The sequence below is a fragment of the Mytilus edulis genome, chromosome 6 (genome assembly GCF_963676685.1).
Source record: "Mytilus edulis chromosome 6, xbMytEdul2.2, whole genome shotgun sequence".
Lineage (NCBI taxonomy): Eukaryota > Metazoa > Mollusca > Bivalvia > Mytilida > Mytilidae > Mytilus > Mytilus edulis.
The window spans coordinates 33969196-34039618 of NC_092349.1; the positions used below are offsets into that span (position 1 = coordinate 33969196).

Sequence of the window (70423 nt, forward strand, 5' to 3'; positions counted from 1 at the left end):
ACAAGACAATAAATGCTTTAAGTTGCCTCAAAGACATGTGAGAAAGTTAAACCGAACTGTTTTTGTCAAAGTTTAATTCTAACACGTTGATTTTTACATCCCAAAAAGGTCAAGATAAGGGATTTTTGTGAAATTTGACAAAATCAGCTGGATTTCAACCAAATAAAGGACCAAGAAACAAAGAGCGCAGGCGTCGACAAGCTTAATATTCAAATAAGACATGTGAAATGTATTCACAAACATTATTTGAAAAGATCTTTGTTGTCGACGTATGCGCTCTATGTTTCCTGTCCAATAATCTATGGAAATTTACCCATTTTCATTGATTTTTTCGTGAAAAATCAATATGAGTACAACTTGTGACGTCATAATGAAACGCAGAAACGTGAAATTTTCAATAAAATGGCTTATATCCTATCTAGTCAATGTTTTAGCTAAAATTTATTGTGATATTGTTAAACAAATCCGAATTTGAAATTTACGCTAAAAAAGGGGGCCATTTTAGGACCTTATCGAACATACTCCTTTAGTCCTGGTATCTATGATGAGTTTATTATACATCAGTTGGAATATGTTTTCATTATTTGATACTAGTAACCAAATATTTTGATTTTGCAGGTTTCTCAAAGACAGAACTACTAATCTTATTCTGTGGAGCTTTATCTGGGATAATTGGCTTACTTGGATTTTTAGGAATTTTAAAATGTGTGAGGAAACGTATGCGTATGTCAACATCAAACCATGAAAAACCCTCTGAAGAGGAGGTGCATTCATCAGAAGAACAGGAAATGCAAGAAACTTTTGCACTACATGAAGGCTTTTACGAAACTATCGACGATAGTCATTTGGACAGCATATCGGTTCCACAAACATGCAATCCTAATCCGGGAAACGACGATGAGTCGCAAGATTATATAAGTTCAACAAATTACATCGATGATCGATCTAGCTACCTAGATCCAGTAAGCAGTCCTATAACAAGGAAATCAAGTTGGCTAAATGAGGAACAAAGCCAAGAGACATGTTCTTCAACAAGGATATCTTCTTGTATACAAAATCAAACGTCATGCAATCCATATCTGAAAAAAGACAGTGAATCGTCAACTTCTGAAATTTCAACAAATTGTAACGATGATCAATCAAACTACCTACAACCTTTGTGCAGTCTTATATCAAATCATTCAAGTTGTCACACAGAGAAACACAGCCATAAGGTATTTCCTTCTGCGAACAATTCTACTTGCATAGCAGATCAAACTACCTGCGATCCTTATTTGGCTATAGAGGTGGACGATTCAGACGATTCAAGTACTGAGTTTTCAGAAGACACCGACCGATCAAGCTACCTTCACCCGTACAACACTTTAATGAACAAAACTTCATCTTGTCATATTTATAAAATATGCCAAAATGAACCGTTTTCAGAATGATTGCGGAGAAAAATGCAATGGAATTTGGAAATATTATTTTCGGAACTCGTGTCTTACTTGTCTATTTACATGTGTAGTTAGTATTTTTGGTTCAAGGAAAATTGTATAGCAATTCGTTTTCTACACTCAGAACTTGTTTTCAACGAGTTCATACTTTTCAGTACAGCGAATTAAAATGACATGATAGTTACTTATGCCTACTCAACCAATACAGTACTGCTTTCTTCAGAATTGATTTTTTTCTAGCATACATTGACTGCCCCTTTGGTATGTTTCGTCCCTCCTTTATCAATTCTGTCTTTTATTACCTTTTATCTAGATATGAATTAATGATATATATGATATATGTCAATGAGAACCAACTGGATGGCTTATTTAGTCAAACGACATGTAAATGGAAACATACAGTCGTTAACAATGGACATTCCTGTGTCTAAGCAAGGTTTGTAAACGATATAAATGTCCAATATTTTCAAAGAAAGGATCACCTTCGATAATCTTTTATAATAATTTAATTCATTTAAAATATTCTTTTTTAAGATGTTAAATTTCAACTTTCAATTCATGTTTACAAAATGTATTTTTTTGTTTTTATTATTGTAGGTGAAAATTGAAGTTTTGTTTTACATTGAAATTTAAGTGTTATATAATTTTAATGTTGTTCTATTTCAATACATCAAAGCTTAAATTATTGTGTAGCACATGAGTATCACTTCAAGACTGAACATTTGAAAAAAACGGGGTCTAGTATGTTAACGAAAATAATACTCGGATAACTGACAACAAATAGAAAAGCGAAAAATAACTATTTTGCTTTTATTCGTATTCTTGTTTGTAAAAAGATAATAATAAAATTTAGTTTGATTATAATGTTGATTGCATCTACTACATTTAACTCGACACAAAGGATACAATATGTAAATAAAGGCAACAGTAGTATACCGCTGTTCAAAACTCATAAATCCATGGACAAAAAACAAAATCGGGGTAACAAACTAAAACCGAGGGAAACGCATTAAATATAAGAGGAGAACAACGACACAACACTAAAATGTAACACACACAGAAACGGACCAAGCATCAGACAAAATCCCACGAGAATAACAAATATAACATCTAAACCAAATACATGAATTTGGGATAGACAAGTACCGTGACACGTCTTATCGCAATGTGAAATTACACTCAAAAATAAGAGAAAACAAACGACGCAACGTTAAAATGTAACACACACAGAAACGAACAATAAAAATAGGAAGCTATGGTAGAAATGCCAAATATGACAACTCTCTATCCAAGTCACACTGTATTAAAGTTAACAACTATAGATCAAAGAACGGCCTATAAATCAAAGAATTAACTGGTTTATATTTCACCTTCAATCAATAAATTGGCAATTAATGTTGGATAAAAGCTGTATTTCCCAACAACAGTTGATTAGAAGATTTCCATTGGGCTCATTTTATTTCTATGTAGCAATACTCCAGTTGAAAATGCGTATGGGGTATACATCTCCAAGTTGATACGGTATAACAGGGCTTTAGTTTCATCAAGTTCTCCTTTTAAAAAGAGCATGATTTCCTAATTTTATAATTTTGTAATCACTAGTGGAAGACTGCTCCCTCTCGTTAATCTGCGAACAGAATTGCACAGATTTTAACAAATACATATTCTTCCAATTTATATTATGAAAGGTATATTGTTGCTTACTGCAGGAAACAGTAGAAATTTCTCGAATAACAAGTTAAATCTCATTAAAAATATTCTCCCAATTAACCGACGATTTTAATTTGAACACTAACATCTTCACTTATCAGTTATATCTGATTAATATGTTCTGATAAAGATTTAAGTACTTGCTAATAACATATGTTTGTATATTGTGATTGTTAATTTGTAGCGTACATGGATATCTTTTGTGCAAGCGTTGAATCTTGTACATTTTGCAATTGATGGAGCCCCCTCTTGTAGTGTGTAAGCAATTTGAATTTATGGAAAATGATGCTGAAACTGTCATGAGTTGAAAGGGACATTATAACGTCTGATCCGCTATTGTAGTATTTAGTGCTTTGTTGTCGTGAATTTAATTTATTATTGTCTGCAGTGGTTTTAAATCCATTTTTTTGTTCCCATGGGTATTCTTAATTTCACTTAAAACACTATTTTATATAACGATAGGTCAATTTTGTTTTTGTAAGAGACGGTTTTCTTTTATGTGTTGAAATTGTCGACTTTTCTAGAAATTAGTGCGTTATAATAATCAATTTAAGATTCAATTCATAAGTTTTTAAGTGTCAACATCTGTTTAACAACTCTGCTTGAATACAGTTCATCAAATTTTTTTCTAAAAGCCATCCTTTTCTGTATAAATATGTGAATTCTTGATGAAACAGTTGTTTATGTTTATAGCTCTTTATAAGGAGTTTTGAAATCAATATTTACACAGAATTAAGACGGGAGACTTTCATCTTCTTTCTTATTATGTACAAAAGAAAACAAGGATATATTATTGAATTTTTAATATCGCCTATTTCGTGAATAATGTGGGGTCATATGACGTCTTTTATGAATTCTGAGCTCTTTATTCTTCACTTGTTTGATTGCAATGGATTTTGTAATAATAAAATTTGATTTAGAGCTCTGTATTTTTGTTATACGTTTTAGATGTTCCAAATAAAACATTTTTACAATCACAAAGGCAGTATAAGGTGTTTCTTCTGCTTGAACAACAACGCATCTCTCGAAAGGTAAGGAAGATAAAACATTCACAATGACGTTATTTGAAAGGTTCACTTTTAGAAGCGTATCTGAATGTATGGCTGAACACCTTAGATCTATTCAGATAAAGTGTCCAGTTTGGCTTATACAAAACCCACTTTGCCCATTATCTTGCATTCATTGTTAGCCTGGTAACCATTTGATGAGCTGGAGGCCTTGATATTTTGGAACGTTTGATATACGCTGTTAAAATATAAATGCCTATAGTGACGACGTCTGGATTATGACGCTGAACAAAGACATTTAAGATGTATTGAATATAGATATACCCTTTAAATAATCATCGGGATCTTCCTATCCTTCTATAACACTTTAATGGAACCCCATTGTCGGGATACTTCTTGGTACTTAGTCTGTAGTTTGTAAGCTGTGTTTTGTGTATTATTGGGTTTTTTTTTTCGTTTTCTGCCATCACATTGTTTGTTTGTTTGGTATAAATAAGAAAAAATGTATGCGGGCCAATGAGACAACTCTTCATCCAGGTAACACTATATAAAAAGTTAACAAATAAAGTACGGCCAAACAACCAGTTAGAACTTAGGTGAAATATATTTTAAATGAACGTTCTATAGCGCGAAAAGATTTGTTTAATAATTCCAAATCGGTGATCTAACTACACTTTGGAATAGGCAAATTATCTATAGCTACACTTTCAATGTTATCGTTGCATTCTAAATCGATGGATTTTCCAATTTCTTGAATTCAAAAAACTGATTTCTCTATATGTTATTTTGGAAAAATAGGCCACTGCTTGTTGTAAAAACAAATGGCTAAAATTAAAACTTTTATTTTGTTGTCATTATTCGCAAACTTGGTCGATGCCACGGCCGATGGTTGTTTCGTTTCCAAGGGTATCACCAGCCCAGTAGTCAGAACTTCGGTCAATTGACAACTTTCGAGTTTGATGCATTTCCGTCAGAAACTCTGGTTTTAGTTTATATCATTCGTTTGTTTAGGTGCGTCGTCACTTCCGTTCCAATGTTGAGCAAGTGGTTGGAAAACTATAACTCTATATTGTACAAATTATGCGGCAAATATTGAATTCTCATAATTGACAATCAGCACTGCTGTCATTAGGGAATTGTGATTACATACCTACAAAACACCTATTGTTTTAGATTATCCTGCACAATGACGATCACTTAGACGCTTGATGAACGTTAATAGTGCAGGGATACAGGCGATCCCCCTATCTGGTAAATGACGTCACAAAGGCGCGCATAATTGACGAGTTTTTTTGCGATGACGGATGAATCCGAAAGTGGTATATTATATTGGTCATTTTGATTTATTTACTGTTTGCTAAAGTATGAACTAGTATGTACTAATGTTTTCTTATCCAAGGAATAGATTACCTTAGCCGTATTTGGCAAAACTTTTTGGAATTTTTGGTTCTCAATGCTCCACAACTCTTTACTTTCCAAATTTTATTATCTGAGCGTCAATTATGAGTCTTGTGTAGACGAAACGCGCGTCTGGTGTCTGGTACCTTTGATAACTATTACCAGCATTTAACTTTACACCTTATGTACTAAACAAAACCTGCACTAGCATCTAATCCAAAGTTCATTTCTAAAACCGAAGTACACTTACTATCAAGTTTACATTATTTCGTAAAATATAAAAGTGTGCAATAAAATCGAAAATGAACATAAATTTGGAAGCAATCGATAATTTATAAGCAAAAGAAGGAGCGATAGATATAAGAGGGACAGTCAAATGCGTAGATCAAATATAAGCTAAAAGTGAAAAAGACAAACAGACAAATATAAGTACACATAACACAACATAGAACAGATTGTGCCTCTTACTAGCCAGTTTCAATTTCCGGCTAAGAGTGGCCTACATCGGGGGGCAAGTAATTTAAAAGTAAATGGGTGGAAGCAAATATACAGACTTAAGACGTTTGTATTCGGTGAAAGACTATTGATAGAGCCAATTCGTACCACAACTGATACAGTTTGCGTTATTAAAAGTCCCAAGTCAGGGGCTTCTGGCCTTTGTTAGTCTGGTATGATTTTGAATTTTAGTTTCTTGTATATAATTAGGAGTTTAGTATGACGTCCATTATTACTGGACTAGTATGCATATTTGTTTAGGGGTCAGCAGAAGGACGCCTCCGGGGTGTGAGTTTCTCGCTACATTGAAGACCCATTGGTGGCCTTCGGCTGTTGTCTGCTCTATGGTCGGGTTGTTTCCATTCTTAATTTTATTATTTATCCATCAACAGCTTATTTACCAGCAATTACCCCCCCCCCCCCCCCCCACACTTATTTATTAGATGTGCCTGTTTGAAGCCACAAAAGTTAACATTTATTTTCCCAAATACGTTGTGCCTCTCCAAAGCAACAAAATTCGTCACTAGTCGACTTTGTTTATTAGCATGAAGAAATAAGACAAAATTGAATATAATGTGATAGTGCTCAAGTTCATAACTAAAGTGTACATGTAAATTTGCTGAAAGTATGGATAAAACTGCTATATACAATTTGCATCTAAAATATGCCTAAACACCACAAAATTGAACTGTCAATGCCAAAGATGACGAACGTTAGATGTAATCTACATTTAAACTTTTTAACTATTTTGATTTTAGATCGTTAATTAAGCGTAGAGTTTTTCATTTCGAAAGCTTTTCTTTTTTGAGTCCATTTATACTAGATTTTGTGATACATTTTCATGACTTTGCCTTATTATGATTTGTACTAATAGCACTTGTCTCTTCTTTGACAACACAAATTATTTATTGACGTACTCCTCAGTTAACGATATTTCTCAAATGACTTTATTCGTCCAAAATATGGGAAGACGTATTTGCGACTTGGTGTTAATAGTTATCAAAGGTACCAGGATTATAATTTAGTACGCCAGACGCGCGTTTCGTCTACATAAGACTCATCAGTGACGTTCACATCAAAATATTTGTTCAGCCAAACAAGTAAAAAGTTGAAGAGCAATGAGGATCCAAAATTCCAAAGAGTTGTGCCAAATACGGCTAAGGTAATCTATGTCTGGGATAAGAAAATCCTTAGTTTTTTCGAAAAATTCAAAGATTTGTTAACAGGAAATTTGTATCAATTACCACATTATTGATATTCATGTCAACACCGATGTGTTACTAGATGGTAAACAAGAATACAATCCAATTTGTACCTAGAGCGCTGATAAAACAACAAGGAGAAAAGGACGGACGCCCGTAATTTCCATGTATCTTGCAACCTTACATATCTAATAAAACAGTTGGAATGATACAAACTAATGGGCTTTTTACAAAACTATCATACAAGGAAGCATTATAACGTTTTGCCTTCGAAACACCGACATACAATTAAGTATTGAATGTTTTGGTTTTACATGTTTTACATCATAAGTACTTAATCGTATCCTAAATCACTTGAAACTTTTAACATACACAATATTCCACTTTGTCATTAGAATTATTTCCCTACCGGACTTTTATTTGGACCATGAAAGAGAAATGTTGAAAGGCTTGATAATTTTGCTCTTTACTTTTAAAAGTAGTGTGGTCAGAGGTTTAACAAAAAATGATAGCAACACATGTTTGGAGACGATATCAAGGTTAGTAAATTCTTTTTGAACTAATTATTCGTAACTGTACTCTTTTTAAAAAAAAAACAAACATGAAAATTATAGATAACAGGTTTAGAAATTAAAGCAAGAGAATTATATAACTGGTTTTTTTTTTGTTTACGTCTGGTTTGTTTTCGTTTTTGACCATAGTTGTGTATTATATCTTTGACTAATGAACATTTCCATCACCAATATGACTGTTCTATGTTTCACCTGACATTTAAAATGATACATGGTCGAAAATTTAGCATAAACTGCGCCCAATATTTCACAATAGCCTCATTTTAATGTTTTCCACATACCTTAAAGTTTAATTCTTAGTATGTTATCCAAATTATAACTATCCTAACGTATTTATAAGATTGATTACGCTATTGGTGGATGTCACTGCTGGTGGACGTTTCGTACCCGAGGGTATCACCAGCCCGGTAGTTAGCACTTCGGTGTTGACAATAATATCAATTCTATGGTCATTTTTATAAATTTCCAGTTGATAAAACTTTGAATTTTTCGAAAAACTAAGTATTTTTTTATCCCATGCGTAGATTACCTAAGTCGTATTTGGCACAACTTTTTGGAATTATGTGGCCTGAACGCTCTTTTGTACTTGTTTCGCTCATAACTATTCTGAACTTAGCGTCACTGATGGGTCTGATATAGACGAAACGCGCACCTGGCGTATTAAACTAAAATCCTGGTACCTTTGATAATCATTTAACCACTTTGTCGATGCCACTGCTAGTGGACGTTTCGTCCCCGAGTGTATCACCAGCCCAGACAGTAGTCAGCACTTCGGTGTTGACATCATTATCAATTAATTAGTCGTTTTATAAATTTCAAGTTGACAAAACTTTGATTTCTTTCGAAAAAAAAACTAAGGATGTTCTTATCCCATGCAAAGATAAACTTAGCCGTATTTGAAATAAATTTTTTGAATTGTTTGCTTCAACTTTGTACTTGTTTTGCTTATAAAATTTTGATCTGAGGGTCACTGATGAGTAGACAAAACGCGCGTCTGGTGTATTAGATTTTAATCCTGGTACCTTTGATAACTATTTGGGTCCTTTCGCTTTCGTTAACTGTTCTCAGCATAATATAATTGTAGAAAGTAGCAAATAATGTTAAAAGTATCAACACTACTATATCATGTATATTGTACCTTTTTATCACCCACTTAGTTTTCCTTTTTGTTATGAACTTACATGCAACAAACATTTTTTACTGTACAGAATCACAATGCAAAATTAAATTTTAGGAATCTAAGTTGAGCTTTAATCAGCGATAGTAATATCTTAATGATTCAGAAAATATTTTTTATAAACAAGATACACATGTATATATATATGTCTTTTGCACATTTTTATAAATTGATTAGGTTCAGCTGTTTAACTCAAGAGCATAGGGGAATAATGTAGATTTTACATGTTGTTTTTTTCATGTTTTTTCGAAGAGTTGACTTAATTGTCATATTTGATTATTTCATAGTAAAATATATACTAAAAGAATCAATAAACAATAATGCAGGCGTTTGAATATATGAAATTCATCTCCATCCACTGGTCGTATAACAGGTATCATTAAGGTTGATTTATTGACAGGAGCCTGTAATTCAGTGGTTGTCGTTTGTTTATGTGATACATATTTGTTTTTCGTTCATATTTTTTTTGCATAAATAAGGCCGTTTGTTTTCTCGTTTGAATTGTTTTACATTGTCTTATCGGGGCCTATTATAGCTGACTATGCGGTATTGGCTTTGCTCATTGTTGAAGGCCGTACGGTGACCTATAGTTGTTAATGTCTGTGTCATTTTGGTCTTTTGTGGACAGTTGTCTCATTGGTAATCATACAAACATCTTCTTTTTTATATTGCAAGCTTTTTGATTGAATAGAGGACAACATACCTTTGATAACGCCGTATCATTTCTATGTTTTGTTTTAATGAATGTATGGAAATCATTTTTTATGTTTGTCTTAATTGTACATAATTTTCTTTCATTTATGAACAGATCATCTATACATTTTTTTGAATTATTGAAATATATCAAAATAATTGACATTGAATCTATTTGAGGTTTTCCTTGTATAGTTTAGAAAGATTATTTATCGCAAAATGCATGATATTTTCAATAATACTAGAATCATTTCCGTATGATTTTTTTCCAAAAATGCTAATAGCGTCATAAAACATACCGAATTTTAAATGCACGCCTGAATAAAATTCCAATACGGACATAATTAAATTATTGTTTAGAATATTGTCGCCGTTTCAGGATACGTTGAAGTACATTTTTTAATGTATCAAACAAAATTGAAAAAAAAACAACCGAAAAATATAAATGAGTGAATATGTGTCAAGCATTTCGATATTTGTTTATAGTCTTCACTGAATGGCATGAGTAAAGTTTGCTGTGTGTGTCTGGGTCTCCATAACACCGTAATATATTTCAAAACCACTTTGCGAATCAATGAAGAGTGGCGATATAAAACAAAAAAACATTCAAACTCGTAAATCGAAAATAAACTGAAAACGGCATGGGCCGGCTACAAAAGACCAATAGAAAAAAAATATACTTAAAACACAACATAGAAAAATAAAGACTGAGCAACACGAACTCAATATAAAACAAAGTGAGATATCAGATGCGGAGGGTAAGCATATCATTATCCACATGTGGCAACTGTAATGTTGTCATATTAGTACAACTCCGGTTATAAGTCTTATTCTTTAATTCACATTCGGGAAAAAGCGGACGGGTTTGTATTGTCGAAATTTTTGACAATGGACTATATATAACTCTAAAAGACTATTAATCCAAAAACTGTCATATGAAACACTCTATTTAAGAAGTTGAAAGTGGGAAGAACCCGACTAATTGTGAACATGATTCAATTAAATTCAATATAAAAAAGTAATTATGTCATTAACGTCTACATAAATAAAAGAAAGAAAGATATTGGTTTGTTATTGCAAAGAAAAACAACAAATTGAAGGAAAAACAAACAAATACATTTTAAGGTTCACCGAATAAAGCTATTCTGGTTTTCCTTGAAAAGTTTCTATACACATTGTAAGAAGAAAATGAAAAGAAATTGACAGAAAAACATGAAAAGCTTAATTTTCAGTTTATAAAAGTTCCTCAAAATACTGGAAATACTAAAACCATTTTCAAAATTGCGGAGATGGCGGTTTAAATCAACTGAAAACTGACAGTGAAAGCACAATAGACATTTAGAAATGATTCATAGTTTCCATATTAAATGAATTAGGATTGTCAAATGTTAATCGAACGCAATAAAGAATTTGCTATTAGCATATATGCGAAATTCTTTTTAACACAATCTTACGTCAACGTTGTCTTAGAATATCTTTCTGTAAACAGTAATAACATGAACAAATTACACGTCAGAAGAAAAATGTATATTCAGAATGAATGAATATTGATTTGCATGTTCTGTTTTATTTTATAGAGAATATTATTGCTGTTCAAACTATGAAAAATCAACGATGAATGTATTAGTAAGTATTAAGACATTTGAATGGTTAAAGGGAAGACGCAAAATATTCTACATTCAACGAAAACATTTTAATTGTTTAACCAAAAAATAAAAACGTATCAATATCACTGTACGCATTTCGAATTGAAAATAAATTGAAAATAAAAAGATAATAATGAAGACTACTTCATTTGAGGTCAATGTCAATGTCACATTAAATGACATTATTTCTTACAGCTACTGTTATAGCAGAATGTTACCCTTTTACTTTTACTTTTCCAGAATGCAATTTAGGATTCATATCTAGAAAGGGTAATTCATGTGAACCCTGTGCTGTTAATTATTTTGGTAACGACTGTTCGCGTAAATGTATGTGCAAACAGTTACAAAGGTAAGACAGATCATTTGGATATAACATCTAAACAAATAGGCTTAGGTCGGTGACATTTAGTATTTTATGGAGAGTTTTCTCATTAGCAATCATATCACACCGTCTTTTATATATAACAAAGAAGATATGGTATGGTTGCCAATGATACAACTCTCCACTAGAGACCAAATGAGACAGAAATTATCCACTTTTAGTCACCATACAGCCTTCAGCAATGAACAAAGCCCATACTAAATAGTCAGCTATAAAAAGCTCCGAAATGACAGATGTAGAACAATTCAAACTAGAAAACTAACATCTAATTTATGTACAAAAAATGAACGAAAAATGATACATAACACATCAACAAACGACAACCACTGATTTACAGCCTCCTGACTTGGGACAGGCACATACACAAATAATGTGATGGGGTTAAACATGTTAGCGGGATCAAAACCCTCCCCTATTCAGCTTGGACAGTGGCGTAGCAGTACAATATAAAGACGAACTATGAAAATCAGTTGAAAAAGGCTTAACTCATCAAATGAATAAAAAAACAAATACTACAAATACAAGTGGCCGTTTCCGGGTACTAGTACATCTCAACAACAAAAAGACACTTAGTACATAGCTGAGAGTACTCGTAGTTACTGACAGCTAGTTCAAAGCCATTTACAACTAATAAAAAAGAGAATGCATCTAAGACTCAATTATCAATAACGTAAACGTCCATCTTCCAATGGATTTAGTCTAAAGACAATTTATTCTTAGCTCAAAACTACGTTTAAGAATGAAAGACTTTAATGCACTCTTCTTTGGTTGGAATATCTACATTGTTGGCCATTACATTGCCTCATGTTCTGCACTTGCTAAAGACATTTTGGAACTGTCATATGTAGCAAAAATACGTCTTTTTAATTACATGATATATCAGAGTTAAATGTCGTTTTTTGAGAGATTCGGGTTAGGATACTACTTATACATATGTTTTGGCTGACGATTTGTGAGCCGTTGAATAGAAAACAACTCTTTATAAATATTACACAACATACGCGCTTTTCGTGAGTTACCTTTGTCAGGAACGAATATCTAAAAGCTGAGGAGTTTAAATGAAAGCAATTAGTAGTAATTTTGATTGAAAATACCATTTTGTATATAAGATTAAATTGCATTTATTCATATCAACACTTTACACATTTGTAAATTCTCTTCAGTTACATTTCGATTCGGAAAAGATGACGTTATTCCTTTATTTATCATTGTTTGGTATGAACATAATTCGGTTCAGCATTGTAATTGACGAGAAGTATTTTTGGTTATTTTTATGGAATGAATGTAGGTGTAAACTCGACTTTCACTTTTACAAAAAACAGAATATCTTTCGGACTATCGTTAGTGAATTAATTTACACAGAAATAAATCGCTGTAATTATTTAGGTCAATATCGAATGAATGTTAATGAGAAAAAAAATCGCGTTTCTCTAGGAAGTAGCCAATAACTGTAAAAGAGGGACGAAAGATACAAAAGGGACAGTCAAACTCATAAATCGAAATAAACTTACAAAGCCATGGCTAAAAAATGAAAAAGACAAATACACAAACAATAGTACACATGACACAACATAGAAAACTAAAGAATAAACAACATGAACCCCATCAAAAACAAGGGGTGATCTCAGGAGCTCCGGAAGGGTAACCAGATAAATGTCTTACATGTTTCCATACTATTTCATTTTGACAAATATAGTTTAAATACTGAACGAAACGTTTCAAACATTAAACTTTTGTAAGCTATAAACAATGTGGAATAGGAGCGTCTTGCAAATTAGCAATACCGTATTTCACCTTTATTTTCTCATGACTATAAAATTAAAAATTATTTCACCTTAATATTAACCAAATTTTCTATAAAAAAAAAACACGCTAAAACGCGGATATAAACTCACCTATAGAGCAACACGAAAAATATTATAATTGGTGTAAGTGCTTCAGAAAAGCTTGAAATTTTCTGCTCGCATAGGTATGTAGTGTCAATGCCTAACATATTTATATTTCTATATTGATAACAGATGTGACAATGCTGAAGGGTGTGTCGACAGAGAGACCACAAGTACACGTATGTCATTTTAAATGTATCTAAACACCTATGCACTACCTGTTTATATTGTTATTAAAAACAGTAATATGTGTTCATTGTTTGAAAACTTCAGTTTGACTTATGGACATTTCAAAATCACAATACATATTTATGATATATAAATTCTTGATTCCTGAAATAAAAACCTATTAAGATATCTGATTTTAAAAATTCCTGCTGTATAAATGTAGATTATATACGTTATCTGTATAATGAAACCATAATTCAAATTTGCAATCAGACAGGTATTGACAGATAAAATGAAAACTTATATTGATCCATTTGCTGAAGTATTTTCAAGAAAAGTAATGCCAAAATTCTGGCTTTTTTATTTACTGGCATGAGTTATTCCTCTTTTCAACAAACAAGTTGATTTGCAACAATTGTATCAACCTCATAATAAGTTAATGATAATATCATACAAGTTACAACACATATGCAACCTAACGATGCGTATTCCCTGACAATCTTGTACAAAAGATAAAATAAGTTAAGCATGAACAATAATGTTGTTTGACGCTGTTTTTATTTAAAAATCATTATTGCCTATCAGTCCTGAAAATCAATCATTGTTGTAAATGATATCAAAGATCAAAAATGTTATGCTCTGTTAATTTTAAATCCATCTCCAATTTCTAGTATTTGCTCAAGATAATTTATAACTTCTTTTATACTGAAAATGTTATCTGGTTTAACTGTTGACTATGTTGAACCATCTTTCCAATCGAAGTTGGCATAAATGATACAACAGGTACATGCAGGAAAGTATGCCTCACATCATGAGTTTCAAGTGGTAGTTATCACCCCATTTAAAATTTTACGGACCCCAATATTAATAAGGTACTAAGTAACCGTTTTGGAATATCAGTTTCTCAGATGAGAATCGATATGTTCCAATTGCCGTTACCATAATCCCTTTCACTTTTCCTTGACTTATCACCTAGTTTCTTCTTATGAACAACACATCGAGCGCCAGGTGTAAAGGTGGGTTGTTAATCCTTCCGTAACACCGGTGTGATCATACCCTGTTATTGATGTAATTTGTGTCGCACAATCTCTAATTCTTATTATTTTTCCTCGAGTACCTATCAGTCGGATTGCTGGAATGTGTCGAGAAGAGCTATCTTCCATTTATAACTTAATATATAAATATAATGATACCTTATTCTTATTAACAAATTTTTAAGAAAAACGAATAGATATATGGAAAAAAATTGAAAATGAAATTGAAGCATCATTCTCATTTTTAAAAAATACAAATCATAATCTTTCAACCAGTTTGTTTGAAGTTTGGAGCTGGCATGTCAGTTAACTGCAAGTAGTCTGTTGGTATTTATGTATTATTGTCATTTTGTTTATTTTCTTTGGTTACATCTTCTGACATCAGACTCGGACTTCTCTTGAACTGAATTTTAAATGTGCTTTTTGTTATGCGTTTACTTGTCTACATTGGCTAGAGGTATAGGGGGAGGGTTGAGATCTCATAAACATGTTTAACCCCGCCGCATTTTCGCGCCTGTCCAAAGTCAGGATCCTCTGACATTTGTTAGTCTTGTATTATTTTAATTTTAGTTTCTTGTGTACAATTTGGAAATTAGTATGACGTTTATTATCACTGAACTAGTATATATTTGTTAAGGGGCCAGGACGCCTCCGGGTGCGGGAATTTCTCGTTACATCGAAGACCTGTTGGCGACCTTCTGCTGTTGTTTTTTCTATGGTCGGGTTGTTGTCTCTTTTACACATTCCCCATTTCCAATCTCAATTTTATATTCAGAACAAAATCATTTTTAGAATGTATCTTTGTGGTTTTATATATATTGTTTATAACAATAACGATCTCATGTTATCTTTTTTTATTATAGTTTTATTGACAACCCAATCAAATATTGCTACATCTATTTCTGCAGAAGAAAGTGTGACAACGATACACATACAAGAACAATTCGATGGTAAAATTGAAGATATATTTTTTTAGTATTGTTAAAAGATCTAAAAGATTGCAATTATTATATGTGTACAAAAAAAAGTTTAGGCGTCGATTAACTATCATGTATTTGGTCTATATTTCTTGACAGAAGAGAACAGACAAAAATCAATCACTAACAATCACGAAGTAAATTAAGTAAATACTTTGTTTGTTATTTGAAATTTCTACATACAAATGCTCTATAATTTTACAAAATCAATTAGATGTAAAGTAATTCCATGGCAACAAATCAGGTATAATTGAATTACTTTGCTTGCATTTAATTCAGTGATTCTGTAGCGAAATGGTTTTTAATTAATGTTCAGCCATAGGTATTTCTTTCATATCTGAATGCATTGATATACATCGAGCAGATATTTTTGAAGAAACGTTTTTTTGTTTACATTTTGGATATTGTTATGTATGTGTCCGTAGTCTTAATGGGTCGAAAGTCTAATTTATATCGTCTACTTCCTTTTCAATGAAATCTTCAAATCCTTATTTCAAGACTTTTCCTAGCAGTTTTCATTTAATCATATATATTTTCCTATACAAGAGGGTTATAACCTGGATTCAAAGTTGTATTGTGTATTCTGTTTCAGTAGTTAAACAAATGAATAAGAATCTATAGAATTACGGCCGTGATATGATTATCACCGTACAACCTACAATAAAACTCATAGTAAGCTATATAAGGCTACTTCAAGACAAAACGTAATACCTGTAAAATTCTAATAAACCAACGCCAAAATGTTTGTCAAAATTAATATAGTACTCAACAACCAACGACAACAACTGTATTATAGGACCCGGACTTAGAATACATAGAAGATTCAAGTTGATTGGACTTCAACTTCATCAAAAACTACCTCGACCAAAACCATAAATGGGGCATAAAAATTAACTCAAGGTACTCGCAAAGCGGTTTGTGTTCGTACCGGCAGTCAAGGCAGCCAATAATGTAGTGGTGGTGTGACGCATATACTACACGGAAGTTCTTCAAAACCAAATTATCAATTCCTCTACATTCAGGTCCGTACGCACCACAGAGAGTCAAATCGTTAACAAGCATATCACTGCCACTACCAATCTTAAAGCATCTTCCGAACATTTGAAAATCCCTACCATGTACTGGTTACCGAAATTACACAAAAAAACATTTACATTCCATTTTATCTCCGCATCGAGTAAGTGTTATACTACTAATCTATCAGTGCTTCTAACTACCTCCCTTACTACTATCAAAGAACTGGCTATTAACTTTTGTAATAAAGCTTATGAAAATAATGGTATAAATTATTTTTGGCGTGTTAATAATTCTTTAGAGGTTTTAGATAAAATACATGCTTTTGATGGTCCTTATAATTCTGTTGACAGTTATGATTTTTCTACTCTGTACAAAAAAATTTGTATTTAATAAAATGGTCTTTCGAAAAATCTCATTGTAATTTAATTTGCTGTAACTTGTTTAAAGCCTTTTTCTGTTACGAAATGGGAGAGTATGCTAGATACACTTACTGGAAATGTGAGGATATTATTACAGCTTTAAATTTTCTGCTAGATAACATTTATGTAAAGTGTATCGTCAGGTAGTTGGTATTCCTATGGGCACTAACTGTGTCACTTTAATAGCAGATTTATTTCTATATTGCTATGAATCTCAGTTTATGACCAAACTCAGTAAAGACCCATCAATGTTATATTTGGTTGATACATTCAACAATAGCTACCGTTATCTGGGTGTTATTTATTCGTTAAATAATCCAGAGTTCTCTAATATACTTCCGAAATTTACCCCAAAGAACTTACTTTAACTAAATCTAACACAAACAGCAGCAGTTGCACTTTTCTAGATTTAGACATTTCAATTTCTAACGGAAAACTACATACTAAAATTTACGACAAAAGAGACGATTTTTCATTTCTTATTGTTACTTTTCCTTTTTTAGACGGCGATGTGCCTTTGGCGCCATCATACGGTGTTAATATATCCAAACTCGTTCGGTATGCCCTTGTGTGTTCTAATATCATAGATTTTAACGAACGTAATGAATGCATCACTGGGAAATTATTGTGTCCGGGATTTCGATACAATAAATTACTTAAAAACTTTACTAAATTCTTTCAAAGATACAAAGATTTGATTAGTAAATTTGGCTGTATCTGTAGAAAACGTATCAAAAATGGTATTTCACATCCTAAATATTACGGTAATATTGTACTTAAAGCGCAAAAATCACTATGTGATCCGAACTCATCGAACCTTTAAACAAACTTATAAGTAAGGGTCATCTTATCAATATTGTAATTAGATCTCTGCATATAGTTTACATTAGCATTAATATCGATTTTGTCATTAGTAAATTAAAACATAACTAAATTGTATCTTCTTTTGAGGCGGGATGTATAGAGACACACACACGTTAATTGTTATCTCTAAAGAAGTCGCTCCTCACTAAATTTACTACCTGTCGATGCATTTATTTTTTGGCATTGCACAAGTCACGTCTTCTCTGACTGTTCATGACGTTAAAATATTACTAAATCCGAGGGATGTGGTTTAGTTGATTTTAGTCTCTCATGCATGATTTTTTATTATTAATTGTGTTAGGCTGACTTCATACAAGAAGTTCTTAGGAAGAAAGATAAGAAGTTAGCAATATCCTTTAATTCTACTTTCCGCTATATAGATGATGTTCATTCACTAAATAATTCAAAATTTGGTGACTATGTCGAACGCATATATCCCATTGAACTAGAGGTAAAGGATACAACAGATACAGTAAAGTCGGCCTCATATCTTGACATACGTCTAGAAATTGACAATGAGGGTCGATTGAAAACCAAACTCTACGACAAAAGAGATGATTTCAGCTTTCCAATTGTGAACTCTCCATTTCTAAGTATCAACATTCGAGCAGCACCTGCATACGGTGTATATGTCTCCAAATTGATACGATATTCCCGTGCTTGCATTTCCTATCATGACTTTCTTGATAGACGGTTGTTGCTCACCAGAAAACCATTAAATCAAGAGTTCCAAATTGTGAAGTTGAAATCATCTCTTCGTTAATTTTACGGACGCCATCACGAGTTGCTTGATAGTTATGGAATAACCGTTTCACAAATGATATCGGATATGTTCCTTACGTCGTAACTACAATCCCCTCCCCTTTCATAAAAGTTACCTACCGAATATTTACCGGATTTTTATCTCATAAGCAACACGACGGGTGCCACATGTGGAGCAGGATCTTCTTACCCCTCCGGACCACCTGAGATTACCCCTAGTTTTTGGTGGGGTTCGTGTTGTTTATTCTTTAGTTTTCTATGTTGTGTCATGTGTACTATTGTTTGTCTGTTTGTCCTTTTCATTTTAAGCCATGGCGTTGTCAGTTTATTTTCGATTTATGAGTTTGACTGTCCTTCTGGTATCTTTCGTCCCTCTTTCATCTAGCTCTAATTATAAAGTTTTATTGTTGATATTCACCCAATATTTATCTAGTGTTAAATTAGGTATTTATATGACATAACTTTCTTGGTAATCCTAATTATTTGATAATTTTATATACACAGAAGTAGTATATCTAAACCGACAAAGTTATTTTTCATTTACCTGTATATATTATGAAAACCGGTTTTTTCAAAAGTGATTATTTTGGAAGGGTGGTGTCTTGCCATGACTTTATTTGGACTTGTCTGTTTGCTTTTTGGCCTTGAATGTTGTCCGTAATATTTTATTAACTATGTATATGCATTCAGGTATCTCAGATCAAATTTATTATTTCATAGTGTGTTGGTTTACGCTTTTTGATTGAGTTAAGCCTTTCAATTGATATTTTATCGTGTGTTTTTCTATGTTGTGATGTTATACTATTGTTTCAGAAAAAGGGAGAAGGTTTGGTACCATTAAAACGTTTAATCCCGCTGCTAATATTTGCACCTGTCCTAAGTCAGGAATCTGATGTACAGTAGTTGTCGTTTGTTTATGTAATTATAAGTGTTTCTCGTTTCTCGTTTTTTATATAGATTAGACCGTTGGTTTTCCCGTTTGAATGAATTTACACGTCTAGTAATTTTGGGGCCCTTAATAGCTTGTTGTTCGGTGTGAGCCAAGGCGACGTGTTGAAGGCCGTTTATTGACATGTTATGGTTTACTTTTATAAATTGTTATATGGATAGATAGCTGTCTCATTGGCACTCACCACCACATCTTCCTATATCTATTAATAACAGTAAACCTCAATGCCATAAGATTTAATAGTTATTTATAACGATTATGAATGCTTGCTTTCTATATGTTATAAGTATGATTAAACCGGTATTCAGTGATGCAATCATACGAGTTCTGACGAGGAATATAATTACCTTATTGAAATATTACTTCAAAGTTTTCAAAATTTGATAGATTCATCCTTTTTTTAAATATGTAATTGAAGTGTCAAATCCATGTAAAAAATGTAGATATGACCCAAAATGTATATATTGTAAAGAGTTATTTCCATTCTCAGTTAATATACTAGTTTTCTTAATTGCAAATATTAGTTTTGAATAAAAATTATCCTTTACTAACTGTTTCGAGACACATATGCCATTGATTCTTTGGAAATCATTTAAAAATTGATGGATTCATGTTCTTGAAATCTGTAATGTAAATATGACAAGCAGATAATGGTGATGTTAAAGTAAGATGATTTTAATTTTCTACATAATTTAAAGCAAGACCATGTTATGTACCCAATAGCATTATCTTATAAAAGTCTGTGTGGTTTATCCTGGTACCTGTGATTAGTGTATGTACTGAAAAATTTAATTTAATCGAGAAAAAAGGAATTGAAACTTCATAGACTTGAATTTTAATTAATTGTATTCTACATGACTGTATGATCCTTGAAATTCAGTTATTATACCATATATAGCTATATGTAAATTCATTCTACCAAAAAAGGTCCTGGCGACTATCCTTATGTATACCTATCGATCTGGTACAAGAAAACCAGAAAACTGCCTTCAATGTGTAACTTGATATTTAGATATAATTGTCCTAATTACTTTACCAAATGTAGTTTTGTCTAAAAATTGCTGAGCCGTCTAGTAAGAAAAAAGAATGAATATTTGAAATCAAAGATAGAAAATCAAAATAAATGTATCATCCTCAAATGTACAAGTTTAAATTTCTTTATTTATATCACTATATTATGTATTATAAAAAAAAATCTTGTAGAATAATATATTGGCTTTTATATATATACATCATTTATAACGAAAACAATCTAAATTTATTTTGTTTTTATGTTTTAAGTGACTACACAATCAAATATTGCTAAAGCTTGTTCCTCAGAAGAAAGTGTGACAAAAGGGCAAAGAGAAAAAGAAACCGAAGGTAGAATTGAAGGTTATGTATAAAATATGTATGGTTAATGAACCTGAAGCAGCAAAGATCTTATGAGTTCATATTAACAAAATGAATTTCTACACATTTAACGCGATAAAGGCTAAAATCCGACAAGGCTTAACTAATTTTTGATAGATTTCAATATTATTTTTATATGATAATATACAACAACATGTCTGCACCTAAAGTATATTGGTTTAAAAAGAGGGACAAAAGATACCAGAGGGACAGTAAAACTCATAAATTAATAAAAATTGGCAACGCCATAGCTACAAATAAAAAGATAAAACAGTCAAATAGTACACATGACACAACATAGAACACTAAAGACTAAGAAACACGAACCCCATAAAAAACTAAGGTCGTCTCAGGTGCTCCGGAAGGGTAAGCAGATCCTGTTCCATATGCGGCACCCGTCGTGTTGCTTATGTTATTACGAATCCGGTAAATAGTCCAATTTTGTAGCTCAAATTCGTGAAAAGTAAAGGGTATTGTAGTTACGACAAAAGTCATATCCAATAGCATCTGTGAAACGATTATTCCATAACAGCCAACCAACTCGTGATGGCGTCCGTAAATTTTACGAAGGAATGATTTAAACTCCACCATTTGGAACTCTTGGTTCAATATCTTCCTTGTGAGCAACAATCCTCCATCAAGGAAATCATGACAGGAAACACAAGCCCGGGAATATCGTATCAATCGGGAGATATATACTCCGTATGCATGCGCTGCTGGAATTTTTCTACACAGAAATGAAAAGTTCACAATTTGGAAGCTGAAATCATCTCTTGTTTTTTGTACTATTGTTTTTCTGTTTGTCTTTTTCATTTTTAGCCATGGCGTTGTCAGTTTGTTTTAGATTTATGAGTTTGACTGTCCCTTTGGTATCTTTCGTCCCTCTTTTGTCGTAGAGTTTTGTTTTCAACCAACCCTCCATGTAAATTTCTAGATGTATGTCTAGATATGAGGCAGACTTAACTGTAAAAAATATATTTAATAAATTGAATATGCACTTGCATCTTTTTTCGATTTGTTTGTTTGCAGTACATTCAGTCAGTGATTCAGGAGATCTCTGCAATTGTAAGACATTCTTAGAAGATGTTAATATATTTCATAACATCTTAAATGAATTGTATTAATAAATCGATACTCTTCCGGAGAACCTGAGATCACCCAATTTTAATTATTTTATTTTGATGAAAAACTATTCTGTGAAGTGTTTTGTGGACTGTTGTTAGTCATTTAATCTTTTTGTTTCTTTTGGCTTTGGTATTGACTTTTTTCTGCATGTTTTGAGGTTTGACTGTCTCCTTCACGAATTAGTTGATCCATACGATGTGTCTTTGACCAAACTAGCTAAGGACATTTTTACCACATGGTAGATTGTGGTTTGTCATAACGTCGTCTTATCCTTTAATTACCGAACGTGACTTATTCCCGATTGTGACTGTTTTGCTGAGTGAATTATTATAATTTATTGACGTCTTTTCTATTATATTCATGTGTTATGGTAAAGAAAATTAATCACCGCCTTCATTTATTAGATTTGATTTTGATCAACGTAATCTACGATAATCGACGTTTGAAGTTGGATTCAAAACAAACTTGACATATATATATTATAGTTAATTGCTTTTAATAAGTATTGCAATGTGCATTGTGTTTAAATGTAAAATCAGTATTTAGTTCCATTACAATCTTAAATCAATCCTAATTCTATCTTACTTTTTAGATATAGTTTTTCAAATGTGACGTCATTTTTGTGATGTTTCAGAAATTCATGTGACGTAATTTTTCTGCCTTTTCACCATTCGTATGTGACGTCATTTTTATGATTTTTTGCGTTGAGGCCTGGACTAAGTCGGGTGTGTCTATTTTTCTGTGTTGGTCTTTGCATCATGTATTTGGGTTTTGTTTTCTGTAATTAGTTAATACTTCAGTTTCATTATGTATATCTTTTATATTCATTTGATAAAATTTACTGTTAGTATAGCATATATTGTTTTAAATAATAAGGATGATCTTATCCCAAGCATAAAACATAGCCATATTTGACACAACCTTTTTCAACTTTTGATCTTCAGTGCTGTACAACTTTGTACTTTTTTTCACTTTCGATCTTTTATATCTGGGCGTCACTGGTGAGTCTGGTGTGGACGAGGCGCGTTTTTGGCGTATTGAATTTAAAACCTGATGCCTTTTGTTATCTTTTAATCATGTGTTTCTTTGTCTAATACGTTCTCCTATTTATTTGTATTGTAGTTCTGTAATATTATGTTGTCATTTCAATGTTATATTTAACATTGCCATTACAGTGCGAGATTTGGCATGCAACAACACCAGGTTCATCCTACCATTTTTATCTTTAAAAATGTCCTGTACCAAGTCAGGAAATTGCCATTGTTATATTATAGTTCGTTTCTGTGTGTTAAACATTTTACGTTGTGTTTCCGTTGTGTCGTTTGTTTTCTCTTATATTTGAGTGTGAATTCACATTACTATAAGACGTGTCACGGTACTTTTCTTTCCCAAATTCATGTATTTGGTTTTGATGTTATATTTGTTATTGTCATCGGATTTTGTATAATGCTTAGTCCGTTTCTGTGTATGTTACATTTTAATGTTGTGTCGTTGTTCTCCTCTTATATTTAATGCGTTTCCCTCAGTTTTAGTTTGTTACCCCAAATTTGTTTTTTTATCCATAGATTTACGAGTTTTGAACAGCGGTATACTACTGTTGCCTTTATTTATATCGTCTGTATCTGTTTACAATTATATCTTGAATTCATTATAACCCAAATGTTGTAAGCTGTTAACATTGTATTAGAAAAACTTCTCGTTTTGTCTACCATGTCTAAGAAAAGGGTGATAACCCAAACTCAAAATTCTATTATTTTTTTCAGTTTGAACAGTAAAATATATAAATAAGAATCTTTCAAATTAGGATATATGATATGATTGACAATGATAAATATCCACCAGGAGAAAGAATACCTTTTGTTATATAAATACATTTCAAAATGTTAGCTTAATGTTACATTCAGCATTTATAAAAAATTGAAAGTATTTAAAAAAAAATACTACTGGTTGATTTAAAAAAAATCATTTTGCATCCACTTTTAAGAATAAATATTTACGTACAAAATCAATTTATGTTATAATAGCCTCTAAATTAACTCAGTACATAATTTATATCAAAACCATTCTAAAATGAATGGTAGAAATAATAGATGGAGCAACTTAAATACTGACATGAAATTTAGTGGATTTAATAAACCGATTATTAAAATGAAATGCCTTTTATTATGAATTTGCGACCGTATTTCTTGCAATTCAAAATTCTTGCAATAGTTTTCCTTAAAAACTATCAATTGGGAAGACGTTCTATAAAGTTATAAAGCTACTGTATCATTATGCAGGTATAGCTTGGCATGAATGTTATTGAACCATGTAGTACGAAAAATGAATAATAATAGTTAACAAATAAATTGAAATAAAAAATCTGCATATTTTCTCTATCTTAAAAGAAGTATTATTTATACTGAGAAATAATTATTGAATTATCAATTAATGTACAATATACAGACATTATGTTCATATCTGAATGTATTTCTATTCATCTTCATAGTATTTGATACATGTTTTACAAGTAACTAACGTTTAACGTAAGGCCTTTGACATTGAGCAAACCAATACCGTAAAGCTAACTACAAATGACAAACAGAAAAAATGTGATACGATTCAAAGGAGAAAACAAATGGCCTTTTTTATATAAAAATCAATTATGGTAGACACCAACTAACGACAACCTATAAATTCCTGCATATACATAAAAAGGGGTTTAATGATTTATTTGAGCGCTCAAATTGGACAATATTGTAACAGCACAACGTAAATTATACTTTATACATCAGTTCGAATATGTTTTCATTATTTGATACTACTAACCAAATACTTTGATTTTGCAGGTTTCTCAAAGACAGAACTACTAATCTTATTCTGTGGAGCTTTATCTGGGATAATTGGTTTACTTGGATTTTTAGGAATTTTAAAATGTGTGAGGAAACGTATGCGTATGTCAACATCAAACCATGAAGAAAAACCGTCTGAAGAGGAGGTGCATTCATCAGAAGAACAGGAAATGCAAGAAGCTTTTGCACTACATGAAGGCTTTTACGAAACTATCGACGATAGTCATTTGGACAGCATATCGGTTCTACAAACATGTAATCCTAATCCGGGAAACGACGATGAGTCGCTAGATTCTGTAAGTTCAACACATTACATCGATGATCGATCTAGCTACTTAGATCCAGTAAGCAGTCCTATAACAAGGAAATCAAGTTGGCTAAATGAGGAACAAAGCCAAGAGACATATGCTTCAACAAGGATATCTTCTTGTATACAAAATCAAACTTCATGCAATCCAAATCTGAAAAAAGACAGTGAATCGTCAATTTCTGAAATTTCAACAAATTGTAACGATGATCAATCAAACTACCTACAACCTTTGTGCAGTCTTATATCAAATGATTCAAGTTTTCACACAGAGAAACACAGCCATAAGGTATTTCCTTCTGCGAACAATTCTACTTGCATAGCAGATCAAACTACCTGCTATCCTTATTTGGCTATAGAGGTGGACGATTCAGACGATTCAAGTACTGAGTTTTCAGAAGACGCCACGCATGACCGATCAAGCTACCTTCACCCGTACAACACTTTAATCAACAAAACTTCATTTTGTCATATTTATAAAATATGCCAAAATGAACCGTTTTCAGAATAGATTGTGGAGAAAAATGCAATGGAATTGGGAAATATTATTTTCGGAAATCGTGTCTTACTTGTCTATTTACATGTGTAGTTTGTACTTTTGGTTCAGGGAAAAATTAATAGCAATTCGTTTTCTACACTCAGAACATGTTTTCAACGAGTTCATACTTTTCAGTTAAGCGAATTGATAATGACATGATAGTTACTTATGCCTACTCAACCAATACTTTACTGCTTTCTTCAGAATTGATTTTTTTCTAGCATACCTTGACTGTCCCATGAGATATATGATATATGTCAATGGGAACCAACTGGATGGCTTATTTAGTCAAACCACATGTAAATGGAAACATACAGTCGTTAACAATGGACAATCCTGTGTCTAAAAAGGTTTGTAAACGACATAAATGTCTAAATATGTTCTTATGTAAACAATATCCAATTAATGACTGTCATTCCTTTCTTGAAAGCTGCTGTCATTCGGATTGGTTCCACGTTCTGTTTGAACTCTACGGAAGCATAAAACAATTAATAATAAAAAGTAAAATTCTGAGTTGTTAAACTATTTCTCCAGAAAGGATCACCTTCCATAATCTTTTATAATATTTTAATTCATTTAAGAAGTTAATTTTTAAGATGTAAAATTTCAACTTTCAAGTCATGTTTCTTACATAAAAAAAAATGTTGTATGATTGCCAATGAGACAACTATCCACAAGAGACCACAATGACAGACATTAACATCTATAGGTCACCGTACGGTCTTCAACAATGAGCAAAGCCCATACCGCATAGTCAGCTATAAATGGTCCCGATATGACAATGTAAGCCAATTCAAACGAGAAAACTAACGGCCTTATTTGTATAAAAAAAATGAACGAAAAACAAATATGTAACACATTAACAAACGACAACCACTGAATAAAATGCTCCTGACTTTGGACAGGCACACACATAAATAGTGTGGCGGGGTTGAACGTGTTAGCGGGATCCCAACCCCCTCCCCCTAACCTTGGACAGTGGTATAACAGTACAAAATAAGAACGAACTATGAAAATCAGATGAGACATGCTTAACTCATCAGATGGACAAAAATACAAGTGGAAGTGGCCGGGTTCTTGTACATCCCGACAACAAAAAGACACTTGGAACAGATCTGAGAGTAGTTGTATTTTTTTGTTTTCATTATTGTAAGTGAAAATTGAAGTTTTGTTTTACATTGAAATTTAAGTGTTTTTTTAATTTTAATGTTGTTTTATTTCTATACATCAAAGCTTCAATTATTGTGTAGCACATTAGTATAACTTAAAGACTGGGCAGGTGAAAATACCGGTTCTGGTCTGTAAAAGAAAATAATTTTCGGATACAAAAAAAAAAATAAGCGAAAAGAAACTATTTTGATTTTTCTTCGAATAATACTATTTAGTTTGAATTTAATGTTGATAACATATAATACATTTAGCTCGACATAAAGGTTACAATATGTATAAATAGAAATATGTGGTATTAATGCCACTGTGACATAGACAATAACTTAACTCTTTAGTGTCTTTAATTATCAGCTGTATTTGTACGAGGCTTGGAAACAAGGTGTATGCAAGCTTTTATCGAGCTATTACACCTATTTCGAGCCGAGGTTACAGCTGATACTTAAAGACTCTAAACAGTTATTGCCTTTATCCTGTAATTAATTATGTACACTATTTGTGTTTTGAAAGACACAAAAACACATGATTTCAACAATAATTTTTTTTTTTATAAAACATTGTCCAATTTGAAACAGGAGTGTACGAGTTGTCCTACGCTTCAGACTCGACATTCACTTAACATGCATGCTCAAATAGACATGGTTGTTTTTGTAACACAATATTAATCATACACATTAAAGTTTTGAAATCGATAGTTGTCATCGTATTAAAAGACTGCTGTTCATGTGTGTATGTTATCAGAAAATTGGTGATTCTTTTTGCTCTAAAGAAATGTTTGAAAACAAACAGAACGTATAAAAGTAATCGTAAATTCGCAATTAATACGTCATTGGAATGCGACTGCAATACACATTCTGAGATCACGCAGGTTTGTACAATACTCAGTCCGGCAGTGGGTGGAGCTTTAAAGCGATATCTGTATAGTATACAGATACATCATAGCGATATTTGTAGGGCTATATCTGTATAGTATACCACCCAATTGCAGGATAAAACTCTCTATCTCAATCACACTGTATTAAAGTTAACAATTATAGGTCAAAGTTCTGTCTATATATACAAAAATATCTGGTTGATATTGCACCTTTCATCAATGAATTGGCAAAAAATGTTAGATAAAAGCTAAATTTCAAAACAACAGTTAGTTAGAGGATTCTCATTATGTTCATTTCATTTCTATGTGGCAATATTCAAGTTGAAAATGCAGTATGGAGTATATATCTCCAAGTTGATACGGTATTACAGGGCTTTAGTGTCATCAAGTTATCGCATTAAAAAGAGAATGCATTCAAATAGCGATTTCTTAATTTTGTAATTTCGTAATCACAAGTGAAAGACTGTTATTCATCTGTGTACATGTTCCAGATCATATGAGTATTTAGACCGTACGCGTAGGTCCGGACCGTATACGTATACTCGTACGGTCCGACCATACGCGTACGGTCGGACCGTATGAGTATATGCGTATGGTCCAGTACGAGCTGACCATACATGTTATTAGATCATATGGGTTAAATTTTAAAAAAAATAACATTAATCACAATCTTTATTTTCAGATTTACTAATTTAATATTATTACAATTACACGGATAAAATGAACAAATGAACAATTGAAATTAAATATTTGTTTAATTGTATATCTTGATCCTAATTTTGGTACTCTCAACCAATGTTACACTTGCTACCACAAGTAACGTACTAATATTTTTTACATTTACATTTTTGCAGTTCGTGTATGTTCCTTAGCAAACATATTTTTTGGTAAAGTTCATAAATATTCTAAAACAATTGTCCTCCCACATTATATTTACTTCCGATATTTTCAATTTTAGTGATCATAATTCAATTATTTTACTGAGTGATCGACATGTTAAATACAAGAGATTAATAGATTCAATTAGCGTGAATTTTTTTAAATCATTAAAATATATAGTTGTTTTTTTTCAATTACAATTAAACTTTTTTATATCTATTTGAGAGTTAAGTTATATTGATCTGTTATATGGATCTAATTAACTTTGACAACTTCTTAATATAAGTCAGACCGTACGCGTACGGTCCAAATACTCATACGGTCTGGAACATACACAATAATTTATTTTAAATTAATACACGTAATAGGTCTTCAAATCGTGTTTATCATAAAAAGTATCTTGTTGCTTAATGTGGTACATAATACTACAGAGAGATAAAAATCAGCTAAAAGTTTCAATCACGTTCTATTGTGATGAAATATTAAGCGTGTTGCTCAAGAGTTTTGAAATTTTTATATTTTTGTCAAAAGGTCAAAGTAAATATTCGGTCAACATATTTTGAAAATTAAACGAGCTAAATTAATTTCAGTGATGGTGTTCGGTACCACCTTACTCAGGTAACATCAGGAATTTCTCGAATGTCAAGTTGTATCTCATTGTAAATTTCCTTTCACTTAACAGAATATTTTGTTTTGAATCATAACATCTTTACGTATTAGTAATATCTGATTGGTATGTTCTGATAAAGATGTAAGTACGTGCTAATAACATATGTGTGTATATTGTGATTCTTAATTTGTAGCGTACATGTATATATTTTGTTCAAGTTTCTGAATCGTTGTTCCGTGTCATTTATTTACATAACAACATGATGCAAGGATTTTTTTTCGGAACAGTCTATTGTACATGTTTCAATGGTATTGTACAAAGCAAGTTCAATGTGTGCTGGTGGTCTGTACCACAGGTTTTTGTATGCGTCTAGTGTTGTTAGGGCCATAGGCTCTCTATCACCGCTGGCTAGCCTGCTTTGTGGGTGAAAAGAAAGCCGAGTGCGCAAGTCTTTCTGTCGGTATATAGCCTCTACACTATTCAAGACTTCTACAATGCCTCCCTGCGACAGCACATGGTAACTAGTATCTAGCATTCTAGGCATTATTGTAGAGGATCTCGGAGCAGCAAGGGCCCTAGAGAAGCAGTGTGTAAGCCCATCGGCGCGTGGACACGCCCTTGCACTCATCAACCTTGTCCCAACTATGGGTAAATAGTGCCGCTGCCTTGTGGTTTGATATGGAAAGATCAAAAGGCTATTGGAGCAGACCCAGAAAGAAAAGCCGGGAAGATGGAACTCGTCAGCCATGGCAGACAACCATCTATGGGAAGGAAAACCTAGACCACAAAACTCCATTCTACAGGTAGTAGGTTTCTCGTATAGCTAATCACCAGACAGAATAAAAAATTGATGATTACGGAAACCCAAGATACATTTATATCAGGGCCTTAAATGTCGACCGGCATGAAGAGGATAGGTGAATAGGTGAGGTAGGTTAGGTGAATGTATGGACAATGGAGGAAACTAAAACTGACATGAGTTGGGAGGGACATTATCATGTCTGATCCGCTACTGTAGTCTATAGTGCTTTTTTGGCGTTGATTTTATTTGGTAATGTATGTGCTGGTTTTAAATTCAGGTTTTATGTTCCCATAGGTATTTTCAATGATACTTAAAACACTATTTTATAAAACGATAGGTCAATTTTGTATTTTTTAAGAAACGGTTTTCTTTTATGCTTTAATGAGATGAATATAAAACATTCACAATGACGTTATTTGAAAGGTACTTTTTAGAAGCGCTTCTGAATGTATGGAGGAACGCCTTTAAAAGGTTGTTTCAGGTAAAGTGTCCAGTAAGGTTCACATAAAACGTACTTTGCTAATTTTCTGGCAAAAAAATAAGTATTTAACTGCATTCATTAGTAGCCTGAAAGTATTATATCTAGTTGATGAGCTAGAGGCCTTGACATTTTGGAACGTTAGCTATTCACTCTAAGTTGTTCATTGTTATAATGTTAATGTCTAGAGTCATAACATGACGAGTGCGATTTTATCTGAATGATGAACAATGACATTTAAGACGTGTGTAACATATACTCTAAAAATCATCACCGGGATCTACCAACCCTTCTGAAACATTTAAAAGGAACCACAGTTTTTTAGTGGGGTTCTTGTTACTCGGCCTTTTCTTTTTGTATGTTGTGTTTTGTGTACTGTTGTTTGTCTTTTCGTTTTTTTGCCATAACATTGTTAGTTTGTTTTCGATTTATGATTTTAATAAGAAGAGATGGTATGCATGCCAATGAGTAATATCTTCAGACAAGTCACAATGTATAAAAAGCTAACAATTATAGGTCAAAGTATGGCCTCCAACATGACACATTGGCTCATACTGTTTAAAATAATTCCTTACATTGCATTTATTTTAGACTCTGGTGGATATTTGTTTCATAGGCAATCAAAACATACCTACTTTAATATTGGTGTAGGAATATACAACTACAGGTTGAGTGTTGCTTAGTTTTAACGGGTATTGCTTTTGCACATACTGTTTATTGAAAAGCATTGCTAATATTGATAGCTTTTAAACTTGATTAGCGAGTAAAATAAGTTCTTCAAATTTATGAAAGTAGTTGTCATGATTTTGAAAATCCCAGGGTTAGCAATATCCTTAATCATTGCAACAAATCTGTAATTAAGCAAATTGGAATCGACAATTGACGTGTTTGGTCATCTGTATTGAAATAAATACTTGAGCAATAATAACTGTATAGTGCATTCCCACAGTTTTAACATAAGATAACAAACCATACAAAAAACTTAAGGTGCTATAAGTTTCAGATGAACGTACATCCTATTGCGACAAAAAAAATTTGTTAAATAATTACAAACAGTTGATATAACAACATTTTGGAATAGCAAAATACCTATAGCTACATCCTCAACGTGTTGGTGCTTTCTAAATCAATTGTTTTTCCTTTTTCTCGAATTCAGAAAACTTAATTGTTTACTTTAGAAAAATTAGGTCACTGCTTATTGACAAACAAAATTGGTGTAACTTTTATTTCGTTATCATTATTTACACCACTGGTTGATGTCACTGCTGGTGGTCGTTTCGTTCCCGATAGTATCCCCAGCCTGGTAATCAGCACTTAAGTTAACATGCATATCAATTATATGGTCCTCTTTTGTTAAATTCACTCTTTGCAAAAGTATGAATTATTCTAAAAACTAAGGGTTTTATCCCATGCATAGATTACTGTAGCCGTTTATTGCACAACAATTTGGAATTTTGGTTCCTCAAAGCCCTTCAACTTTTATACGTGTTTGGCCTTCTTATGAATTTGGTATGAGCGTCACAGATGAGTCTTATACAGACAAACGCGCGTCTGGCGTATGAAATTATACGTCATGTACCTTCGATAACTATTTACACCAATGGGTCGATACCACTGCTGGTGGATGTTTCGTTCACGATTGTATCACCAGCCCAATAGTCAGCACTTCGGTATTGACATGAATTTCACGTATTCGGTCCTTTTTTAATTTACTGTTTGCAAAAGTATGAATTATTCGAAATACAAAGGGTTTGTTTTATCCGAGCCATATATTAACTTAGCCATATTCGGCTCAACTTTTTGGAATTTTGGGTCCTCGATGCTCTTCAACATAATACTTGTTTAGCTTTCTCACTTTTTTTTTTATTTGAGCGTCTCGGACGAGTATTAATGTAGTCGAAACGCGCGTCTGGCGTATGAAATTATGAGCATTGTTCCTTCGATAACTATTCACATCAATGAGTCGATGCCACCGCCGGTGGTTGATCCGTTCATGAGGGTATCACAAGCCCAAGTAGTCAGCACTTAAGTATTGACATGAATATCAATTATATGGTCCTTTTTTTTACTGTTACTTTTTTTGGCAAAAGTACAAGTTATTCGAAAAACTACGATTTTTTTTTAATTTTGTTTTACCCCTGGCATATATTACCTTAGCCATATTTGGCTTTTTGGAATTTCGGGTCCTCAATGCCTCTCAACTTCATACGTCCATGGTTTTCTAATTATATTGAGTCATTCACGAGTCCTATGTAGACGAAACGCGCGTCTCGCGTATGAAATTATAATCATGGTACGTTTGATAACTATCATCAACATTGTATATCTTTATACAAACTAAAACTTAAATATGTCTCAACACCCCAAAAATGAACTCACGCTGCCAAAGATGACAAAAAATAGATATAATCTACATTTTAAACTTATATTTTAATTTTGAATCATTAATAAAGCTTAGAAGACCTGTTTGTACTCTGAGTCCATTTAGACTAGATTTTGTCATACATTTTTATGACTCTGGCTAATTAAGAGTTTTTATATAGAACTTGTCTCTTCTTTGAGACCGTATTTTATTTATCGACGTGCTCTTCGTTAAACATTATATTATCAAAAATGACTTTATTCGTCCAAAATATGGGAATACATATTTGCGACATGGTGTTAACATGGTTTACAAAAACACTCAATTCAATTATACCTAGAGCGCTAACAAAACAAAAAGGACACAAGGACGGACGCCCAATATTTCCATGTCTCCTGAAACCCTACCTATCTGATGAAACAGTTGGAATGATACAAACTGACAGGCAAACTACAAACCTATCATACAAGGAAGCATTTACACGTTTTGCATTCGAAACACCGACATTCAATTAAGTATTGAATGTTTTGGTTTTACATAAGTACTTAATCGTATCCTGAATCACTTGAAATTTTTAAAAATACACCATATACCACATTATAATTGAAATTAATAGACATTTTTGTTTGGACCATGAAAGAGAAATGTTGAGAAGCTTGATAATTTTGTTCTTATCTTTTAAAAGCAGTGTGGTCAGAGGTTTAACAGAAAAAGACAACAACACATGTGTTGACAGGATATCAAGGTAAGTAAATTCTCTTTGAACTTATAATTCGCAACTGTAGTCTTTTTAAAAATAAACAAACATGAAAATTGTGGATACCAGGTTTAGAAAAGCGAGAGAATTATATAAATTATTGAATAAATGTCGCGTTGATCTGTCTTTTTTTATTTAGTAGTTTTTGGCTGTTTTTTGTTTACGTCTATTTTTTTTTCTTCCTTTTTGACCATTGTTGTGTTTTATATATGACTGTTATATTTGTCACCTTACATAAAACATTATACACGATGTTGAAAATTGAACATAAACTGCGTCCAATATTTCACTATAGTCTCAATCTAATATTGTTCACACTCCTTAAAGTATAATTCTTAGTATGTTACCAAAATTATAACATTCCTAACGTTTTTATAAGATTGAATACGACATTTAATATCTCATCAGAAACTAGCAAATAATGTTAAAAATATCAACACTTTTATATTATAACTTTATATCGTATAAATATAAAAAATGAACCAGCTAAGCATTTCTTTTAGTTATGAATTAACATGCAACAAAGAATTTCACTACGAAATCACGATGCAAAATTAGATTTTTGGACCCAAAGTTGAGCTTTAATCAGCGATAATATGCAAGATAGCACTATCTTAATGATTTAGAAAATAATTTAATAAACGAAAATATATATATATCATACACCTATTGACTGGATGTGAGGGTAAAATCAAGTTTGTTGTCCCTGGGATACCAACTATTGATCGAGGCGAAGGGACAACACACTTTCTATTACCATCAGAATCAGTCATTAGGTGTTTTATTATACTGAACAACACAGTCATTAGTTGTTTATTATACCAAGCTGGCTAAGTCTCTTAAAGTGTAAATACATCATCTGAAAGAAAAGAAAAATGTCACATAACTTGACATGCACAAGATGAACTACTGTGGATTCATTATTATTCGTTGAATACCAATTTTCGTGGGTTTCGTGGATACAGGTGAACCACGAATTCAAATGTTCAACGAATAACAAATTTTCTATAGGCTTTGTATGAAGTGATTGGCAAAACCACGAAATGAAATATCCACAAAAACGCATGTTTTCCTCAATCCACGAAAATTGATACCCACGAAAATAAATGAATCCACAGTATACGTTTGTTTTTTTATAGTCCGTGTTGTATTTGTAAATATTTCGTTAATTGCAATCAATACTAGGACTAATTGTGTTAAACTTTCCGTGCATATAATAAATTCTAGCTTCAGTACAACAAATGCAAATACGGGTCTAGAAGACGACATCAGACCAATATTATAAATTATTAAAGTACTTTATTTTAGATCTTTAAAAAATGCGTCGCAAAGATTTTCTTTCTCTTCTATAATTTCGTCTTGTAAGTGAGATTACGATCAACACAAACATATTATACCGTTTACAATTAGAGTTTGACATTGCCAAGCACACAAAATCCATGCAGAAAAGTTAATGACGTCAGTATTGTCCAATGAAAAATAAGCAGGAAAAAGTATGAAAATTAGTCTGTGGAATTTCATTATTTTTTATATAAAAAAAAAATACTGAGGTATGATAAATATAAAGGTATATTGCACATTTTTATAAATGAATCAGTTTTTTACCCAAAAGTATACGGTAAATAATGTAGATTTTACATGCTGGTTTTTTTTTTTTATATCGAGTTCAAGTTCGAAGAGTTGACTTAGTTGTCATATTTGATTATTCCGTACGACAAAGTATACCAAAAAAATAAATAAACAATGCGTTTTGCATATATGAAATCCATCTCCATCCACCGGCCGTATAACAGGTGTCATTAAGGTTTCAGATAAGGTTGATGTATTGACTTAATGAATGTAGGGAAAATGATTTTGTCTTAATTGTACATAGTTTACTTTCAATTATGAACTGATCATCGTTAAATTTATTTGAATTAATGAACAATATCGAAATATTTGACGTGGAATCAATTAAAGGTTTTCCAATTTTGCTGGATTTTATAAAACGTTTCTCAAATAGTTAAAAAAAAAAATGCACAATATTCTCAAAAATGCTAGAATCATGTCCGTATGATTGTTTTCCATAAATGCTAATAGCGTCATTAAACATTCCGATATAAATGCACGCCTTAATAAAATTCCAATACGGACATAATTCAATTATTATTTAGAACATTGTCGCCGTTTCAGGATACTTTGAAGCACATTTTTTAATGTATCAAACAAAATTGAAAAAATAACAACCGGAAAATATAAATTTCAAATGAATATGTGTCAAGCATTTTGATATTTGTTTATAGTCTTCACGTAATGGCACGAGCAAAGTTTTTTGTGTTTGTATGGGTCTCCAAAACAAAGTAATATATTACAAAACTACTTTGCAAATCCAGAAGAGTGGCAAAAATATACCAAAGGAACATTCAAACTCATAAATCGAAAATAAACTGATAGCGCCATTGGCTACCAAAAGACCAATAGATCTAGACAACAAATAATACTCAAAACACAACATAGAAAACTAACGACTGAGAAACACGAACACCATATAAAACTATGGGAGATTTCAGATGCTCCGGAAGGGTAAGCAAATCCTGATCCACATGCGACATATTAGTACAATTCCATGCGCAGTTATAAGTCTTATTCTTTATGCACATACTGAAATATTTCTTAAATGTTAATTCATCATAATATATTTTCCGATGAAATTTTACCACTGAAATTTTGACAATGGATTGAAGATTGCTTCAAAAGACTATTAATCTAAAAAAAATGTCATCTGAAACACTCTATTTAAAAAACAAATCAAAGTGGGACAAACTCGGCTAATTGTGAACATGATCAAATTAAGTTAAACTAAAAAGACTAATCATGTCATTAACTTCTACATAAATAAAAGAAAAGAAATCGGTTTGTCATTGCAGTATATGAATATAAAAAGCGAAGGAAAAAACAAACAAATACCTTTTAAAGTTCACCGAATTATATAGCTATTCTGATTTTCCTAAATGACTGTGAAAAGCTTACTATACACATTGAAAAGTAGAAAATAAAAAGAAAATAAAATAAATAAACATGAAAAAGCTTAAATTTTTAAGAATACTGGAAAATACTAAAATCATTTTAAAATTGGCATTGATGGAGGTTAAAATAACTAAAATTGGCAGTGTAAGCACAATAAACATTTTGAAATGATTCATAGTTTCCAAAAATGAATTAGGATTGTCAAATGTGAACTCGAACTCATCAAAGAATTTTTTTATTAGCATATATGCGAAATTCTTGTTTGCACCATCGTATATCAACCTTGTCTTGTGATATCTTTCTGTAAACAGTAACAATTTATACATCAAAGGAAAATATGTACTCCGAATAAATGAATATCAATTTTCATATTTTGTTTTATTTTACAGAGAATACTATTGCTGTTCAAACTATGAAGAAATCAATGATAAGTGTATCAGTAAGTACGTAGGCATCTGTGTGGATAAAAGGAAAACACGAAATGTTCTACATACCAACAAAATATTTGGAATTATTTAACCATATACTAAAAACGTATCAATAAAGTTGCGAATGGAAATGGGGAATGTTTCATAGAGACAGCAACTTGACAACAGAACAGACAACAGGTGATGGCCCCCAATGGGTCTTCAATACAGCGAAAATCTCCTCCATCTGGAGGCATTCTTCGTTTGGACCCTAAATAAAAATTTATTATATTTCAGTGATAACGGCCTTCATACTAAACTCCGAATTATACACCACAAACTAAAATTATAAATATAACAAGACATACGGAGGCCAGAGGCTCCTGACTTGGGACAGACACAAAAACGCGGCGGGGTTAAACAGTTTTTTTTTATCTCAACCCTCTCCCTATACCTCTAGACAATGTAGAAAAACAAACACACAACAATAAGCGCAGTAAAATTCAGTTTATAAGTAGTTCGAGTCCGATGTCAGAAAAGGTAACAAAAGAAAATAAACAAAATGACAGTAATAAATAAATGAACAAAGGATTATAAGCAGTTACTGACATGCCAGCTGACGTCACAGTATGTATATCGAATTGAAAATAAATTTAAAAATAGAAAGATAATGAAGACTACGTCATTTGAGTTCAATGTCAATGTTACATTTAATCACATTATTTCTTACAGTTAATGTTTTAGCATAATATTACTCTGTCACTTTTACTTTTCCAGAATGCAAATTAGGATTCATGTCGAGAAGGGGTAATTCTTGTGAACCCTGTACTGTTAATTATTTTGGTAACGACTGTTCACGTAAATGCATGTGCAAAGAGTTACAAAGGTAAGACCGATGTTTTATCTTAAACACATAGGCTAATGTCAATGCTATTTGGTCTTTTATGGATTCTCATTAGGTATTATATCACATCCTCTTATTTTTATATCTAACTATAATATTTTTGGGTGTCTCGTTGGTCCATTAATTTAAGTAGCTATTACTGTAATCACTAGCTAGTCAACACTAGTTTTTGTATGAAGAAAAATATCGACATTTGATGGATTTGGTATGCAGATGGCTGTTTACGTAAAAGAACTGAGGCAATTAATAACTTATCTGTGAAAGTATTAAAACAAAAGACAGTTTGTTCTTAGCTCAGAACTACGCTTGAGAATGAAACCCTGTAATGCACTCTCTTTGGTTGGAATATCTATATTGTTGACCATTACATTGCCACATTGTTGGTTATTTTTTATGGAATGAATGTATATGTAAATTTGGCTTCCACTCACAAACAAATAGAATATCTCATGGACTATCGTTTGTGAATGAATTTACACCGAAATAAATCGCTGCAATAATTTAGTTCAATATCGAATGAATGTTACGGAGAAATCATTCTTGTTTCTCTGAGAGGCATGTTATTGTCTTCACCTTTTTTGCTTCTATTTCATTTTGACAAATATCGTTCAAATACTTAACGTTTCAAACATTAAAATTTTGTAAGCTACAACCATGTCTAATGAAACGTCTTGCTTTGTTTTTGTCTATCGATTTATGAGTTTTGAACATCGGTATACTACTGTTGCCTTTATTTGCCTATATGCAATACCGTACTTCGCCCTTATTCATTAGGAACCACAAAAACAAAAATGATTTCACTGTGATATTTAATGAATTTTCTATATAAAAAACACAAACACACGGACCTTAACTCATATATAGAGCAACACGAACAAAATTATATCGTGGTGAGTACTGCAGATAAGCTTGAAATGTCTGCTTCACTGGGTATGTAGTGTAGCTGCCTACCATATATTTATATTCATATTTATTCCAGATGTGACAATGTTGAAGGGTGTGTTGACCAAGAGACCACACGTACACGTATGTAATTTGTTATGTATATAACAACGTGTACTACTTGTTTATAATTTTATCAAAACAGTAATTAATCTGTGTTAATTGTATAATGGGTATAAGAATATGTGGTATAAATGTCAATAAGACAACTCTCCATCCAATGCACAATTTGTAAAAGTGAACTTATATTTTGATATGAAAATTTTAAAATTACTATACACATCTATGATATACAAATTCTTTATTTAGAAAAAATGAATATGAGCATATTTGATTTTAAAAACTCCTGCTGTTCAAATATTAGTTTTTTTATGGTATCTATATAATAAAACCTAATACAGAAATTCAACCAAACGGGTACTGAAGGAGAATATGAATACTTCACGGTGAATAGAACATGTTGACCATTTGTTAAAATATTTTCAATGTCAAAACATTTGGATCTAGTTTATATATTGACATGAGTAATTTCTATTTGCAACAAGGACGATAAAGCTGTATCAACCTCATCAGAAGTCAATAATTTTATCAAAGTAGCCAAACTTATGCAACCGAACGATGCGGTTTTTTTTTCTGACACGAAGAGCAACGATCACAATTTTCTTTTTCATTCTGATTAGCATGATTACTGAAAATCTTGATCATAAAAGTTGAAGTGTGATTCTCCTTATATAACAATTATTGACGATCATTGCTGCAGTTTATTATTTTATCAACTACTTATTTATAAATCGCCAATTTGCAGTATGTGCTCTATATAGTTAAAATTGAGAATAAAAATTGGGAATGTGTCAAAGAGACAACAACCCGACCATAGAACAGATAACAGCAGAAGTTCGCCAACAGGTCTTCAATGCAGCGAGAAATTCTCGCACCCGGAGGCGTCCTTCAACTGGCCCCTTAACAAATATATATACTAGTTCAGTGATAATGAACGCCATACTAACTGCTTTTTAATACTGAAAATGTAATATGCTTTGGAAATTGCTTAGCTATCGAACCATCTTCTAATCGAACTTGTAATAAAGGATATCAAATACAGATTCTTTACATCATGAGTTTGAGGAGGTCGTTACCACCCAAAAATCCATCACGATAGAGGTAACCGTTTTTGAGTATCTGATTCAGAGATGACGATCGATAAGTTCCAATTTCCGTAACCATTATTCTGTTCTCTTTACCTTGAATTAAACCTAATTATCGTCGATTTTTTTATTTCGTTTGAAATACATTGTGTGCCACTTGTGGCCCGAGATATTCTTCTCCTGTCAAAGAATCTGGAAAGCCCATTTTTTAAATTCGTATAACTCAGTCTTTAATTTTTATGATGTTTTTACTGATTACCTAATAGTCGGGGAGATCGAATGTGTTCAGAAGAACTACTTTTTATTTGTAACTTGATATAAAGGTACCCATTCCGTATTCACGGAGTTTTGTGTAAATATATTTAAACCATCTTGCATAAAAAACTGATAGAAATACTTGTATTTAAAATGAAAGGTGGAAAATAGAATGGATTTTTATTCGCATTCTTCAAACATATAACTTTATCTAAGAATACAATCAATGTAGGTTTTCTTTCTGTAAATATCATTTATAACGATATAAATCTAATGTTATCATTTTTTATTACAGTTTTAATGACAACCCAATCAAACATAGCTACATCTTTTCCTGCAGAAAAAAGTGTGACAACGATACACGTAGAAGAACAATTCGATGGTAAAATTAATATTGTTAAAAGATATTATATGTGTACAAAAATAAGGTTTAGGCCTCGATTCCCTATCATGTATATTAGGTCTTTTTTTCTTGACAGAAGAGAACAGACAAAAAACAATCACTAGCAATCACTAAGTAAATTAAGTAAATAGTTTGTTTGTTATTTGAAATTTCTGCATAAAAAAGCTCTATCATTTTACAAAATCAATTAGACGTAAAGTAATTCGTTGCAACAAATCAGGTATAATTGAATTACTTTGCTTGCATTTAAATCAGCGATTCTGTAGCGAAATGGTTTTAAATTAATGTTCAGTCACAGGTATTCCTTTCATATCTGAATGCATTGATATACATCGAGCAGATATTTTTGAAGAATCTGAGATTACATCCATTTTGTTCTTATCTTATCTAACATTTTGTAGCCTGTTGTTTGTGAGGCTGTCTTTTTCGTTTACATATTGGATATTGTTATGTATGTGTCCGTAGTCTTTATTGGTCGAAAGTCTAATTTATATCGTCTACTTCCTTTTCAATGAAATCTTCAAATCCTTATTTCAAGACTTTTCCTAGCAGTTTTCATTGAATTATATATATTTTCCTATACAAGAGGGTTATAACCTGGATTCGAAGTTGTATGTGCATTATGTTTCAGTAGTGAAACAAATGAATTAGAATCTATAAGATTACGGCCGTGATATGATTATCACCGTACAACCTACAATAAAACTCATAGTAAGCTATGAAAGGCTTCTTCAAGACAAAACCTGATACCTGTACAATTCAAACGAAATAAACCAATGCCAAAATGTTTGACAAAATTAATGTGTACTCACCAACCAACAACAACAACTAATGTATTATAGGGCCCGGAAACGAAATAATAAGGCAGGTTTAAACATTTGTGTGAGCGCTTAATTCTCACCCTTATACTGGTAAGTGGTGTAACACCCCAACATAATAATGTCCAACTGTAATGATCAGTTGGAAAAAGTTTACTAGCTACTAGCAATTGATAACATTCTTATTTTTCAGGTTTATCAAAGACAGAAGTACTAATTTTATTATGTGGAGCTTTGTCTGGAATTATTATTTTACTTGGAATTTTAGGAATTTCAAACTGTATTAAGAAATGTATGTGTATTTCGAAACCAAAACACAAAACAAATGTTGAAGAAGAAGTTGACGAAGCAGAAGCACTAGCAACACAAGAAACTTTTGAACTCCATGAAACCCTTTACGAAAGCATAGACGATAGTCATTTGGACAGCATATTACTACCAATTACATTCAGTTCTAATCTGGAGAAAGACGTTGACTCGTCAAGTGTTGAGAGTATAACACAATGTAACGAAGATAGGGCAGAGTACCTTCACCCATTTACCAGTCGTGGTACAAAGGCATCTAGCGGTCAAGACGAACAAACCAAAAATGCAATGCCGTCTACGAGTAAACCTTATTGTGAAGTAGGTCAAAGTTTAAACAGTCCATATCATCCATATGAATCGGAAGCATCATGTTATGAAATTCCAGTAGACTGCACGTATGACCGAGCTAGCTACCTTCATCGGAATACCACTTTAGTCGACGATACGTCCTACTGCCACATCTCTGAAATAGACAAAAGTCTACCTCTTTCAGAATAGGCGAGACTTAAAGACATTGACCAAACAATCATATCAAAGACAAAAGAAATCAATGGACATGGAAAAGAATGAGTAACAATTCTATTTGCCCTTTCTTTTTTACCTTTTGTTGCTGAATGTATTGTTGTAATGTAATGTCACATTTTTGAATATTTAAGAAGAAAGAGAATTTAGGTTTCTGACTCCATTTCTCTTTCATCCGCGGATCATTTATCAATAAATTTATAGATTTACTCACGAAAATGTAAACACTCAAGACTTGCTTTCATCAGACTTGTTTTTCATTGTTTTCTTTAACAATCTTATATTAGTTTTGCATTGAACATACATTTAAATAGGACTAAAAAGAGCTGTAGTTTATATCTAAATGATAACGCAACCCAACTACAAATTGTTTCATTATACATGTATAGGGCAACCAACAGATTATAACGATCGACAAATAATATGCAATATGCTAAGTTGATCTTTGATGCATTTTACTACTTTGTTATGTGCCTTTTGGGTATATATCGTTTTAGTCTTTCTTGCATATGCCTTATACGTTTTTGTATTTCTTCAGTTTATGCCTGGTCGTTTCTTAAAGTATATTCAGAATATATTTCGGACGAACGAAATTATTAAATTCATATTTAAGCTCTTAAGGAGGCTCGAGGGTATAAAAATTTCAGGAAAAAATCAAACATTTGTTTTTCATTACAAATTTTATTTATTTCCTTTTGTAGCTGTTACTTTATCATATGGTACAAAATAAAGGCAACAGTAGTATACCGCTGTTCAAAACTCATAAATCCATGGACAAAAAACAAAATCGGGATAACAAACTAAAACCGAGGGAAACGCATTAAATATAAGAGGAGAACAACGACATAACACTAAAATGTAACACATATAGACAAAATCCCACGAGAATAACAAATATAACATATATATATAACATCAAAACCAAATACATGAATTTGGGATAGACAAGTACCGTGACACGTCTTATCGCAATGTGAATTTACACTCAAAAATAAGAGAAAACAAACGACACAACGTAATAATGTAATACACACAGAAACGAACTATAATATAACAATGACCATATTCCTGACTTGGTACAGGGCATTTTTAAAGGAAAAAATGGTGGGTTGAACCTGGTTTTGTGGCATGCCAAACCTGGCACTTTTATGGCCATGTGAAATATAACATCAAAATGACAACACAGGACTACAATATAAATAAATTGGAGAACACAATTGACAAAGAATCACACGAACACAACCAACAAAAGGCAACAAGTTCAAAATTTTAATACGCCAGAAGTGTATTTTGTCCACACAAGACCTATGTGTGACGCACAGATACAAAAGTTTGAAAGCCGAAACGAGTACAGAGTTGAACAGCATCGAGGACCAAAAGATCAAAAAGGTTGTGCCAAAAACGGCAAGGGTTTTCCGTTAAGTTACCAGAAAATCCCTATAATTTAGAGTAATTTATACTTTTGCAAACAGTAAATATAATAAAATGAATATTCAAAAGATGTACATGATAAAGCTGAAGTATTAACTAATTACAGGAAACAACTGAAATACATTTACATAACCAGACATTTGAAACACAAAAGTAGACACATCCGAATACGTTTAAACCTCTACGCCAAGTGACGTCCTATTTGAAACTGAAAAATGACGAAAAAATGACGTCATTAGAATTAGTAAAGCAGAGCATCAAAAAATGAAAAATGACGAAAAAATGACGTCATTAGAATTAGGATTAATTTAAGATTATATATTTGAACTAAATACTGATATTGCATTTAATAACAAAGCACATTTTAATTCTTATTAATATAAAACTGAGGTAGCAATTAACTATATTATAAAACTATGTCAGGTTTGTTATGAATCTAACTTCAAACGTAAAATATCGTACTGATTACTTTGAACGAAATCAAATCTGATAAATGAAGGCGGTGATTAATTTTCTTTACCATAACACATAAATATAATAGAAAAGACGTCAACACATTTGACAAAATCCGATGAGAATTACAAATATAACATTAAACATTTAAACTAAATACATGAATTTGGGATGTATAAGTACCGTACCACGTCTTATAGTAATGCGAGTTCACACTCGGCAAAACAGTCACAATCGGGAATAAGTCACGTTTGGTAATTAAAAGATTAGACGACATTATGACAAAACACAATCTACCATGTGGTAAAAATGTCCTTAGCTAGTTTGGTCAACGAAACATCGTATGGATCCACCAAATCGTGATGGTGTCCATAAAATTTACGGAGTGTCAATTTTAATCTGTCCTCCTCATAACTTTGTTGGAGCAGTTTCTGCGTAAGGAGCACACTCCTGTATATGAAGTCCGTATAGTGTGAACAAGCACGTGAATAACGTATCAATTGTGATATGTAAACACCATACGAAGGGGCAGAGGGTATGTTACTGCTGAGAAATGGGAAATTGATAATTGGGAAGTTGAAATCATCCCGTTTATCATAGATTTTCGTGTGAAGTCGTCCATCTACGTCAATATTGAGGAAAAGATCAAGGTATGAAGCAGTCCTTCTAGTATCAGTGGTATCCTTAATTTCAAGTTCACTTGGATATATGAGATGTAAGTATTGGCTGAAATATGGGTTATTCAATGATAGAATATATATATCGGAAAGTAAAATTAAAGAATTTCGCAAGGTGCTTTTTCTTTTTGTCTTTTAGAAGGTTCTGAATGAATTCTGCTTCATACGAGTACAAAAACAAATCAGCCAGCAGGGGTGCACAATTAGTACCCATTGGAATACCGACTATCTGTTGAAATATAAATCCTCCAAACTCAACAAATATATTGTCGATCAAAAAGTCCAGCATTTTGATAATATCATCTTCTGTATATTTTCTGGGAGATTCAGTGTGATTTTTCACAAAATATGAATTATTGTAACCCAAAACAAGAAATTTGTATCTACGATTTCCATTTTTATAGAAAAAGCTCTGTTTTATGAGATGGTGTAGTCGATCTTTCAACTGAGCATGGGGAATAGTAGTATATAGCGTAGAAAAATCAAAAGTTTTTATGTTGCTGCAAAATTGCAAAGATTGTGATTGAAGGTTAAGCAGTAGATCTTTCGAATTTTTGAGAATCCACATCTGGTTAACACCACTGGTAGAATATATCTCCTCACAATATTTTTGAAGCCCATCTTTAACTGTCGAAAGAATAGTAGTCAGTACTTTAGAAAGATGTTTGGTTGAACATTTTGAAGACCCAGCTATGTATCGTTCTTTATATGGAGTTTTGTGTAATTTGGGTATCCAGTATAATGAAGGCAAGTTTTCTTCGTTTTCTTTGATGTTGATACCAAAAGAAAGAAGGACAGATTTATGATTTTGTAAAATTTCGTCCTTGGTAAATGATGTTAAAGAATATGTAGGATTACCAGTAGTTTTATCAATTCCAAGCTCTGTAGTGAGACATTGCAAATAATGTTTTTTACATATGAAGACAATATTATTGGAGGCTTTATCTACTGGAACAACGACATATTTGTCATGCAAAGAGGATAAAGCATCCACAACCTCCGGATTCTTGGAAGGGTTAGAAACTTTAGTACTCATATTACATCGTAGTTTTTGAATGCGCCTCTGAATGCATGATCGAATAGCTTTGATCACAAAAATCATTCAAAACAATTAATTCGTGTTGGTCCCAGATGACTTTCAAAATGTATACATCATTGAAAAAGTTCCAAATTATCTCCCTTTGGTGGAAAAATGCCATTTTTTGGCTCTAAAATTGAAATATCTTTTTCAAATCATCGGTGACCTATCTTTTTTAATATAATTTCCATATAAGCTGTACTTAAACTAAATTATTGTAAAATTTTAGCGATTTCTGTAATAAATTTCTTTATTTTATTTCGAAATTACCTTTATTTCTCCTATTACTTCAACAGAAAAAAACCACCTTTACCAAAATGTATGCTTCTTTCGAAGGCAGATTGTGAGCGCAAATGAACGGTGACCCCACTTTTTTATTTTATTTTTCTATTAACTATAAGATAAAGTTCATTTATAGAAAAATATAGAGAAATCCTATATAAATGATTTAGACCCGCGAACCCCCTTAATCATCTCGTTCCCAAATTCATCGTTTGAAATTTTGTATGACTACATTCTTTTAATCAACTTTTTTATTCGTTTCATGGAGCTACCGTCATACCTTATTCGTTTTCGGTATTTCGTGGATGATTCTAATGAAAGCTTTTATTTTATTTGTCTTTAAATCGACAATAAAACATGAAATAGTACCAGTGAGTCTTTAACGATCGCTCATAAGATTCAACAGTTTGCAATTTGAAAAACAATAGTGTGACTAGTCAGAATATGTAATTAATTGTCAATTTGTTATATATGTAAATTTTATTTCTTACTTTTTGATTTTTGTTTAACAGATTCACATGTATGTTTATTTCAACTTATAGGTGAAATTGTATTTCTTACAAAATTACAAAAATGTTTTGCCATGCCACATTTTGTTTGTGCCTTCCACAAGCCATGTGCCAGTTAATCAGCGGTTGTCCTTTGTCACTGTCTAATATATTTGTGATGTGATTTTTCAATGCATGTTTATTTACCATAAGTATAACAGGTTTTTTTTTTTGGTAAGGGCCGATTTAGTCAGACTTTGCTTTTTTTTATATATATATAGTGTAATTTGTGTAAATATATAAAAATTTATTAAAATTAGCTTAAGTGCTCTTATTTTTTTTGCCATGTTTATTAAATTCAACAAGAAGGGCAAAGGATACCAGAGGAACAGTCAAACTCATAGATCGATAATAAACTGACAACGACATGGCTAAAAATGAAAAAAAGGCAAACAGATAAATAAAAGTACACAAGACAAAACATAGAAAACTAAAGACTTAGCAACACAAACTTCACCAAAGACTGGGATGATCTCAGGTGCTCCGGACGGGTAACATATCCTGCTCCACATGTGGCACCAGTCGTGTTGCTCATGTTATCACAACCCCGGTAAATAGTGTTATTCGGTAGGACACATTCAACAACCGTCGACAACTTTCCATATTTAATATTTAAAAAAAATGATCATCTTAACTTTGATCACCACGATGTTCCTATATGTCCATTATAAACCCCCAATTGTTTAAATAATACACACGATATTAGTCATAAACTTGTCAAGGGTAATGAGAAACCATTTTGAGATTTAAGTGATACAATGAAATAAGTTAGAGTTAAATTGACCCAGGTACCTTGTAAATGTATATGTGTATGATTTGTCTCATGTAAAGAATATATGTTTGTCAAATTTAATTACTGTGAAAAAGAATACTAAACTAGATAAAATAATAAAAGAGTGCACATATAGCTTAAAATTATTTTTAAGAAAACAAATTGTCTCATGACCTCAGTTTTTATATGTAACTTATACTGCTATGATCGTTTGTTTTTCTTATCATTACTTTAAATAATTCCCTCAATTAAAGTTATTTCTGACAAGTAATTTTGGGACACGTTCTATTGATAATGCAATGTTTGCTTTTTCTATTTAAGTTGTTTTTCAAGTTTTTCATTTTTTTTACATTTGTTAAGATTTAACGATACTCTTCTACATTCAATTTTTATTTGCAAATGGTAAAGTTATCTCTAGGACTTTTAGATAGAAAATCTAGGTCACTCCTTCTTTTTCTCTATTGACATTTCAAAATATTTATTACAGCAAATTTGATAATTTCATTATTGTCATATAAATATAATCAGTTTATGACAACAACAAAAAAACGAACCAAACATTATAATGCAAAGAAATAAAAATATATCAGTCTAAACCTCAGTCATAATAACCTTCCACCATTACCGAACTGAAAAAAGAAATAACACGACGGGTGCCGTATACGGTTCAGGAAATGCTTACCCTTCCGGAGCACCTGATTTCACTCCCGGTTTTTAATGGAGTTCGTGTTGTTTCGTATCTGTTATTTATAACTGTTGATGTAAATGTCCTTTGTTTTTTTAGTCTTTGTTTACTCCTTGGTTTTGATTGTTATTGTCTATTAGCAATGAAAACATGGAAAAGGATTATAAGACTTTTGCTCTCAGTTATAATAAACTTTATAAAGGAGCAAAGGTTGTTAACATGTTCCATGATAGAGAGGTTTAGCATTTTTTTTATTGTTCTTTGGTACGAGCCATATTTAGGAAAAGGAGGTAAACAAATTTCCAATTAAATTATTTCTTATGTTTATGGTTAATTTAATTTTCAAGGAGGAAGAGTTTTCCCTCCTCCTCCAGCAAGTGGCACATTTTACATATTCAAATCTAAATACTTCAGAGAACAATTGAAGGTCTTTCCACGTGAATTTACAAAGTTATTGATAAGACGCTAGTTCCTGTTTACTCAAACTTGAAACTGGGATCCAATCATAAGATTCTTCATACTGATGCGATAAAAAAAAGGTGGTAGTAATAAGTAGTAGTGACTTTTTCTCTTAGTAATTATGATCACTTATTCTTAAGGTAATTCAGGGATATACCGCCATCTTAAATTGTACAATCGCAGTAAATAATCGGTCTAGTTTTTTGCCCTAATCTGCAAATTTGGAGACAGATTTGCAATTTATTGGTTACAGTGTTTAAACTTAGTTATTCATTGCATTACCAAAAAAGTTTAAAAAATACGAAATACTTGTGCTTTAAGAATTAATTTTTTCAAATAAGCCATTTAAGGGGAGATATCTTTTTTAGTACAAAATTTATACTGGACTTATATTGAAATTTTCTTTTTCTTTTTTACTTGTAACAAGAAAACAATGCAAGTTCGATGACACCACTTTTTCTTAAAACTTATCTTAAAATATATTATAAAACCTATCTTCTCATATTTTATTTCATAATTCTGTATCATAGATCTCTTTTTATATGCGAAAATATTTTTTTCATGAACAATCATTCACATTTTGGCAATTTTAAACGACTTGTACCTTAGAAAAAAGCCCGGTGACCATTACTTTTTATCATATTTGAACAAAGCATAGTAAAATCTTCCTTTTGGCACAGTCTAAGAAAATACTGTCATATTTTTTTTCAATACCCCTGAACTACTTTAACAAAGAGAAGTATTCTGATAGAAAAGTCATCGGATGCTATATTAAAAAAAAATCCGTTTTTTTGTAAAGTAAGTTCGTTATTCTTGTTATAACTTTTTGTTTTAAATGTCAAATACATTAATCAACTCATCTTTAAATTCATTTTTAATCAAGGGCTTTAGAGAGTTTACTTCATGCAAGTCCCTACAATCATTATCTTCAACTAAACGGTCTGATATGGGTGAAACATTTTTTTGTTGGCATAAATATACCTATAATATGAAGCATGCGAACCAACACGTGTGACAATCTCAATACTTCTTTAGAGCAAAGGATTTACATATTTAGAATTCATAATTCATTTTTTAGATTCTTGTATTTTATAACTTGTATATATGAGTGTGTTATCAGAGTATATATCAGTATATAAAAAATATAATATTCATGTATAATTCAGCATAATATAAAAAAAAAATTAATAAACCTTAAATGTATATGATTAATAGGACAAACGTCAGGAAATTATTGAGCAAGAGAATAAAAAACTGATACATTTTGTGATATTAAGTTAAGAATCAGAACACAAAACACATATTTTTTTTCCAAAATCATATTTTTAGTTTTCATGATTGATGATAGATTGTAAAACTTTGTTGACAAAGTCTATTGTAAACTAATTGATGATGTTCACTTTGTTGATAAGAAAAACAAGGTTATTAAACATATTAAATTACTTGCCTTATTGTACCTATAAACAAGCTATGTGCACAATAAGACGTTAATAATGAATCAGTTTATTAATGCAAATAAACAATTTACTACAAAAATGTACGTAATGTACATGTAAAATAACCACCTTTTTAAGATTTTTAAATGCTAGTCAATAACGTATTTTTGATGTTTCTGTATCATATAATTGGTGATTTTCTGTCTACCCATCTTTATTAACAAACTTAAGCCAGTCAAGATAAACTTTAAATGAGCAACATTGACAAATAGTTGAAATATATACTATTAACCACTTATTATATTTAAAGAGGATAGTTTGTATTCAAGTTTTATTTAGAAAACATAATATTAAAGTCTATCGTGAATCACAGAAAGAAAAGAAATTATCATCAAATTACTTGTTAACTTGATAACATCAGCATTCAGAATGATAAAATTAGTAGCACATGTAAAAAAAACAAAACAAAACACATTATATTTTTTTTAAATACTACCTACCAATGTAAATTATTTCAATCCTTTAAAAATGAAAAAATGGAAAAATCTATTTCATTCTTTAAAACAAACAAGTAATTAACTTAAAGGGAACAACAATAGTTACCCGTACAGGTAAAATGGTGATATAGATCGTCATTTCAACACCTTTATTAATCAAAAGGATTGACCACCATAGTTGAAATATTTTTATGACCCCGATAAAAGAATGTCGAACATAGCAGAGTATGTCACAGTTTGTACTTTAGAAACAACAAAACTAATTATCATTCAACTAGATAACAAAACCGAAAACGGGTATGCTCAACACTTAGGTATGGTACACTGTGAGGGTTTAGATCTAAAAAAAAAAGTCTCGTAGTTTAGTGTGGCGTCCATTTAACTGAACTTCTATATTTTCTTCCTTAGAGACCAACTGACACTCGTTTCATGGTGAGGAATTTTCTGGCTGCGTTGGAGTCTTTTTGTCGTGTTGATGTCTACTTGGCATATTCACTGTTTTTATTCTCTATTATCTTGATAACATTATTTCTAATTAAATTTTGAAGAAGATGTATACAAAAAGCACTTTCAAAAAATGTCGCTCGAACCTATATATTATTCTTATACGAACGATAGTCGTTATTATTCGATGATCTATCCCACGAATTGTAACAGAAATTGGTAAGACTACCAAAAGTACAAATTCAATGTCTGAAACATGAAATGAAAGGACAATTGGCACCGGTGATTCTTGTCAACGGTTGTTAGACACAGCTAGGAATATGACAGTTGGTATCCATTCGTTTGATGCGTTTGTTTCATTGATAATGACGTGTAAACAGGAACTTTTTGTTTAAAAAATTTCTCGAGTTCCTTTTTGTTGTTGTTATCTTACTCATCACTCAATATTGGTAACCGCTGACATATATTTTTGTTTCCAAGTAAAAATAATTTTAAAATTGAACTTTTATATTTCAAAATTATTTTTACTAGGAAACAAAAGCTAAAACATATTAAACGAATGCCAAAAAAAATTTCTGTCATATTCCTGACTTGGTTCAAGCATTCCCTAGTGTAGAAAATATCTACCTTTTTATCCAATACTTTATCACTAATATGTTAATATCGTGTAGTTATTTCAGTACAGCATTGATTGTCGATGTTATCAACATGAATACACATTAATAAAGCGCTTTTTATATTTCAAAGGTATTTATGTTTATAACCCATTACTTTTTGTTATCGTATATATAACAGCCGATAACGCATATTTTATGATAAAGGCAACAGAGCTTTGTATATCTCGTCCATAAATTACACAATAATGACAGGTGATATGAAGTAAATCAACATTTTATGATGTTTAAAGGTATGAATTTTTTTATAATAGATTTGTTTATTAACTCCATAGTAAGTATTCAAGGCTAAAAAAAACTATATCATAATTTTAACGACTGGTTTTAAAATGTTGAAATTTAATAGAATAATTATTTAAAGTATGTATGAAATTACCGTAAAGAAATAAATGCAATAGTAGTATACCGGTTTTTAATTAAATGTAATTAATAAAGCAGTCTAAACCTAAATTTTCAAACATGTTAAATGATCATTTAAATTTATTAATTATTCTATCTCCATTGAAAGATGAAAATACCAGAGAAAAATAACATTTGATGTACTTGGATCCATTATGCATGCATATTCGTGTCTTATATTCAAAACCAGGTATGTTGTTTACAAAAAATTGATAGTGTTGTTGTTTTTTGTATGGGCTTATAAGTTAAATAAACTATAATTGCGCTTGTTCACAAAACATACAACCAGATATACAATTAAACTATTGATTTTATTGATTACAATTGTTGTCACTTCTCAAATTTGGCTGGGATACTTCAACATTCAAGTTGTATAAAAATACAAATTTGCTATACACATTCAATATGTGTCGTATAAGGATGTATACATGTATTATTAAAATAAACAAATGTCTGATCAATAAGGTAAGCTTAAATTTTCTACGTTAAAATGGGAAAGGACAGATAAAAGCATTCCGATTATTATATATACGATGACACTAACGAATAAATAATCACCAGCATGATAAAATGTCTTAACTGGCAACCCTGGTATAATATTTGATCTTGACTGGCAATCCATGTATAATTTTTTAACACAAACATATACTAATTGTCTGAAGTGACAATTGCTTATAACGAATTTCTGAGGACCATCTGTGTTACTTCTCAACAAATGCAATTCGTTATATTGATATAGAGTTATACAATATAATGAATTCGTTCAATGAGATCATTGGGAACTAGACTGGGTAGTTTGGTCAATGAAACAATGAACATATAGGTATGGAAACAAACAAGGCAAAGTATATTTGAAACCTCGAAAGTAAGATAAGGTTTACAAATTGTGTTGGCTTTCTTATTCATTTCCCAATTAGGCTAGTGCAGAACAAATGAATTGTAATTAATGTTGTTTCAGGTTTTGGAAGAACTGTTTCTCACACAACTAGTTTATCTCTTTTTGATAATATATCTGCAGTAGGTTTACAATGATAAATATGAAGATAAAAAAACACAGATGCAAAAGATATCAAAGGAACATCCATTAGCCAAAAAAAAAATATCTATGGTAAAATTCTACATTGATAAACAAATAAATAAGAGCGTGTTAATTGATTTTGTAAGAAATAAATAAAAGCAAATTAATAGTTATATATGTTGAATTGAAAGTACTGTGACGATTGTTTAAGGCTATAAAATATTCAACTCCGAAATGTTCGGTCTTTTCTTTTGTAATGAAAATAACGTTCCGTAGACTTTTCAATTGATGATATTTCCTTCTGTAAAGTCTATTCAAACAAAAATCATTGAGTCATCAATTAACAGAATAGCAATTTTGTTTAATGTGAATTATTTCTTTCTAAAAGAATAAAATCCAAGGTTCAATCATAACTGAACACAGCCGACCGGAGATTCTCCCACTAGCACTATTATAAGGAAAAGTTGTTTTGTATATTTAAACCTGGCTTAACGGTGCTACCGTTTTGCAAGTGTTGAAATCTTCTCTAAGATAAATTATAAATTTTCGCCTGTAGATTACTATCCACACACTGACATAAATTAAACAAGAAACCGTCACCAAAGAAATAATTATCGAACAAAATTAAGAAGTTATTGTGCTAAAACTTTTGTTGCGATGCTATCATTTCAAATATTTTTGTTACCTTTTTGAAAATTGTAATCATAAAGATCGATTAGAAACAAGTGTAAAAGTTGAAATACATCATCAATTTGTTGGGTTTTTTTTCCAGGAAGAATAAATCTTGACACAGAATTGATCATGCAATACAAACTTATAAATGTTGTATTAATAGTATTTCTGGTGAGTAATTGATCTTTCAAAATTATGTATTTACGCATTTATCTTATTTTGTAAATGAGACTGTTTACAATCGATCTTGAAGTACGAGTTTCATGTGTTGTCATTCCACAATGCGCCAACAGAGCTATTCAAAAATTACAAATTGAATACTATAAGGCTAAGTATACCAGACACGGTAGCTTTATCATACCTATTTCACGACGGTAAGCCAAGAGGCTAGAAATGTGTTTTTTATTTGGTATTATAATATTTTTTTATTTCAAAACTTCAATCATTTGAACATTATATTATTGAAATCAAAAATAATATTTTTTTTCGTTAACACGAAGAGATGATACTAAGGTTTCCACTGTATCTGATAGCTCAATTAAATTAGTGTCAATACTAACAACATATTGCTGGGTGTTGCAAGTGTTCCACGTACCTCTTTCTTATTTAATTACATATATATTATCAAGCAAGGCCGGGCTTCAAATATATTTGTAACATACCTACTCCGGGGCAGGGTGAATCAGAGGAGGATGATAAAATACTCCATAGATCTGTTGGATTACATTCAATATGAATATCGTACCTCTTGGTATAGAAACATTTAACTTTTTAACCTATTCAAACCTTACAGACAATTTGAAAAAAATTAGCCTGATTTGTTTCATAATAAAAGAATGGTTAACGTAGTTAATTAAACACATATTATTTTAGTGAGGCACAAATCGTACTTTGCAAAATATCACACTGATTAAACTTATATTTTCGAGATGCCTTAATTCTTGACATGATTGATAAAATAATATAAACCAGCCAGGTTAAATTAGTTTGTTATTGTCAAACATTGATAGGAAAGTGGTAGTAACATTACAACAGAAAAAAGCATCTATGAAATCTGTCGTCTATAAATTTAAAATTTGTTGTTTTTTACATGCATTTAATACATTTAAACCTCGGAATATGTTTGAAAATTATACTCTTGTTTTTTCTTTTCCCTATTCTTTTTATATTTTATTGTATATCTTTATTACAGTTTTCAGTTAAGACAAACACATACATCAAATTTGCATGTCCATCAGGAAAACATATGTACTTGAGGGCAATGTCGTTTTGCTCTTCTGTAGAGCAGTATACCTGCTTGTTGGATTATGTAAACAACATTAATAAAGAAAACTGCAATGGACCAAAAGGTCAACCACCTGGTAAGTAATGATTACGCAATTTACAATGAATATACAAATTATAAACGTTTTTTTTCAATTTCTTTAGGAACCAAACTTAACAACATCTATGTACGTATGGGAAATAAACATATAAAGTTGATCTAACACATTACATATATAACAATGGGTTACAATTGTTTCACCATCCCACTTGCCAGACAATTTTGCAATCGCTAAATAAATTAAAAGAAACCCCCGTTTGCCAGTCAAAACAAAATCGAAGTAGTTTGACCTCTGTTCAACTCTCTCTGTTTTATGCAAATAAGTGATACGTACTACACTATGTATGTCAACTTTAAGACTAATAAAGTATTCCATCAACAATCAAATAGGTTTCATTATAAATGTTAGGTTGATGCCATTCGCTACACATGAGGCATACAAAAATTGTTGAAAAATGTATTTTATCCTTCATTTGTTGTATACTTGATAACATAAATTTAAAAAAGAATGTCAGTGGTTTCACTTTTCCAATAGCCAGCTGCCTATACTATACTGGTAAAAAATACGAATACTGTTTTATAAAAAAAATCATTTTAAAATTAAGAAAATAACTTTATCAAAACTATTAGTTTTTCATAGTCAACGGTTTGCTGAAAATACATTGTATAACTTTGAAGTATGTTTAGAAACATTTGTATATTTCTATATTACATACGACAGCTGTTTTATTTATTCAGGGGAAAAAACCGTGATCAATAGCGGAAATTTTGACACAGTATCATGTTCGTTGGAAAAATTTCAACCCTTTTCTCTTACTACATTTCACGGCAACGATTGTCTTTACAAGAAAACAACTTGTAGTGAAGCGGGACAACTGATTTATAACAATGGAACTACTGTATCCGACAGAACATGCAGGTGCGATTATACAAAAAACTTTAGTTTTGTATCGACAAAAAGAGTTGACATGTGTTCTTGTAATGCAACAAACGAAGACTGTTCGTGTTATATCAAAAGGTGCAGCAAAGGGCATATTTTGACACCTGGTAAGAATGCATGTACATTAAAAGTATAGTAGTCTCAGGGTTGTACTATCTTGCGGATCAATTGCGTAAATCATTTGTTAAATTATCGGTTATGATGAAAATTCCTTACTTCTAAATATGCGGTAATGTTATGACAAACATTCTCTATCGAAAAAAACTTTCTTTAAACGGGCAAAATAATAATAAATGTCTGATTGTCAATCCAAAAATATTGATCTGCAAAATATGTTTTTTTTGTTCTCCACTCCTTATGATGAGAACACACGATAGCTTCTGTGATAGTGTGTTTTATTCCGGCTGATATTTGTCCAGCGCCTTTGATCATTCATCAAAGTAAGTTCGGTAAGGGATAATATCATGGCCCCAATTATAAAGTTCAATGTTACAAAATAAAAAAAGGTTTTAAGTTGACCTACTCCTGTCCAAAAATCATATAAAATTTACCAATTCTACATCTAAAATCAAAATCAGTACTGTTTGTGACGTCATGAATAGAACGCAGGAACGTAAATTTTTCAACAAAAAGACTTATTTCTTATGAAGTTACTGTATAAGCTATGATTAATTGTGATTTTGGTCAATAGATTTTAATTTTAAATTTCAGAATAGAAAGAAGGCCATTTCAGGGCTTATCGAACCTACGTTTACTTCTTTTTAAAATACACTTTTTGTTAACTTCCTTGGAGTCATTACTATTCACTTATATACCTTTCAGACCAGCTGTTTGTAATTTCAGCGTCCAGATATCGCAACTAAATCAATTGCGTTTCATAAAACTTGATCTGTCCAGAAAAATATCTCAATTTAAAATAAATTTCTCAGAGATCCATCCAAAAAAAAATTTGACAAAACTAAACATCGTAGGATTCGAAAGAATATACTGCTTAGGTTTTATGCAAAAATTTGTTTTTTAACATCCTGTCGCCTTAATTGAGGAACAAATTTGTATAAGGAACTATATCTTTATGGGAAACATTCCACTTAAAGATTATGACAATCAATAACGGATAAAGGGTTAAATCTAAAATAGAAATATAAGTTCCAAACGTTTTTCTGATGAAGCCGATTATTGTTTATAAAAGTAAGGAGATGTGGTTTGATTGCCTTTGAGACCAATATCCACAAACATTTAAATAAAGTAGATGTTACTATTATCAGTCAATAGTAATGCTTGCAACAATGAAAAAACCCACACAGTATGGTCGGCTATAAAAGATCTTGACATGAAAAATATCACTCAATTGGTAACACTGCCGATTTAAAAAAAAACAGTTCATGAAAAACAAAAATGAAATACTTGAACAAACGACAACTACTGAGCTACAGGCTCTTGATTTTGGAGAGGCTCATTAAGCATGTGACGGGTTTAAACATGCTTGTAAGCTTTTAACTTTCCCGTAACCATAAACAGTGTTGTAACAGTACAACATAAATAAACTATAAAAATCAGTTGAAAAAAACTGAAGGACGGGTACGGGAGTTTCTTGCTACATTGAAGACCCATGTGTAGCCTTCGGTTGTTGTCTACTCTATGGTCGGGTTGTTGTCGCTTTGACACATTCCCAATTTCCATTCTCAATTTTATTAACTCTTCAGATGTATTAAAACAGTAATATATCCAACAAAAATACAGGGTGGTCGTGGACTGGTACTTCCCACAACAAAAAGATATTAAGTACAAATCTGTGCATATCCAAGCCAGGTATTTTCTTATTTTATAACTAGAAAATATGCATTTTTCGACTGAATTTTATCATCCCGATTGATTTGATTTGATTTGAAAACGAATTCATGGACCCTTCTTTTTTAGGATGACATTATATTTGATTACGTATTTAAGATTATGTGTACCGATGTTTATGTAATACGTAATTAAACATACTGCCATTCTTAAAAAAGAAGGGTCCATGACTTTTTTTTTAAGATAAAAATTCAGTAAAAAGTCACCATCGCATTGAAACTGTATCGTATGCCTTTAATTAGTAGTCTCTCATTCTCTCGATACCTTCATCACGGCTGTCATTCGGTTTATCGGTGTATTAACTTAATAGTGTACGAATACTAAACGACGGTCAAACTTTGCGATCGGATCGTGAAAGATCTGGTATCGGATCAGGATTGTAATAAATTGTAATCTTTAAACGCAGAGTAAATCCGAAAAAAAACATGCAGTCAAATTGATTCAACTTCTCAATAATACTGTGAAATAAGATTAAGAAAATATGGCACATTTTATGAGAAATCACAAAATGTACAACACAAGTCTATGGGATTAATTGAAAAAGTATGTTTTGTTCCTGTAATGGTCACATTCAAATGTATAATGATCAATTTGAAACTGAATCTTTGGTTTGTAATATAATTCAGTGAAATATTTGTTCTTTCTTTTGGAACTGTTAATTTTGCTTTAATTAACATTTAACATTTTTTTATAGAAATTGATTAGGAAAGATTCGGCAACGCAAATATAAAAGTGTAACTGTGATCGTTAGACATAAACCAAAGTCATGAAAAGATGTTCAAATATGATCATTCTTTGAAAGTATAAAGTATACACATTTTGGTAAACGATAGAGAAAACGTTTAGGTACCAACTTTGTAGTGAAATTACCAATCAAGGCACCTCGCAATCTATGGTACATGATGTCATAATCACTGTATATGCAATAGCTATACGTCATTAAACCACCTTTGTGTTAAAAAAATACCTAGCAAAGTACATCGAAATCGATCTTGCATGATGCCCAGATTGAACGGTAATCTAGTCGAAAAGGTTCTTTTCTCAATCTTAAACTTCTATAACAAAGCAAAAAGTATAAAGGACGGACAGATATATAAATATTGCTTTAAGGCACATAGTCCGAGTTGTTTTATAAGATAATAAAATTCAATGGCATTGCACCATCTTATTCACCTACAAAAGAGCACATGAGTGAATCATGGAAATCAGGCATTTGCTATACACATTAAAATATAAGTTATCATGATCCTTATAATGCAGTACGCAATCTTTCACGACCCCCAAGATCTTTTTTGTTAAAAATTTAATATTTTGCAAAAGTTTTGATTATACTAACGCAAACTACCTTTACAACCCATTTGGATCATTTTAATGAAATTACCTTTCTCTAAGAAAAGTTGTTTTAAAGTCATTTAAAAAACAAAAAAAGGTCTTGCTTGTTTACCAATTTATATAAATGTCAATGCAATTTTGAGCAGCAATCTTTCGTTTGTTGTTTTGTCCTTGACTTTTCATTAAACCTGGTCATAATGTTTAACTCTTTTGACAGACATTTGTAACAGACAATAGTTTGCTTTGTAATTTTGTCCGTTTAATTCATGAAATAAGCTTGCATATGTCTTCTCGATAAGATATCCTTCATGATCACAGCTTCCACGATCCAATCGCAATACTTGACCACAGTTAGAGGTCTTTAACGATAATTTTTCTCGATATACCGAATGAAACCCATTTTGATAATTAAAACATTTTACAGATTACCAATGTGTCAAAATAGAAGATAACTATGGAAAGTTTGTGTGTAAAGATATAGAAGAAAATTCGTAAGTAAACTTTCAATTAATACTTAATTCATAATGTTTCTTGTCTAGTAATCAAACTAGTGCACGATTAAGTTAATGATACGATTAAAAGTCCCGATAGTAGCTCCTATGCAAAGGAGCTACTATCGGGACTTTTAAGTTTATAACATATACTTGCTAACTATTTTCTTCAAAAAGTGATGTACGGTATAAATCTAGTCAATATTCAGCTTGCAAAATAAGTACTTATTTAATTGAAAGCATTGCACCAATTCGATTGTATCTTTTGGAAGCATGATATTAATATTGGTATAAATATAGATATTTATCTAGCTACTAGTATTCACAAATAATCATATATAATAATATGTATAGGGAAGATAACTTTCTTTAAAGCTACAAGTTATGCAGAATTTTGGTATTTCCAAACGGAAAATTGATTTTAATGTGACATGATAAATAAATGTTTGACAAAATTGAAGAATTCGATATGAGTAAGTAGCTCTTAAACATTTGTTTTAAAAGACATTGAATAAAATTTTAACAAAAAAAACCATCAGAAACATTGTTCTTGATGGCAATAAACAAGGAAACCATTATTACATTTTGAAACTAAATGAATACAATATAAGTTCCCTGAGAGTCAAAATGCTACAAACATTTTGTCAGTTTAGTAGTGAAACATTAAGTCTAGCCGATAATATTATGCAAACGCGTTAAACATATAAAGCTCAGGAAAATGTGAATGTTTTAATTTATTTTGATGTTATTTGAGTTTTACAATCTTACTGATTTTGAGAGGGAAGGAAGGAGAATTCAGAACTCAGTGGTCGAAAATAAACTGACAGTGTCGTAAAGAACAAAACAAGGACAAAAAATGTCTACAGAATATAATACAATTGAACCACACTGAGCAACATGAATTTAACCAGAAAGCATTATTAGGTGTTCCCAGAAGATAAGAAGATTCTGCTATACGTTTTACACGTAACACTGGATGTGCGCACAACAATTATATTGACATTCAAACTAGTCATAGAATAAAATTGAGAATGGAAATGGGGAATGTGTCAAAGAGACAACAACCCGACCAAATAAAAAACAACAGCAGAGGGTCACCAACAGGTCTTCAATGCAGCGAGAAACTCCCACACCCGGAGGCGTCCCCCAGCTGGCCCCCAAACAAATATATACTAGTCCAGTGATAATGAACGCCATACTAATTCAATAAAATGCATGGACCAACTTCTTAATTCCAACATGTAGGAATTTCAGTAAATAATAATCAGTAATTCTTTCAATTAATAGATCCACTAGACACAAAATTGAATTACAAAACAAAATGTTTGACTTTTAGAATTATATTATGTGTATCTGTAAACGGTCTTCGCAATTTTTTCTCTACAATTATTTTCTGATAGATAAGTGTAATGCAATGCAAACAAAGAAATGCTGACGTCTCAAATATAGATCGTGTATTTTTTGTCATTCCACATTATTTTTATGTTCAAATATGACTATTACATTTCAATATTATTGCGTTGACAGCATCGTCCGCGCGAAAATTAAAATCTCGCTTTTTTATAATATATCATTTAAAGCTTATAATAGTTGTTTTAAATCCATTGAGTATAAATCCCCGATCAGGTTTATTGACTCTTAACCATTTGAATATCGGGTCCTATGCAAATATATGAATAATCGATAAATCAACAGACAATTAGTTACACTGTCTTTCATTGTCTCAAGATCAACTCATCAAAAACAAATACCGTAATATACTCATACTCATGATCCTGTTACCGTTTTTGTTAAAAACCCAATTAGTAGATCGATGTTTTATTTAAGGAAATTGAATAGTTTGCGTCGACAATCATAAAGGATGCGTATTGATTACTTACAAAAAAAAATAAAAACAGCCATTACGGCTTCAACATATTCGTCAGTCCCATTAAAAGTTATTCTAGTTTGTTTGAAGTGATATAACAATTTTTTTATTTATCACAAATACTACAAACCTCTTTCTCGCGTTTTGTTTTTGTTTTTGTCATATTCATTGATCAATTTATTGTTTTGTATCATACTGCTCTTGTTGCACACAACGTGATCCTGAGAGTTCTAGCAGTGAACTTGTATTAACATCTCTTGCTTTATCAGGTTCATTAATAATTCTATGATAATACACACTTACCACTTGTTAAACCCACAACAAACATTTATTGATCAAACCATTTTCATAGATTTACTGTTATCCAGTAATTAACACGTATTGTGCTACATGTTTAATGGTAGTTATTTGAAATTATATATATAGAAGAAATTAAAAACGTTTTTAGCAAAATAAGAAGAGACCATTAATGCCCTGGCATAAACACCAAGTCCCCTAGATGAATAACGAAAACACAATATAATATACCAGCTACAGCATGCTGTGCCGATATTACTGATTCCAGATGGGCAGTCAAATTGTAATGAAACTCTAAGGATATAATTATGATTTAAGCATGTGATTTATAAGGATCTTTTTATTCTTTGTTACAATTATATTGATATAAATTCACGTTAGGATATATATTCAAATCGATATTTTACTGAATACTAATCATGTTAATAGAAGTCAAGATAAAGTTGAAAAACAAAATGGAGCAACAAGAACTAATACAGATGAAATGGCTGCTCAGAATAAACAGAATGGAAATGGTATAGTAGAACTGAATTGTTTAAAATCGATAAGTTTGGCATTGTTTCCTTTTGTGTCTTGTGCTGTTTGTAGAATAAACCACCAGATAACCAACATTAGTTCATTGCGCAACTTCATTCATAACTGAAAAGACAACAAAGGGTGCGAAGTGAATTATTCAAGTATAAGAAGGGTAAAAACTGAAATGAGAAATAAAAAACCTTACAATATGATCAAACATCATAAATGCATTCATCAAACGTTTCTCTACTCAAAAAAACAATGAAAATAACAAAAATAAAACATTAATCAAAAGTGTCACAAATGGTGTGCCATACATAAACCAAGTACTGATAAATGCATACATGTCACGAATAGCGTTCGAGTGATATTAACAAAGGCAACAGTAGTATACCGCTGTTCGAAACTCATAAATCAACAGATAAAAACAAATCCGGTTCTCAAACCAAAACTGAGGGAAACGCATTAAACACAAGATGACAACGACACAACAGAAACACAACCCTAAAATGTAACACATACAGAAACGAATTAAGCATTACACAAAATCCGATGCGAATAACAAATATAACATCAAAACTAAATAGATGAATTAGGGATAGAAAAGTACCGTGAAACGTCTTATAGCAATGCGAATTCACACTCAAATATAAGAGATAACAAACGACACAACAGAAACACAACGTTCAATGTAACAAACACAGAAACAAACTATATAACAATGGCCATTTTCCTAACTTGGTACAGGAAATTTTTTAAAGAAAAAAATGGTGGCTTGAACCTAGTTTTGTGGCATGCCAAACCTCCCGCTTTAATGGCAATGTTGAATATAACATTAAAATGACAACATAAAATTACAGGACTACAATACAAATAAATAGGAGAAAATATAGGACAGAGAAACACACGAATATAAAATGATATAAATGTTGCCCAGAGTTTCATACACAACTCATATCTCCAAAAAAAATTGTCTATATGAATATAAAAAAAAACATTTACGGGGTAGAATAAAATATGTTTGACACTATCAATATAAAAAAAATACCACGTTACGAGACAGCCAGGAAAGAACATGAAATTATTGTTACAAAGGTTTCGAAACAAAGCAGGAAGTGATGTGATTTAAAACAAAAGATAGTTTTAACACAATGGACGAATACAATTGCATTTAATATGACGCTTTTTAAGGATACTTTTTCCCCATTTTAAAAAGGGTAGCTAATATAGAGTGAGTCTCACAAATAAAATGAAGAACTTGCATTTTGAAATCATTAGTTGTGGACATGATGACAGTGTTGATTCTATTTCAATGAAGGTATGGACATATGAGCACTCATTTTTAAATGATAACTAATGAGTTCTTTATGCTTTGATAATTATAAGCCTCTTCAATGCAGCTTTTAATTCGCACAAGATATTATTTAGCTGGCTTTTTCAACTTACTCACCAGGATTTTATGATCACAGTAACAAGAAATATAAATCAGTAGTGCCTTTTTTTTTTAGATTGTTTGTTGGATTGTTTTTTTTTTTTTTTTTTTATCAAGGATTGGAAAAAACTCTCAATAATGTATTGGTGAACTCGATTTTCTTTTCTTGAATACCTCATACGTAAAATTTATTATTCATAGTTAACTCACATAAGGCCACACCAATTTGATTCCTTGTTCGACGGACCCGCCCGCACCTATTTATTTCAAAACAGAATTTTTTTATTTTTTTATATTCCCGCTTCCCGCATCCGGAAATGTAATCATGTCCATTTCCCGCACCGTCTTTTTTGTAAACATTATAAAAAGATATCAACATTTGTTTTTAAAATCACAGTCTAACCTGTATATAACGATTTTAAACATAAAAGCATCCCAGCACACTTTGTAAATATCTGTGAGAATATTTGTTTCAGCATGAAACCTAAAGCAGGAGTGCTCCGATCAAGGATTTGTATCTCCGATATAAATCTATATCAGCGGAAATACCGGAGTAAAGAACAAAAAATTGGTTACTTTCCCCCTTACTTATATTCCCTATCAAAACATGTCGTTGTTAGAATAAAGTACAAAGAACTTCTGAAGGATTTGCCTTCAACTGCAATTATATTGTATGTTGGCGAAACAAAACTATCCATAGCCTCTGCATGTGTATGCACCTGTCCTGATTGATTGAGGGGCCTGTCGTTCAGCAGTTATCGTTTGGTAATGTTGTTCATTGGTATAATTTTTCCCGTTTGGATGTACATGATATATAAATTAGATCGTTGGTTTTCCTGTTCGAATTGTGTACGCTAATAATTTTGGGTCCTTTATAGCCTGCTGTTTGGTCTGTATCAAAGCCCTGCGTAAAAGGCCGTACTTTGACCTGTGTTTGTTATTTATATCAGGTTGAGAACAACCCTCGAGTCCCTCAGACAACATGGACAAGGGGTCATTTTACTGATGTAGAAAAGAAAATAGAAATACCAAGGATTTGTATAGTTCTTCTATACAAAACCTTTGAAAACTTAGAATTTTGTACCCAAAAAGAGGAGAGTTACATCATATTTTAAACAACTTTTTCTAAAAGAGTGGTCCACTTATTTTGAACAATATTAAACTGTTAAAGTAAATGTGTTAACATGGTTAAAGTCCAGGAATATTACAAAATTCTTGGACATGTTTTGATAATTTAATACCAGATAGATATATAGTTCTTTGAGAAAATATGAGCCCTTTTGTACAAACAAATATATTATAACTTATATTGATCCCTCATAAAACATGTAAAAGGGATATTTATAACATTAAGGGGTTCTCCCCAAACTGATTATGACTTGGATGGAGAATTGTCTCATTGTCAGTCACACATACATGTCATACATAGACCAGATTTAATTATTTCTTGGTGAACAGGAAAAAATACTTCAGAAATTAAAGAAATGTCAAAGTACAAGTGATAAATCAAGCTTTAATATTGTCAAAACCTACTATTTTATGTTTACAAAAAAAAATTATAATCGCTCGCCTCTACTTTTCAAGCTTCGCCTCAAAAATTTGCAAATTAAATATTTTTTTATTTAAATTTTCAAATCGCTCGCTCGCCCCAAATTTTGAAGTCCGAAAATCCGTAGAACAAGAAATTAAATTGGTGTGGCCTAATCATGGAATTTTATGATATAAGCGTAATTTATTTAAATTTGATTAACCCAGATGAATAAAAAAGAAGGGAACAAGATTCAATTATTGAAACATTTTATGCAAATGTATGACTTAATAAATTCGACGTTATGCCATACGAGGCAGATCAAATAAGACATACTTTATTGTCACTGACCTTAGTTAAAATAAATTACAGTCTAGTTGATAATGATCAAGGTTAACGTTTGACTTGAGTGTTCAGATATCAACACGCTTACAAATATAATTTATCTTTTGTACTGCAAAAAGAGTTTAATACATCGAAGCACAACAAAATTTACATACGAAGAAAGACAAGTAACATTTAAGCAAAAGACAAAAAAGACAAACAAGGTCAGCAAAACACTCCACATACAGAGGGAGAAACATCCGTTCCACCTGAAGTAGGGGATGTAGGCAAGTGCTGTGGAAATATTCGCAGTTCCTAATCCATGACTTATGAATGAACGTCATTCTGACTTCCATTTAATGTTGCATTGATTTGAAAGTAGATGTATGTTCAGTTCTGATATGTAATGTAACAGGTGTTGTGTACATCCCGGTTGCTCTCTGTTATTTTTTAACATTAGCCTCTAACAATAGTATATTGTGAGTAAATCGGAAAGACGCTTAAGACATTCGTGTAGGAACGACTCCCTTCCCTAAGCAAGATATAACGATTGGTTTTTTCTACCTTTTAATTCATGCTTCATCAAATCATTTTCCTTAAACTCATCACGAGTTTCAGATAACTTAATCAACGTAATGCCAATTATTAAATTTTGAAAAGACTTCTCTAATGCTTTATGTTAAAACTTTAAAATTACTCTCTGTAAATCGTACGTGTTACAAGCGCATTTATTGATTAATTTTTAACCAGAAATGCCCCAAAACAAATATTAGAAGCACAACGATGTAGCCGAAACGCAACAGTAGAACACTTGTTTCACCGAAAGGAACATGAAAATTAAAAGCTTATCAGATTTAATAACTTTAAAATGACTTTTTATAAATCGTACGTTTATCAATTAATGTTTAATTTTCAAAATCAATATTGCCCGAGGAATTGGAACCTTGGTTTTTTTTTAATGATTACCAAATACATTAATGGATAATTGATCCAAATACAAGATCTTTCAAGGCACGTATAATTGAAGACTCTTTCATCTTGCAATAGTATTCAAACATTTTTTTACTTTTCTACGCATTACACAAGTATTCCCTATTGATTGTATTGCTTTGTTTCATTAAAAAAGAATACCCAACGTAAATACAATTATCCTGTGTTTGGGAGGGATAAAGCCTACTTTGTATAAAATTACTCTGAATCATTTTTTTTTCTTATTTTGACATTATCAAGATGCTTGATTTCTTGATTGACAACATATTCGGACTAGTTGGTTCACCGTTATCGAATAACCGTTTCACAAATGATAAAAAATATATTCCTTTTGTCGTTACTTCAACCCCATCCCCTTTTCACAAATACGACATACCGGATTAGACTTCTTTCTGGGTTTTCACTAACATGAACCACATGTGGAGCAGGATCTGCTTACCCTTCCGTAATTGCCTATTACCACTTAATTCCAACAATGGTTAATGTTTGTCTCACTGTCAATCATATCAATTGCTTTTTATAATTCTATTTGCATATTAATTGCTTTTTATAATTCTATTAACATTTTATTATTTTTTAATGTATATTGCAAACTTGTCTCTGATGCAACTTTATGCATATTATATTGTTAAAGAGATAATTGCAGAAACAGAAACATACTGTAGAAAAAAATTTTTTTTCAATACTTTGCAAAAGCTCATTCTCTATTTTTCAGTTCATTTTTTATTAAGACATATAAGAAATATATGCAAAGTAAAATATAGGGGTTTTAAAATTCTTCTAGATTTCCTATCCATTAATCGAATCACAGACACTAACAAAAGTATAAACATTGAACTAAGCGGTAAAAAATGACATTGAATTATGAATACACTATAACACAATTGATGGTTGAAAATACCACAACATCACTATATTTTGTTTCGATATTTCAATTAACATCAAACAAAGAATGTTCTACTTCTAAACTCTAACCAATATATCTCACATATATAGAGGTCTCATTTCTTTATTTCATGTTTGGTAGTATTTCACTATTCATTATTTCATTATTAGCAAATTTCTCTTTAAATATATATGAAATAAACATAGTACTTGAAAAAAAGAATTTGGATTTGACGATGGTTAGCAAAACATGTATACGGATAAACTTTTCATAATTCAGTTGGTGCTGCAAATTGATTTAGTTGTTGACGTATGTATTTTAAATTGTATATCCTTATTTTTATAGTATGGAGTGTGTGCTTATCAGGAGTCATATTAGGCGGTACGTAGATATTAAAAATATCGGGTTTCAACTTCGATACAGACATGTAATTTGTACTCCATTTGTTTAACGTTTGATTTAAGCTTTCTCTTTGAAAATCCTTCATGCAGAATTTAAACGTCAAGTAAATGAATGTATATATATAAACCTAGAGTATTTTTTTCTTGGGTTGAATTATTGATATTATATTAACTAAACACTCGAATAGAAAAAAACAAACTCTTATTAAACACCGTGATTGTTCTTATTCAATGAATTTGTTTTCCACTATTATAAGTTAATGTCATTTAGTTATAGTTTTTACAAAACATAATCAAGATATATATATTGTAATCCTTGATTAGGGACTTTCTGTTTTGAATGGTCGAACACTTCAACCAGTTGATATTTTACTTTACTGTTCCAGGTATTCTGTGTATTTGCCTGATATTATCAAAACATGAAATAACTGAAATACCAGGTATGAAATCTGGACACTTTAATTTATGTATTATACAAACTGTATGAGTACTATTGTTTAATTCTCAATTTGGTCTTATACAGGTGTAAAAATAGATAATCATATACATGGTATGTGTCAGGTATTAGCCGCTATTCATTTACTATCCAACTAACGTTACCTATTGTTTACGTTACCTATTGCCTTGTGCGCAACTACTCATTACATGAATACAATTTGTGTGAACAAAAGCCTTATAAATGCAGAACGAAGTACTAGCAACAACCTTCACGATATTGGTGCCGTGATCAAGTGAAGCAAAATGGAATTTGTTGTGGTCACCGAATCGGAAAAACAAAACTGATCAATAGGAATAAGGAAAGAATTTAGGAAAATGACATAGAACATTAAGAGCTTTCTGTCGTCGCAGAATCATTGATAAACAAAATTGCTTTACCCTTTGGACTCACAGATTTTATATTGAACCGAAGTCTGAGACCTATGACTAGAAATTCTTGTCTCGGACGATTATACTTTGAATATGGAAGTCACCATTCGCCGATTTAAGGATATAGTTTCTGAAAACACAACAATATTTATAAGAAGATGTGGTATGAGTGCCAATGAGACAAATCTCCAACCAAGTCACAATTTTAAATCAGATCTAAGTAAGTTCTTCAACACGGAACCTTGACTCACACAGAACAGCAAGCTATACATGGCCCCGATAATGACCTATTTAAAAACACTCAAACGGAAAAACGAGAAACGTGAGACACTTATGAACCCCATCAATAACCCCATTTCAGCCTGTGGTGAGTGAATCATCTAATGTTCCTACAGCATTTACACGTGAAACATCAAATTTTACCGTCAACAATTACTACAAATAACAACTCAAACCATACCGAAAATATGTTTTCAGTAGAAAATAACTCCGTTTATACGAATGCAAACACAAGAACAACAACAAAAAACTTTTATTACAGATTTGCTACCCTTGATCTACCGAACTTTACGGGAGACATATAAACATGTCAGAAATTCTGTGAATCTTTTGAGACAACTATTCATCGTAATCCCTCTTTGGTACATTTTAAAAAGTTAAGCTATCTCAAATCTCATATACCCCATGACGCCGCACACCGTATATCTGTTTGTTTTCCACCTAGCACCAACTATGACCACGTATTGCTGTTACTTCAGGAGCGTTATGGATAGACACACACAATTATAAACGCTTACATTCAGCATTTACTCAGTGACTCTGCAGCTTTTGCTAATCTAACAGAAGATGATTATTTGTGTACACCAATTTGAAGCATACTTATTGCCTGGTAAAAAAATGACATTATTTTTTGTCATCGGTACGGCAGATTTTTTGTAAGGGCATTATCTCCCCCTTTGGCGCGTTTTCTTCCCTGGAGGAATCGTCTCTTTTCGGTCATATGGCAATAAGACCAAATAATTGGCATATTGCCCTTTTGGTATACCTAGTAAGTAATTTCTATTACATATAATGAATCACTGTTGAATAATTATAATTATTTCAGGACAGTAAAGAGCATGAACAAGTTTGTGACAGTAGCCCAACATCAAATATCAGCAAAAGATGAAGTTCAGAAAATAACAATATTTCATACCACGGAAACTTCTGAGCAATGCATATCATTTTAAAT

General features: G+C 31.5%; 1 protein-coding gene across 1 annotated transcript; it reads left to right on the forward strand.

Annotated features, from left to right (window-relative positions):
- The first annotated feature begins 17264 nt into the window (after positions 1-17264).
- On the forward strand, positions 17265-42829 carry LOC139526364 (uncharacterized). Its single transcript, XM_071321500.1, has 9 exons — positions 17265-17298; positions 21076-21156; positions 25140-25884; positions 33776-33904; positions 37312-37361; positions 38107-38215; positions 39213-39259; positions 40871-40957; positions 41990-42829. The coding sequence occupies exons 1-9, from the start codon at positions 17265-17267 to the stop codon at positions 42598-42600; spliced, it is 1893 nt and encodes a 630-aa protein (XP_071177601.1). The 3' UTR covers positions 42601-42829.
- The last annotated feature ends 27594 nt before the right edge of the window (positions 42830-70423 follow it).

Excerpts from the sequence above, each read along its gene's own strand:
- LOC139526364 (XM_071321500.1), top strand. The coding sequence starts at position 17,265 with ATGGGAGAGTATGCTAGATACACTTACTGGAAAT. Across the intron at positions 17,299-21,075 it reads TAGATACACTTACTGGAAAT|TGACTACACAATCAAATATT; the intron begins GTGAGGATATTA and ends TTATGTTTTAAG. Across the intron at positions 38,216-39,212 it reads ATGTGCAAAGAGTTACAAAG|ATGTGACAATGTTGAAGGGT; the intron begins GTAAGACCGATG and ends TATTTATTCCAG.